The sequence below is a fragment of the Petaurus breviceps genome, unplaced genomic scaffold (genome assembly GCF_028583685.1).
Source record: "Petaurus breviceps papuanus isolate PSGF00001 unplaced genomic scaffold, PetGlider_PUasm1.0 90845, whole genome shotgun sequence".
Lineage (NCBI taxonomy): Eukaryota > Metazoa > Chordata > Mammalia > Diprotodontia > Petauridae > Petaurus > Petaurus breviceps.
Window position 1 is genome coordinate 1,144,044 of NW_027187359.1, and position 72,089 is coordinate 1,216,132.

Below are 72,089 nucleotides of genomic sequence, written 5' to 3' on the forward strand. Positions count from 1 at the left end.
GAAGAGGGCACAGAAGCAAATAAGGTGTTATTTTTATAATTGGGTTTTGTTGTTATTTGCATTTGTTACTTTTGGTCTAGTTGGGGAGCCCTGCCCATAGGTCCTTCCAGCACATAGGGTAACTCATTCATTTCACCAGTATGGATCCTTGACGGTGCATAGGGCATTATATTAGATGGGGGTCACTGCCACACCCATTTCTCTAATATCATAGGGCATTCCAAATGGAGGTCTAAATTCACCCAAAGATAGGATAAGTGGGTTATCACAAAAAGACATAAAACAAACTCAGATAAGACCCAAATACATGTGTAGCTCCCCAAAAGAGATTAAAACTTAGTAGGTTTGATTGGAATTAACTCTTCAAGCATTGGATTGTCACCTCTGACTGACAAGGGTCTCACTTCTACAACAGGCCTCTGTCTCTCATTCTTTTTGTCTCTGTCTCTCTTTCTCTGCCTCTGTCTTTATCTTGGGTTCTCTCCCCTTCCTCACCTGTCCCTGGAGATTCTCTGACTTTTGGCCATCCATGATTCATAGCTGGCAGTGGAGCCTTGGCAGCCTGGCTTGCAGGGACATCAGTTAAACACACTGAAGATCTGTGGGAGCAAATGTAAGACAGCACCAGGTTGCATTCATTTATGCCTACAGCTAACAATAATCATAGCTATCATTTATATAGTGATTTAAGGTTTGCAGAGCACTTTACACATGTTATCTCATTTGATAACCTTGTGAGAATATTATTATCCCCATTTTATAGATGAAGAAGCTAAGACTAAAGGAGGTTAAGTGACTTGTTCAGGGTCATACAACTATTACGTGTCTGAGTCAGGATGTAAACTCAGCTCCTGCTGACTTCAATGCTAACACTCTATCTACTGTACTGCCTCTGGATGCTTTTCAATAAGGAATTAAAAGCAATTATTAGGAATGCTAGAAGCAGACAACTTTCACCTGGTATGCTGGCCAGAAGCAGGATAGTACTGATAAGAGTTTTCTCTTCCCATGGGACTTTTTCATTCAGGCTGGGCATGTGAAAAGCAGACACAGAAGACAGGGTAGAGGGAGCTGGAGGAATGGCAACATCCAGCCACTCAGGAGGCTCACTTTTGATTTCACTGAGTAAATGAGCAAGTAATGCTTTTGGATCACACAAAGCTAGGCAGGAGATTAGATTCCCACTGGGACATTGAGAACAAACATATGCCATATAAATTGTGAATTGTTGGTGGAAATATATTAATAATCTTAGACTAGAACAAATCAGAGGCATAGAGAGGAAAAAGGCTGGTCTCATCCATGCAGGAGCCTAGGGATTGGGAAAGACTCCAGATTTGGATCTATCAGGTCCTGCCGGAACCTTCACGGAAGGAAGCTGGAGCAATTTGAGTTTTGAGCGCCCTCTGGTGGTTTCATGGTCTTGGAGAGGTCTGAAGACAAAGAAAAAGGAGGAAAGAAAAAAATATCTAAGAGGTGAGGAAGAATGAGGAGGAACTTGTTATTTCCCTGTTCGTGGCACATGAGAAGAGTCACATGGGAGGAGTGGGCACCTTATGAATCTCACTCATGTGAACTAAACAAAGGAGCAGAAAAAACACATACAGACAAGCGAGTTTGGTGTCAAAATACATTCAACTAAATAAGAAAACAGAATAATAAAGGGAGTAGGGGTTAAAAGGGAGGGTAAAACCGGGGAAATCATAGTCACAAGTAAAATAAGTGTCTTCTTCAAGTACTAATCATAAAGGGGACATTTAAAAGAGGGAAAGGATAAGATCCAAAGATCAAAGTTTGGGCAGGGTGAAGAGTGAAGTAAGAAGTAACCACTTCAATTACAGATTACAAGTGTTGATCAGATTCCTTCTCTTTCTTCAACTCTTTCTTTTGCAAAGAGAAGAGAAGAAAGCCTATAAGAGATAAGGAAATATACAATTTACAATCACTGATGTGAATGGGAATGGATGAATTAACCTACACAATGGAGGACAACAGATTGTATTAGAAAGTAGAACCCAACAATAGGTTGTTTATAAGAAACACACTTGAAACAAAAAAATTTACAGAGAATTAAGATGAAGGGCTAGTGCAAAATTTATTATGCTTCAAGTGAACTAAAAAAAAAGCAGCTACATTACAATGTTACATTCATGGCTTCAGATAATAGCAAAAATAGATTTGAACAAAAGAGATAAAAAGAGAAGCTATATTTTGTTTAAAGCACCAAAGACAATGGATTTATATCAGTACTTAATATAGGTGGGCCAAACCTAGCATCTAAATATTTAAAGGAAAAGTTAATCAAATCATAACACCAAACCATAATAGTTGGAGATCTTGATGTTTCCCTTTCAGAATTAGACAAATCTAAACAAAAGATAAACAAGAAAGAAATTAATCACCTGAACAGAATTTGTGAAAGCTAAGAAATGGAAGATTGCTGGAAATAACTGAATAGAAATAGACATACTTCTTAGGTATGAATGGTACCTTTGGAAAAATTGACCATGTCTTAGGACATATACAAATGCATAAAAGCAGAAATATTAAATATAGCCTTGCTGACTACAACATTATATATATATATATATATATATATATATATATATATGATCAATGTTGTCTGTCCTTTGTTTTGTAAGAGGTCCAAAGACATCATGGGATGATATATATTGAGTGAATTGGATTTAAGGGAGACAGAGTTGCACAAAGTTATCAGCCTCACTCTATCTTCTAGAGTCATCAAATTTCAGTGGCAAGCCAAATCAAGATGATTGGCAACAGTCTAGGATGCAGTGGATGTCCTTGGCATCTTTGATATCTGACCAAGTTCTAAGCACTACATAATTGCCTGCTTCAGTCGTCTTTATGGCTGTTGGAACAAATTTTTCTCATCTGCCCATTCTACTGGGAGAAGTCTTCATATGCTTGGGTAGACATCCCCCTAATTCACTAAAGGGTTTGAGGTCTATTGGTTACCCCCAATCTGGTTTAACCTGTCTGCCAAGGTTTTACAGGGGTGTGGCTGCTGTGCATACTCCAGCTTCTTGGAGCCTCAGGTGAGAATTGGGTGGCAGGGGAACACCAAAAGTGAATGAGTAACACTGAAAAGTGCTCAGCAAGCCCTCACACCGGAGATGCTAGTCCTCTTGAACATCCCTTACACCTCTACGTGTGTATATATATTGAACATCCCTTACACCTCTACGTGTGTGTATATTGAACATCCCTCACACCTCTACATGTGTGTATGTATCTATATATATTTCAAAAATACCTTAGCCAAGATTTTCTCAACCTTTTTTTCATGAAATATTTTTCTTCATCACCATTCATCTTTAATCTTTAAGTTATTGCTTTGAAAACACACAGGCAGCACTGTATAGTCTTGTTTCACTATACACACAATATAGACTAAGTTATCCATTACTCTCTTGAGCTGACATTAACTCTTTTTCAATTCTGTCATAATGTTACTGCCATTGTTACCACCATACCTCAAAACAAAAGCAGTCTTTGAAAATTTTATGTGTTTCTAGATTTTTGAGACAACATTTTCTCACTGGAGGTGGCCCATAGACGTAAACCAAGGTGCCCCTGGGACTATCTTCTTTATCCCTTTTGTATATTCTTCTCCCAGGGAAGCACAACAGGAGCTCTTTTCACTGATTATTTTGACCTTTTGTGTAACATGTAAACTACACACAATTTCCCCAGGAAATTTATTTGTTAAATTGAGGATGTTTTTCTATAACAATTCTCTGATACTTTGAAATTTTAGTAAAGTTTTCCTCTTCCCATCTCATGGCCACTTCCTTTGCTCTCCTCGTTTCTATGGAGATCTGCTATAGACAGTAATATGGAATTTAGAGGGTTAATCCTATCTCCCTCACCTAACACTAGGTTTACTGAAAATTCTGAAGGTTGAAGGTCAAAGAAGAGATTTCTATTAATTGGCAGGGCCACTTCAGCATCAAGAGTATACTTGATGTGAAGCCAGAGATGGAAAATTGTAATATTTTGCTACCAATTAAAAAAAAAACAACTTTGTTCTAAGTCTAGGACTTGAGCAAATCAAGAATCCACCAACCATAGGAACTCCAGGAATAAAAAAAACAACTCTCTGGCCAGCTTTAAAAACAAAATATCCGTTATAAGCAAATGAAGCCTAACAGTTTTGAACTTAATGATAGCCCCACATACTTTGGCTGATGATATAACCTCCTGTCAAGAGACATTTATTGTTCTCTCCTAGTGATTGATTTTTTTTCCTTTGAGATTTCATGATGGGATGTCTGGTGAAATAACACAAAGTTGTGGGCCTCAACTGTGACAATGCAGCCTGAGAAGGGGGCATTCCAGCAAAGCCTCTCAGTAACTGTGGCATCACAAATGGACAAGGCATGGCACTTCCTGGCAGAGATTATAAAATGTCCATCAGCACATAGCAATTACAGGGTGTTCCAAAAGTCTCATGAAGTTTTCAGCTATTAAAGTTATATGAACTTCCAAAGGATTTGTAGAGCTAGGAAAAATACAAAATTTATCTAGAGGAATGAAAGATGAAGACTCACTAGGGAAATAACAAAAAGAAAGAAGGAAAGAAAAGTTCTAGCAGAATGAGATATTAGACTACACTGTAAAGCAGTAATCATCAAAACTATTTGTCACTGAACCAAAGTATCTTGGGCTTGGGATATCCTGAAGTCATATAATAAAAAAATTAGAGAACAACTAAGGAGATATTTTTCACAACTATGGATAAAGGAAGAATTTTTGACCAAAGCAGGGATAAAGAGAATCATAGGTGATAAAATGGATAACTTTGATAACATAAAATTGAAAAGGTTTTGCACAACCATTATCAGTGCAATTATAAGTAGAAAGGATATGGCTAACTGGTAAAAAAAAATATTCATAGCAAATTTCCCTGATGAAGGTCTGATGTCTAAAATATATAGAGGACTGATATAAATACATAGAACAGAAGCTACTCCCTAACAGGCAAAGGATGTGAATAGGTAGTTCTTAAAAGAAAGGCAAATTATCAGTACTATATGAAAAATGGCTCCTGATCACTAATAAGAAATTAAAATTAAAACAACCTCAAAGATCTATCTTATACCAATCAGATTGGCATAGATAGGGGAAAAAAAAGAAAATGACAATTGGCTGAAGGGGTTGTGGAAAGACAGGCACATTATTGCACTCTTGGTAAAGCTATTAAGTGGTTTCCATTCTGGAAAGTCATTTGGAACGATCCCCCTAAAGTCATTAGTCTGTGAATACTAGTGGTATCAAACTCAAATAGAAACAGGGAATCACTAAACCACACATAAGGATCCCTATGGGCTGCACGTTGGCTTAGTTTTAAAATGTAATGATTTATTGTATTTTCATTTATTTTGTTAAATATTTCCTAAATTCAAGCAAATTTGGTGTGAGCCATATTAAAACAGTGTTGTGTGCTTTATGCAGCTTGTTGGTCACCTGGTATCTCTGGGGTACACCATTTTGATCTAGCAATATCACTTCTAGCTTGTATCCCAAAAAGATTAAAGAGGCAAAGGACTCATGTTAAAAAATATGAAGAACTGGAAACAAAGTGAGCATACATCATTTGGGGAATTGCTGAGCAAACTATGGTATACGAATGTAATAGAATGTTATTTCACTCAAATAAAGTACTAAATGGAAAAATTCAAAAGAATCTGGGAAGACATCTATGAACTAATGCATAATGAAGTGAGCAAAAACAGAAGAATTTATAAGACTATATTGTGAAGAAAAATAACTTAATTAAAAACTCTGATCAATGCAATAACCAACCAAATCTCCACAGGACTGATAATAAAGGGTGTTAACCACTTCCTACCAGAGAGATGATAGACTAGAGTTATAGAATAAGATATAGACTGTCAGATATGGCCAATGTGTGGATTTTTTTTTTTTGTTCAATTATGTTTATTTGTAACAAGGAAAGACTTTTTTTTTAAAAGTTAGGGAGAGGGCCTGGGAGGGAAAGGGGAACTAGTGTTGGTGATAATAAAAAAGAACATCATTGAAGAATTTAATTTTCAAAATGCATAGGAAAGAACATGGGGTATTTCTGAGAGATAAACAAACAGAATAGTTTTGAAATGATAAATTTGTTAAATACTTTTTAAAAAATGCTGTATGTAATAGAGATTCCTGATTCTATATGTGTTTAACTCTACTTCCACCCAAATCTGTCCTGGGAGATCGTTCTGTGATGTTGCAGGTATAAAAAGGGATGCAACTGCTAACTGCTGAGAGACCTCAATGAGCCAAGACTATAAGGTAGGTAACAGAGGAGTTAAAGATAGGTCATGAGAGGCAAGGTTCGACTTTTAATTTATAGAATGGAGATCCTGAAGCCACAGACATTTGGGGACGCAGCTCCCCGCCCCTCCCTTCCAACACACCTCTTGATTTCTAGTGCCTCTACCAGAGACTAAGACTTCCTGATGAGATAGTTCTTTTTAATTGAGCTGAGATTTTTCTGTCTCTCCCAACTGAAGAGTTCATTTACTTATGTGAGCTTTTTTTTTTTTTTGGTGGGGGGTGGGGATTTATTCTAATCTATGTATCTTCTCTGATTACTACTTACTTCGAGAAAGAGGTTTACTGGTCTTTAACTAGTATTTGGCAAGAAGGAACTAAGTTGATGACAGTAAGTTAGATGTTACCCTCCTTTTGAAAGTGATTAGGGAAAGTGCCTTTTATTCTGAACCTAATGTAGGCCTAGTCTACAGATACTTTATGTGTGGTAGATACAGGGTGTTACAAGATTTCTAGTTTTAGGATTTAATAGCTTAAAGTGACTTAAAACTGTACCAAGCCTTTTGGAATATTCTGTAAAATTCTAACCTTATGCTCGTTTTGGAGAGTGGAGGTCCCAGAATCTGCTTTCCCTTCCACAGATAGGCTGCTGGAGGGTTTGTCATCTAACCCAGTCCCACTGCCTGCAAATAGAAATTGGAGTTGTTTTTGGAGATGCAATATACTAGATTCCATATGACATATCTACATATGCCACATCTGGGCCATTAGTATATTATGTGGCCACTATACACATATATTTTACATATATAATTCTCTCTTTAGCATTTCTTTGTATAACCTTGAGATAACTGCTTGGCTGCGCCCACAGGCACTTGACCCTCCTGCTATCAGTCAGTTTGTGGACCAGGTTCATTCCCGGAGGATCCTTCTGCTAAAGAGGGATATTTGGCTCTCCTTTCTTGAATTCATTTTTACTTGTGGCTCACAAGCCTAGGACTCCTTTCAAAAGGGGAAAAATAAAAGATGTGCTCTGTAGAATATGAATCAGGTATGGAAAAGGCATTTTATTTCTACATAGAAAGAGGAAAACTAAGCATAAAGAACTAGTGTGCCTTAAGTGAACTAACAGGATTATAACTAAGGTTACAATGGGATGCGAGATTAACATTTAAGCCTCATCACAACATGAAGTAGCTTTGCAGTTCTGCTCTACACTGTCCATAAATGGGTCACAATTAATGTCAATGATGAATTTCATGAAGCGATCTCATACTATACATAAAACTATATGTAAAATGTGATAACTTGTTCCAGGCCAATGGAAATATGCAATGAAAATATTAAAAAATAACTTATCTATTTAATGTAATATAAAAGCCAAAGAAAACATATTTTTGATTCAAGCTTATTACAAAGAGTTATAGAAAGCAAAAATTTTAAAGATGAAAAAATACAAACATTACTGAATATCATACCTAAAGAGTCCATATTAATAATATGATGAAAACATTTTATTATTTAAAATATTTTAGCAGTGTAGACTGAACTATCTTCTCTATCTTTAAATCTTTATATATGTACAGGTAGATGCAGTGATCTTTATCCACATTTTGGCAAATTTACATGCTACATTCTCACACAACAAACCAGGTATAGTTAGATAGCTATGGCTATTATCTAAAATCAGTAATGCTTTAAGTGGGATATTGTCATCCCTTCATTCATCAATAGCTGGACTAAAATAACCTGAAAACTAAACTTTGAAAACGTTTTCATTACTCATGCTTTTTTTTTTCTTTTTGGAGGGGAGAAGGTGGGGCAATTGGGGTTAAGTGACTTGCCCAAAGTCACATGGCTAGTAAATGTTAAGTGTCTGAGGCTGGATTTGAACTCAGGTCCTCCTGACTCCAGGGCCAGTGCTTTATTCACTGTACCACCTACCTGCCCCAACTCATGCTTTCTTATTTGACTAACAAAGAACTGGAAGAGACCAATGGTTGTAAGTTTCTTGGATCAACAAGTATTGGTTATGATTTAAATTCCCCTTTTGCACTGCATCTCAAAAAAACCATTATGTGATCCACAGGTACTTTGAATCAAGGTTGATTTTTTTCTTTGTTAGAAATGTTAAGTTCTGGGGTGGCTAGGTGTCGTAGTGAGTAAAGTGCCGGCCCTGGAGTCAGGAGGACCCGAGTTCAGTTCCAGCCTCAAACACGTAACACCCACACAAAAAAACTAGCCCTGTAACCTTGGGCAAGTTATTTAACCCCAATTGCCCTCCAAAAAGAAAAAAAAAATTGTTGTTTGGTTTATCTGCCTTCGATTGTTTTATCCAAAATATTTTAAAATTCTTTAAAATATTTAGCTTCCACATCCTAATCTTCACTGGCCACTTCTAGAATAATTTTAGTGGTATGCAAATGAATTTAATTTTAAAAAGTCAAACCAACCCACGGTTGCAGTAAGAGTTTCTTCACTATCCACTTCATTTCCAGTTTCTTTTACTGCCTTAAATAAATTTGAAGCTTTTGTCTGAATGGCTGCTCTGCTAAGAGGAATGTGGTTTTGATGCCATCTTCAATACCTACAGCTAAAAGATGCTCTATCACTAATGCTGTAACACTTCTATTCCTTATAGCTGTTTGCAAAACACAAAAAAGCTGATTCAGATTTGACCTCTTCTTTTATTTTCCTGTGTGATTTATAATATTTTGTATGATAGATTCAGGCATTCTTCTTGTCCTATCTTAAAGTTACTATGACCATGTTCATGTTGTTCAATTATCTCAAAATTTTGTTCTAACGTAATAACAAGCCTCTTCCTTTTTGTTTTGGCATTGTTTCCATCTGAAACATTCTTCCTTTTGTCCTTTTTGTTAAGGTATTTTAAAAAATTAACACAACTGTTAGTAATATGGTATGCATCAGAACACTACATCTATACCCAATGAGAGGAAAGTGTAAACTGACTAGCTCACACTTGTCATATTAACTGAATTTTGGTTGGCATTAAATGAGACCTAATACCATATATGCATTAATCACAACCTAGTTGTATTTTCATTCACCTCAGCTTGGACCTGTGGGTAGCAGCCTTTCCCAATGCATAAGCTTACTCTTGTCACTAGATACCATCACTGGGAAGTGGTATGGGGAAGGGCAGTCCTGCTGCCAACTCCCAGACCAGTAAAACTTTCACATTTTCAAGGTCATCAGGACAAATCCATCTCATTTATCTTGGGGTGTTCAAAGTCAGGAAGAAACAAACATCAGAAAGGCAATGGCAGCCAGGCTCCTGGAGGCAAGCTTCCCCAGCTATGGTACCTGGCATCAGCTGCCATGTAGGTGGGATTACCCTAATATCAAGATAGAGGAGGGTCCCTCACTGAAATCATGTCTTACCACCTGTAGAGCTACAGACCAGAAAACACCGGAAACAGAATTCTTCTAATAGATGGAGAACCATGGCCCACTCTCCCCAAGTTGGTGGGGTAAGGGTAACAACCAAAGACCACTAAGGGCTTATCAGATAATATTAAAACACCAAGTCCCTTCAGCAATTGGTTACTTCACATAACTGCTCCAAAGTTCTCATACAGTGAACGAGAACCATGCATTTCTGTACATGTACCATGTTAAATTCTCACTTAAAAATGTTCATTTGTTAATGTCTGTCAAGTTCAGAAAAATCAAGGTAACAAGCATGCTCTAGCTCCACTCAGGGTCAGGTTGTAATATCTTCCCCTCAGGATTCTAGGGCACCCTGAAGGGTATTTCTTTCTCCCTGCTATTGGTTCAAGCTTCCACCAGCTACTTACCCCATTTATTAGGAGGACATTTAATCAGTTAGCATAGGGTAACTTTTACAAAGGGATACTTACCCCAAAGATATAACAAGAACAAAAGACATTTCCCTCAACATTATGGGTCATAATCCCCATTATCCCATTTCAGTGAAGGGGGTGGTAAAAGAAATGGAAATTAGGCTGAAAACTGAGCTCAGCCCCTACATAGCATCAATCCCACCAAGTTCATAGCCAGAGGTGGCATCACTGCCAGATGAGTACTTCTGCTGGGTTGAATGGAGTGTTGAAGGTAACCCTTTGCTTGTTGGAGCATTGATGCTGTACTGGCTGTAAAGATTGCCTGAATTCCCTGTGGCGTACTCTCCTGGAGTTTGAAACTCCCAAGATTGCAGGCTCCATTCCTTGCACCTAGAAGGGAAAAGAATGAATGCAAAGGCCAAGAAAGGCCCATTTTGGGAAGGCCATATGGCCTGGGAGAGGGGAGGAAGCCCTAAGGCTTCCTTTCTTAGCATGGTCTCACTGGATGCTAAGTAAAGAAGATACCTCCTCTCCCCAGATTCAAATGCAGTCAAAAGATAGTTGGAGCTGGAATTTGAAGATGCTGACAATTCCAGCTACACAGCTGACATAAAAAGGCTACTCCCAACCAAGTGGTAGAACAACTAGAAGCAATTACCAAATGTTCTTGCATCCTCCAGTCTGTCCAAGGCACTTCTTTTATATGCCATCACAGTACTTCCAGAAGCAGCTCTCTACTGTGCTCCTTTCGGGTACAACATCTTAGCAAGCTGATGAGGTCTGCACATGCACCAGAACTGCATTACACAAAAATAAAAATTATTTTTAAAAGAGATAATTATTGACTTTGGAGAGAGCTTTTTTCTTTTCATGGATTTTGCCATCATCTCTGTGCAGCTGAGTCATATATATGAAACACTAGAGGGTGTAGTGCATTGAATCCTGGCCTTGGGAGTCAGGAAGACCTGAGTCTACAGACATACACACACAGACACACACACATTCTCCCTCCCTCTCTCCCCTGAGCTTAAGTCTTGCATCATCAATTAAGTATTGGACATTTCAAACTGGATGTCCTAGACATATCTTAAACTCAGTATTGTTCAAAATTTGGCTCATCTTTACTCCAAGCTTCCCGTCTTCCAGTCTCCCATGTTTTATCCTTGACTCTTTAGTCTTCCTTGCCCCACATGAAAAATCAGTTATCAAATTGTGCTGTTCTTACTTCCATGTCTTCTCACACAATTACTAATACTAGAGGCAGATAAGGGATACTATGGATAGAAAGCAGGACTTGGAGTTAAAGGAAACATGAATTAAAATTCTGCTTCATATACTTGGCTCTGTGACCCTGGCTAAGTCAGCCTCAATTTCCCTATAGAGTTGTTATAATAAACTTTGTAAAGTGCTTTGCAACCTTAAAAAGCACTATATAAATACTACTTGTAATTATTCAGATCCTCAACATCTTTAACCGGGTTATTGTGAGTTTACTAATTGGTCTCAAGCCTATTACCACTCCTTGTGGGATCCTATACTACTGACAAAATGATTTTCCTTAAGAGGATCTGACCTCACCACTTCCCTATTCAATCAACTATTACCTGTAGGTTAAAATATTAAACTCTTCTGTTTAGCTTGTAAAGCCCTATTCAAATCTGTCTCAAGTCACCCTTCCAGCTCTACTGGACATTCATCCTCAAAGGTGATCCACCCAAAATGGCCTTCTCTCTGCTCCTCACACATGAAACTCAATCTCTCACCTCCAGGCCTTTAATACATGCCTTTCTCCGCTCCACTTGAGTCTCTTCCTTTAGAGCTTGACTCTGTGCATTACTTCGATCCCCCAAACAGCCAGTGCCCCATCTTGTATTTAACCACTCTGTCTATATTTCTATTCATTTTATATTTATACTGCACTTGACTACATATACACATGTATATGTATGGGTGTGCGTGTTGTCTCTTCCGTGTATATATATATATATATACATATATACACACACCAAACACACACACATGCACATGGATGTTCTCATCTTTTGTGTTACAAAGTCAGCTCTGTATCTTTTTCTTCATTCTTCGCTTTTATATTACCAGCGCCCGTCACAGCGCCAAGCACATGGTAGGTAATTAACAGACGCCCATTGGTACTGGCAGATGGAATGGGTGGGGGGGTAAGGTCAGAAGGCTAATTGTAGGTTTGTATGGGGGGAGGGGAGGCACCAACGTTGGGAGCTTTTCACAGGTGGTCTCTGAAAAGGGCGGATTCAAGACGACAGGAATAATGTTCTCAGTTGGGAGAGGGGGAAATTTTTTGTTAAAAGGAAGGAGGTCTTCATATTAAAAAAAAAAAAAAAGGCTGGTTTTCATTTTATAGAAAGGCAAACTGAGACCCTGAGGAAACAAAACTCCCAGCACAAGGCTTCGAACAAGACCAGCGCCCAAAAGAGCGGTGACGCCGCTCTCCTGCAGCTTTCACTCTCCCAGCAGCCTCCGCGAAGTCCAGCGCGCCCCACCTCCTGCCAGACGTCACCCTGGTAACCCAATCCGGGTGCCCGACGCCTCTCCCGGAAGTCGCCACCATTCATTCTCGTTATTGGACATGGGCCCTCGGGGGAGGGTTCTGCGGGGCGGCCACGGCGGAGGCGGCCGCGGCCATGGCCATGGCGGCGCCGCTCGTGCTGCACCTGCTGCTGGCGCTGCTCTTGGGCTCGGGCGGCCAGAGCAGGGCAGAGCCAGAGCGGGATAGCCTGCGGGAGGAACTGGTCCTGACTCCGCTCCCCTCCGGAGACGTGTCGGCTACCTTTCAGTTCCGCACGCGTTGGGATTCGGAGCTGCAGCTTGAAGGAGGTGAGGGAGACGGGTCCAGCGACTCCTCTGGACGGCCTTGCTTCTGGAGTATGAAGAGGGGGCGGGACTTCACGGCCGGGGGCGGGGCTTCGTGGGAGGTGGGGCTTTGCAATGTTGGAGTGGGTTGGGAAGGACTGGGGGGCGGGGCCTTCAGGGTGATTCTTGGGGCAATGAGGACTTCTTGCCCCAGGAGGTGTATAAGATTGGGGGCGAGAGCTAGGGGGACGCTTGGTGTAAGAGATATCTCATCTTAGTGGTGGTGGAGGAAGTGTCAGGTCAGAATGGACGGGGGGGAGACCAGGCGAGATAATGGGGGTAGAATTGGAGACAAGAGGAAGGGTTCTTCTACGGGTGGACTTTGAATAAGAACTGGTTTTTGTTTGAAGGTATGAGGGTGGGTGTGGTCCAAGGTCACCAGAGTCACTGATGGGGGCGAGGGTGAGAAGAAAGGGGATATGTACTCGACCTCCCTCTTCTCAATGTCAGCCCTCTTTTGGGGGCCCATGCCTTCTTTTTGAGGGCTGACTTGAGTGCACAGGAGAGAGAACTGAGCCAGCTCATCTTTTTTCCTCTCAGTTTCTCATTACAGGCTTTTCCCTAAGGCTTTGGGGCAGCTGATCTCCAAGTACTCTGTGCAGGAGCTGCATCTGTCACTCACACAGGGCTTCTGGAGGACTCGATATTGGGGCCAGCCCTTCCTGCAGGCCCCGGCTGGGGCTGAGCTTTGGGTCTGGTTCCAAGATTCAGTAGCAGAGTAAGTACCTGCCTCTGTCTGGCCCCACAGCCTGCTTTGAGAGGAATTGTGTCTGGTACCTTTGGGGGCCAGCAGAGATAGATCTAGCTGTCCTGCCCCATTGCCAGGTGTGCAGTGTCTTGAATGACCTCATGTTAAGTTCCTAGTCAATGAAAACTAGTCATTATTCTCTCACAGTGTTCCATGGACACTTGGGACACCTCTGGAAAGGGTCTGCTTGTTATCAGTTATCAAGAACATTACTGCACAGGGGATAGTTAATCTTCATTGTCATACTCTTGAGAATGATTGTACTTATCCTTTGAGACAGAGGTGTCAAACTGGGCCTAAGCCATTCACAAAGCTAGTTAGTGCCCTGAAACCAGATTAAAATGTAATTAGGAAATGTTTAACAAAATAAACAAAAACACAATACAAGATAGATAACATTAATTTGTGATTTTCTAAGTCCTTTGCTTTTTGAGTCAGACATCACTGCTCTTAACAGTTTGGGGTTAGGGACAGATGAAGAGCTGTGAACAGTGAATATTTCCTAGGGTGGTAGCTAAAAGATAGAAAAACCCTGAAGCTCAAAGTTGGTGAATAGAAAGCCTTGACTTCTATTTCTGACCTCAAAACCCATTGAACCTTGCTCTCTGGCTACCTTTTTTTTCCGAACTTCTAGCTTTCATTTTTTTCTCTCTCCCATTTTCTTTCTTTCTACTCTTTTCTGTCTTTTTCTTTAACATCCTTAACTTGATTATCAACTTTCTCTACTATACCTCATTTGTAAAATGCAAGGGATGGACTAGATGCCCTCCAAAATCCCTTCCAGCTCTAGATCCTGGGATCCTAAATCACTTAGGCTCCAGGAGTCTCAGCTTCCTCCTCTATAAAATGAAGATATCACATGCATTTGCAGCCCCTATATCACAGAGTTATTGTGAAGAGAGTCCTTTATAAACTAAAAAAAGCCACTTAAATTTGAGTTATTCTTGGTAATAATAATGTTGATGACCATGAGACCCCTGTATTTAAGAGGACAAAAAGATTGGCCTGGCTAGAGGGGAGGGTACCTTTTGATAAGGAGTGGAAGTTATGGGGGGAGTGACCAGGATAGAGAGATGGGTTGTGGAGCATTTTCTCTTTTTTCCCTTGGTGGCAAGCCTTTTGTTTTGGGGTTGGGTTTTGTCTTTTGTTTTTGCTACACTTTTCCCTAATTTCATTCTAGGAGTCAAATTTGTGTGTAAGACACACGGAAGTAGTCCCAAGACTGAATTAGAATATTTTCCCCTTCTTTTCTCTCTAGTGTTGATAAATCCTGGAAGGAGCTCAGTAACATCCTCTCAGGGATCTTCTGCGCCTCTCTCAACTTCATTGACTCCACCAATACTGTCACTCCTACTGCTTCCTTCAAACCCTTGGGTCTGGCTAATGGTAAGATAGTCCCAGATCCCTTGGATGTGATATTGTAGAGTGGGTACCAGATTTGAAGTCACAGGATGTGGCTTCAAATCTAACCCTATTTACCCTATGCCTTGGGCAAATCACTAATTCTCTCTAGATCAAACTTTGCTCTTCTATCAGAGTGTTACCTTATAAAATACTTTCCTGGGGCAGCTAGGCGGCGCAGTGAATAGATCACTGGACCTGGAGTCAGAAGGACCTGAGTTCAAATATGGCCTCAGACACTTAACACAAAAAACTAGCTGTGTGACCTTGGGCAAGTCACTTAACCCCAATTGCCCTACCTTCCCCCTCCAAAAAAAAAAAGCAAAAAAAATCCTTTCCTACTCCAAATCTGTGATTTTATGACTAGACCAAAAGTTCTTAACCTGGGGCCCAGGATATGCTCTAAAAAAAAAAAACTACCATATTTTGATAATTATGTTTCAGTGTAATTGGTTTTTGTTATAATTCTTTATATTTTGTTTTGTGCATTTTAAAATGTTATTCTAAGGAGTCCATGACACCAAAAAGGTTAAGAATCCCTGCACTAGATCATCATTTTTAAGGTCCTTTCCAGCTCTGTTTCCTTTGGTTCTCTTATTCAGTCCACATCCTTCCACCCTTCCCTGTAGGATCCTAAAATTTTGGAATTGGAAGGAACCATAAAAAGCATCTTGTTCAGCTCCCTTATATTGCAACTGTGACTTAGAGAGAGAAAGTAACTGGCCAGTGATCACTTCAATAGTTAAGTGACAAAGTCAGGACTCCCTTGGGGGTGGAAATAGTGCTAGATTTTGGGCCCTTGGAGACCTGGGTTGAAATTCTGTCTCATACTTACTTTGTAAATGTGGGCGAGTCATTTTACCTTTAGTTTCCTTATCTGTAAAAATGAGAACTAATATCTGTAGTACTAACTCTCAGGATTGTTGTGACAATTAGATAAGATAATGTCTGTAAAGTGCTTTACTGTATATATCAAATATCAGTTGTTATTATCAACCCCATGGAAGGGACAGAGTAGCAGTTGAGAGCCCTGGAAGCCAGACTGTATGAGAAGAGTGAATAACAAAGGTTTCTGGCCCTACTGTTGGAGTTTGAACCCAGAGGATGATGGAAAAAGATTATATTCTGCCCTCTGAAAGCTGGAGCGTCTTTGTTCTTAGTAACAAGACCTGGAAAGGATTCTAGGAGGAAGAGAAGAGTTAATTCACCCTTGCCTTCCTCCTGAGGCTTAGCAAAATGGGGCCTAATGCAAATCTTTCAATGGTAAGGCCTCACATAGCTCTTTATTTTGTACTGCTCAAGGGCATTTATTTTATACTTACACAAATAGTTATTTGTGTAAGTGACTATTCTCCCTACTGAATTGTAAACTTCTTGAAGGAAGGGACTATGTCTTATCTAAAACTTTGTTTCCCCTAGTGCTGAGTATAATGTTCTGAACATAATAGACAGTTAATATTTGAGATGATGAAAAGAAGTAGAAGCAGTGCTTGGGGACCCCAGGGTGGGGTGAGGGGTCACCCAGAGTTTGGCTAAAGTCGTTTGAGCGCAGCCCAGCCCTGAGCTCGGATCTCTTCTCTCGTAGGTACCAACCACCACTTCCTGCGTTACGCTGTCCTTCCCCGAGAGGTGGTGTGCACTGAGAACCTCACTCCATGGAAGAAGCTCTTGCCTTGTAGTTCCAAGGTGAAATGAGCGATTTGGACCTATTCAGTGACCCTCTCCAAATCTCACCATGACCAAGGACCTGGGGAAGCTGGGGAAACACTGCCTCAGTCTGGGGTGGTAGTGAACATGGCTGGAAAGACACCTTCCACACTGCCAGGGAGCTTCTGGAGGAGTTCCCTAGGTGGATGTTAAACCTTCTCTCCTCCTTTGCTCCCCAGGCAGGCCTCTCCGTGCTTCTGAAGGCTGAACGCTTGTTCCATACCAGCTATCACTCCCAGGCAGTGCATATCCGTCCTGTGTGCCGGGTAAGTCACTGGTGATGGCGTGAGCCCTTTCCTGTACCAATTATGTGAGGCATTTTGGGTTCTGACCTGAGCCAGAATGGTAGAGAGGCCAAAATGCTGGACTTGGAGCAAGGAAGACCGAGGTTCAAATCCTGCCTCAGATACTTTGATGCTGTACAAGTGATTTAACATCTCTGGGCCTCAGTTTTTTTATTTGTAAAATAAAGGGTTTGGATTTGAATCTAGAGATTTGGTTACGGATTGGTTAGGGATAGGAAATGCTACTCACTGCTGCCAGTCTTACATCTGCCCTTGCCCCTAGGTGCCTTCCAGCTCTAATATTCTATGATTTTTAGGATTCCCACTGTGTCAGTATCTCCTGGGAGCTGAGGCAGACCCTCACAGTTGTGTTTGATGCCTATACCACAGGCCAGGGGAAGAAAGGTAATAACTCTTGACTTCCACCCTATCCTCCTAAGTAAGGATCCATCCAAATACTTCCCTTAACTCTGCTCTCTACTTGTTTCTGCAGACTGGTCCCTCTTTCGGATGTTTTCTCGAACCATCACTGAGGCCTGTCCTTTGGCCTCACAAAGTTATGTCTATGTTGATATCTCCAGAAACGGTCAGGTAATAACTCAAGCTCACATTTCCATAACACTTTTAAGACTGATAGAATATTTTCCTCATAACAATCCTTTGAAATAGGGAGTGAGTGTTTTTCTCCCTATTTTACAGAGAAAGAAACTGATACACATTGGGTATGCAGCACATCCCATATCTATATTCTTCCTTCCTCTGGGCTGGAGGTATTGTTGGTATACCTACCTTTATTCTTATGTCCCTAGGAGAATGAGACTCTTGAGGTGAGCCCACCCCCAACATCCACATACCAGGCAGTTGTCCTGGGAGACCGGAAGACCTATGCTGTCTATGACCTGCTTAACCCTGCCACGTTCATTGGCTCCCGAAGCCTCAACCTGCAGCTCAGGTGGAAGCAGATCCAAGATATTGGTGAGGGGCTTGGAGACTCCTCTTATGGGGAATCTGGGAAAGACATAGAGACCTTTTCAGTTGAGAGGAAGGGTAATAAGAAGTCACATTTATGTAACACTTTAAGATTCAAAACATAGCAACTTAATAATATAGATGTTGTTGAAGCTTAAGAGGTTAAGTGACTAAGGGTCAGAGCTAATGTTTTAGCCCATCTCTGGACTACACATCCAGTCAGTGCTCTTCTCCTTATACTGCCATGTGTCTCCTTTTTGTTCATGTAATTTTACTTTATTTTTGTCTGTTACCTCAGTAGTCATAAACAAATAGGCGTGTCTGGTTTCTTTTTGTCTGTTACCTGTTTCTCTCCAGGGGACTTCCTTGTGGGGTAGGCAGGGTATGGGTTGTTCTTCCCATTTCTAGGTCCCCAGAGAGGTTTAGTGACCACCTGAGGTCAGATAACTAGTTATCAGGGGATGGAGCCAAGGCTAGAGTCTAAAACCTCATGGCACTGATTCCAAGGCTCTTGTAATTACTCTCTTAGGCATTAGGGCCCTGGGATAGATTGGGATGTTGTCATAAAATTTAATAGCTGGAAGAGGCCTCAGACCACCATTCCAACTCCCTCATTTTACAGGCAAAAAAAACTAAAGCTCAGAGCAGGGAAATGATTTATCCAAGGTCATAGAGCAAGTTAGTGATGGAGTTGGGCCTAGAAACCAGGTCTTGTGATCCTGAGTTCTGAATTCTTTGTTCTGCATCATCCTTTGTGGAGAATGTTGAGTTAGAACATGTGAGAAGCTAGCCTTTTCCCCTTTTTGGCCTAGGCCTCATTTGATGACCTTTTCACTCTGACCTCTTTGCTTCCCCATCCTTCCCACAGGGTCTCAGTTAGTTCCATTTCTACATGCCCAGCGGTATGTGAGTGGCTATGGGCTGCAGAAGGGGGAGCTGAGCACAGTGCTGCACAACACACACCCATACCGAGCCTTTCCTGTTCTGCTGCTGGAGACCGTGCCCTGGTACTTACGGCTCTATGTTCATACACTGGCCATCACCACCAAGGGCAAGGAAAACAAGCCAAGTAAGGACCCTGGCCGCCCTCCTGCCTGACATCATTCTCTTTTCAGCAACCCTTTCATGGAACCTCAGAGCTTTGAGGGGCTTCAGTTACTTTAACCTCCCTCCCATATGACAGCAGTCCATCTGTGGTGTCCTTAAGAAGAATCCAGCTTTTGCTGGAAGCTTCCAGGGGTGGAGAATTCACTATTTCAAGAAGCAGCCCTTTCCATTCTTAGAAAGTTTAATCTCAGACGGTCTGAGACCTTTTTAATCTCTGACAACATTGTTCTTTCTGCCCAGATTGCCTTAGTCCCCAAACTTACCCCCTAAGAACATGACACTGAGACAAGAGTTGAGGATGGCATTGGTACGAGGGTTGGTGTAAGCCCCAGGGCGAGGTGAAGGAAGTTGATGACTCTCTCTTGCTCCAGGTTACATTCATTACCAGCCTGCACAGGACAGGTTGCGCCCCCACCTCTTGGAGATGCTTATTCAGCTGCCGGCCAATTCTGTAACCAAGGTCTCCATCCAGTTTGAACGTGCTTTACTCAAGTGGACTGAGTACACACCTGACCCAAATCATGGTTTCTATGTCAGGTATGTTGGGAAGCCTTCTGTCTTCTGTTCTTGTCCTTTTTCTCTCTCCTTTACCCAGCCCCAGCCTCTTTAAAGCTTGCCAAAGGTAGTAATAAGTCAGAAACACATTTTGTTTGTTTGTGTGCAGCCCATCCGTCCTGAGTGCCCTGGTGCCCAACCTAGTGGGAGCCAAGCCAGCGAGCTGGGAAGAAAGCCCACTCTTCAGCACAATGTGAGTGTCAAAATTTTATCCCCTAGGTTCGGCAACACACTCCTAAGCCCCTCCCAGTATTCTTCTGCTTTCAGAGAATGTGATGTCCAGACAACCTGGGCCTGTATTTGAGATCTCTTTTCTGGAGGCTGAGAGTGGGGTAAAGAATTCTTTTGCCCTTTACCCTTTGGAGCCCTTTTGCCCTTTGCCTTTGGAGACAGTTACTTTGGAGTAACCTCCTGCAATTCAGCTGGGGTCGGATGGAATAAAGAGCAGCATAAGGGTTTGGGGTGCTCTTGGGAAAGGACCTGGGGAGGATGCTGAACCCCAACTACAGCAGAGCTGCCAGAATCTTGTTTGGACCTGAATAGGACCTTGTGGATTTAGGGTCTGAAGCCCTGGTTCAGGTGCTGACCCTGCCAGCTACGGTCTGACTAGGGGCAAGTCACAACCCGAGTGAGTGTGTGACTTTTTCATAGCCTCCCTTAACTCACTTCTAAAATGGGAAAGATTATATTTGAACTGTTTCCCTGATAGGGTTGTTTTAAGGGACATAGGATCAGAAAATCAGAGGTAGAAAGGATCCGTTCTGATCTCATAGGATCAGGTAAGATGTGTACCTACAGCACATTGTCATTCCTTCCTTACTAGAACTGTCTCAGTTATTTTGTTATCATAAGAGACTCAGTATAACAGAACTAGGAGAGAACTTAGAGCTTAGAACATTGAGTGTGAAGACTGGAAGATGCTTTCAGAGCACAGAACGGTCAGCATCCAACGCAGTGCCTTTGGGAGGTCCTCGCTTCTTAAGAAAAGTGTACTGAATTGAGCTGTATTGAATGTCTGAGCTGAAAGGGACTTGAGAGCTTGGAGGAATCTGAAAAGCCATCTAGTCTAGGCTCCTTTTTTTTTTTTAACAGCTGAGGAAACTGAGGCCTAAAAAAGGGAAATGGCCAGTTCAGGGTCATGTAGCTATTAGTAGACAAAGCTGATATTCCACCCTAGGCCTGATGACTTAGGCCAGAGCTCTGCACTGCACCATGGTGCCTTCCCACGTCATGTTTGTAGTATGTCCCTAAGGGCAGTGGGAGCAGAGACTCCAATTAGGGCACTTTCACAAGTGCTTTTCAGTTTACAGGCTTATTGATTGGAGTGGTCAGCACAATAGTAAAAACATTTGGGACTCATCAAGGACACATTTTTCTTTTTCTTTCTTTTTTTTTTTTTTGAGAGGGGGAGGCAAGGCAATTGAGGTTAAGTAACTTGCCCAAGGTCACACAGCTAGTAAGTGTGTCAAGTGTCTGAGACCAGATTTGAACTCAGGTCCTCCTCCAGAGCTGGTGCTCCAATCACTGGGCCACCTAGCTCCCCCAAGGTCATGTTTTTCCCAAATAGTTCCTCATTGACCAAAGTCAATTTAAAAAGCTGATGGCTTTGGGTGGCAGTGGGTGGGTAGGATGGTGTGAAGACCCCTAGCCTGTGAAATCAGGAGACCTGGATTCATGTCTCTGCTGTGGCCTTCCCTAACTGTGAGTCTTTAATCTGAGGACTGTGGTATCTATGTGGTTGGTAAGGTGGGGTTGTGACCAGAGCATTTTATAAATCTGAAAGCTTCACAGAATGTGCTCTTATTGATGCGAAGCTGAAGAAGGGGCTGAGGCCTCGAGTTCTGAGGTCTCATGAGACTCCCACCTCTTTGCTTCCCTCCTGGCAGGTTTCCTGTCTCTGACAGCTCCAGTTACTTTGTGAGACTCTACACTGAGCCACTGCTGGTGAACCTGCCTACACCAGACTTTAGCATGCCCTACAACGTCATCTGCCTCACCTGCACTGTCGTGGCTGTCTGTTATGGTTCCTTCTACAACCTTCTTACCCGGACCTTCCACCTAGAGGAGCCTAAACGGAGTAGGCTTGTCAGGTGGTTGGCCAATATCATCCGCCGAATCAGAGGCGTTCCCCCTGTGTGACCCACCCTGCCCTTCTTGTTCCCTCAAGTGTTGTCCTTTTCCATAGATCAGAGCCTGCTCCTGTCTAAGTCCCTTCCCTGGTGACTCTGACTCTCCATCACCTGCCTGACCCGCTAGGAATCCAGAGTCAGACAAAGGCCTGGGTGTCCCAGGATTGGCCAAAGGAATGGTGGGAGGAGCGGGACTGGGCTTCCCTGATCACTGGTGAGGTGTGGGTGGAGCCCGTTTGCTGCTGAGCAGCTGTCTGGAATAAAGTGTGGTTACCACCCTGGCTCTGCATCCGCTTGTTGCTGGGGTTTAGCCTCTGTGAGACGGACCCTCTTTGTTAGACATGACTGGGTCTTTGGACAAGTCACTTTCGCCCTCTGGGTCTCAGTTCCATGAGGGGAACAGGGTTGGACTAGGGGATCCTTAAGCTACCTTCCAGCTTTAAAGTGGCAGCTTTTTAGAGTGGGGGACTAGGGTTTCACTTACAGTAAGGATTGAGTCCCCTGCTGGGGGCCAACTGAAGAGGCCACAAAGTCATCGTCATTTTCTTCACTTAGATTTGAACAAGGCATTAGCAGTCACATCATGTAATTTTAGGGCATTATTAGAAAGCATCTTGTTCCTTGTTTTACAGAGGAGGAGTCCAGCAGACTTATTAAGGACCTGGGCCTAGGTCCTAGAACATGTTAGTGACAGAACATGGACTAGAATTCGAGCCCCCTGCCTTCGACTAGAGTTCTTTCCCTTACTGCATACTGCCTGACTCTGCACTCCTCCTCCAGAGGGCAGGGGGTGGGGGAAAGCAGCAGTGCCTGCAGCCTGCCTCCCTTGGAGGATCAGGCTCCAAATGAACAGCCCCACCCCTGAAATTTCTAAAAATGCTCTCTTATTGCCAGTACGGAGAGGTAGGACCCCCCCCATGGAGGCTTGGGGGAGTCAGGATTGTGACTTAGATCTCTTCTTCCTATTGTTCCAGCGGCTGTTTGCATTTTTTGCCTTGGTCTCTGCAATAGAGCCATCACTAGGTGTCCCCCTTACACACTGTGACCCAAGGTTGAAGGGATCTGTGGACTCCTTCCTGAGTGTCCTGATACTGCTGGAGCTGAGGAGAGAGGACTGCTCAATTTCCCTAGTTAATGACCCTTTAGCTGGTACATGTCATAACAGGAAAATAAATCCTATTTGCCTCCACATGGCAGTAGCTGTTGCCCAGGGTATCTTAAGGCCTGCTGGCTAGTAATGGAGCAGGGGCTGTAGACAAAGCATTTGCAAGGCTACTCCTACAAGTGTCAGCTTCTATCGAATGCCTCTTCATGAATGGTGCCATCACTATCACCAGCACTCATTATCCCCAGCACTATCTGCACTTACTTTTTTATTTGTAGGCCCTCACGAAGAACATCTTAAAGTTATTTCTGTTGCCACTATGGCCACCATAAGATAAAAGTTTTGCAGTGGCCCAATTTTGAAATATGTGGAAATAGTTGGTCATCTTAGCTTTGCAGGGACTTGTTACAGGGGCTAGTCAGCACCAATCCTAGGCACCTGAGAAGGGGGGAATTGAAGGGGGAGGGAAGATCCTAACCCAGGTGTCCATCAGTGAGCATTTGTTAAACATCTGTGTACCAGGCATGGTGCCCAGGGCTAGGGATACAGAGAAAGGCAAAAGACAGTCCCTTGTCCTCGGGGAGCTCACAGTCTAATGGGGGAAGCGGCAAGCAAGCTCTATGTATATGGAGTTGTGCAGGATAAATAGGAAATAATTAACAGGGATTTGGAAAGACTTCTTGTAGAGGGAAACGAGGCTGGGACAAAAGAGAGGCCAGGAGAGTGGAGGAGGATGAGCATTCCTGGCATGGGAGACAGCCAGGAGCTGAGGAATGAAGTGTCTTGTTGATGAAGGAGGCCAGTGTCACTGGATTGAATAGTATGTGGAAGGTTGTGCTGTGTAACAACACTGGAGAGGTGAGTAGGGTGGGCTGGTGGATTTTGTATTTCATCCTGGAGGTAACAGAGAGTCACCAGTTCCAGTGTATAGTATGGAGGTGACAGGGTCAGACATGTGCTTCAGGAAAATCACTTTGGGGGCCAAATGGAGGCGAGGTTGGAGTTGGGAGACTTGAGAGAGGCTGACCCACCACAAGGGGCTACTGTAATAATCCAGGTGAGAGATGATGAGAACCTGCGCCAGAATAGTGACAAGGTAAAAAGAGAAGTGGGATTTGTTCAGGAGATTATGTAAAGGGGAAAACAACAGGCTTTGGCAACAGCGTGGATACGAGACCCGAGAGAGAGTGAGGACTCTGGGATGACTGGGTGGTGAGCAGGTTTGGAAGGATGGTGGTGTTCTCCACAATAACAGAGACGCGTGTAAAAGGTGCATTGTAGGGATGTGACTTGGAGAGGGTTGTTTATATTGGGGGGCGGGACTTCATTGGCTCTCAGAGCCTGAAAAGCTTTTCCCAAGCTTCCTCCCCACTGCATGAGGATTTCTCCTCTCCTTTGGCCCTTTTGGAGGGATTGAAAGAGGACCGATGGATCCACATGTTGAGCAGACCCTAGAATTGTAGAGCTGGAAGAGGTCTTAGCAATCACCGAGTCTAATTTTACTCAAGGTAGGGACTGAAAATTGGTGGCGAGCAAGGACTCCTAGGGTTTTATTTGGATTCTCAATCCAGTATTAGTTCCTCTATTTTGGAACTGGCCACGCCTTGATCCTGCTTTCCAGCAGCCTTGAGGAACCCTGAGCTGGAGGGGTTTGGAGGGATGATGGAGGAGACTGAGAACAGGGGCTTTTAAGTAAGTGATCAGTCAACTAACTGACATTTTGCACATTGTCTCCCTCATTAGACTATGACTTCCTTGAGAGCTGGAAACATCCCCATTTGTATCCCCAGCCTTAGCACAGTGCTTGCCACATAGTAGTGAGAAAATTGAGGGGATTAGGACAGCAAGTAGTTAATAGCAAGAACTGAGTGAACCCCATTGACTCTTATCTTGTGACTCAGTTCTAGAACTAGCTCAGTTCCCTTTCTATTCAATTATGGATCTAGTCCAAATTATTTCTTGTGAGAAAACCTTATTTAACTGTGGGGATTGTATTGTTTGAACCTAGCCCTGCATGGCTGGGAAACTGGGCAACATCTACCTGCTGCTTTGAGACCCTTAACCAAGGACCTACATTATACTGATCACAAACCCAGTCAGTTTCAAAGATTGATGCAAAGAGTTTTCTCACAATTGCATGTTTCAAGCCATGCATATGTCTTATTTAAAAACTGGCCCTGTATTGATCAATCAGTTATTGTTTCCATGTTCCTTTCATTGTGTACAGACAAATGGAGGGAGTGGGTAATCTCCTTTTCTAATTTTAAGGTATTGAACCTGCTTACTCTTCCCTTCCCAACTTGGAAAGTTCCTAATCTGTCATCCGATTAGAAGTCAAATGATCTAATGTTGTATTATTTCCTTTTAATTAATTGATCTTATTTGATTATTTTTAATGTATAAAAGTCTGTCTCCTCCTGTATTTGGGGTCCAGGCCTGGGGTTAGGAGGTCTGGTCACAGTGTGTGGGACAATTGGCATGCTTTGCTTAATAAAGTGATATGCTTGGAAAATTGAATCTTTGTTTTCTCAGGCATTTCATCCTTTACCCACCGCAGTGGGTACATAGACACCTAGTAAATGCTTATTTACTGACTCCCTGGTCAGGGAACTAATTGAACCTGGGACCATCCTGTGGAGGGAGTGGTAGGATGCAGAACAAATGTTGAGTCTCAATTTATAGATCCTGGGTCTCAATCTCAGGTTTGCTATTTACTAAGCCGTGTAGTGTTGGGCAAGTAATTTAATTTGAGCCTTGGTTTCTTTTTTCTGTAAAATGGGGAGGTGTACCAGATGACCTCTAAAGTCCCCTCCAGCTCTAAATGTATGGATTATAAAGAAGGAAAACACCATTAAATGCCTAATAAATGTTTGTTGGTTGACTTGCCATCCCTTGCCCTCTAGAGGCTCGTAGTCTAGTGGAGAGACATGTATGTGAAAAGAAAATTATAACAATCCCAATCTAAATAATAGTAGATTGCCAGTGCCCATTATTAGGACCCAGCAAGGACAGCTGAATCACTCAGTAGTAGAGGAACTGAGAAGAGGAAGGTTCTGAGTAGATTGTGTGATTAGTCAGTATTCTGGAGCAGGTGGAGTAGGCCTTAAAGCACAGGTGGGATTTGAGCTGAAAAGACACGGGATGATCAGGAGGGCAGCAGGTTAGCCATTCTGGACATGGAAGTCGCAAGGGCTATGTGGCAGGGGAGTTTGTTGTTCTAACTAGTCATGCCTATGCTTCACCTCACACCTAGTCATCTTGTCATTGTCCCTCACGTCTTATATGCCCTCATTCCTCCCTCCTTTTCCAGCTTTGGAACTATAATCAAATCAATGCTTCCATCACTACTGGAGGGGATGTGTCAGTCTATTCTCCTATGGCTAAATTCATCATCTTGTGACTTCCCAAAATAAAGTATTCCTTTCTGGCCATCAGTCCTCCATATATATCATCTCCTCCTTTTAGAATATAAGCTCCTTGAGGGAAGGGCTGTCTCACTTTTGTATCTGTATCCACAGCATATAATAAGTGTTTAATAAATACTTCTTCATTCATTTACTCATTCATTCTTAATTAACATGTCACATTTCTGTAATACTTTAAGATTTACAAAACGTTTTCATGACAATTCTATCTGTAGTATAAAGATTATGGTTTCCTTTTTATAAATGAGGAAACAGTGTAAGAGAAGTGATATAACCCCTTCATCTCCAGTCATTAACACTACCTGGACAACTAAGGCAGCCTGATATAGTAGAGAGGACATTGTACTAGAAAGCAAGAGACTTGGGTTTTGCCACTCTCACTTGCTGTGTGGCTGGACAAGTCATATATCTCTTTTCTGGACCTCCCTTCCCTTCTTTGAAAAACAAGCGAGTTGAGATGGCTCAGGGCTCTTCAAGCCTTGTAAAATGTCCTAGAGAAGGGTTGGAGGTGGGGAGGGAAGAGAGAGACTCCCTGGTTTTGGTATTGTCTGGAGAGTAATGGTGGTGGGAACCAGGGAGAGATGTGAATGTGGGTATGATGAGCTATTAAAAAGAGCAGATTGCTGGAGCCCACACAACCCTCTGAGGCAGCTCCTAGCCCTGAGCAACTTTGAAATCTAGGCCCAGGCCCAAAACGCTGGGTTTGGGTGTGTGAGAAGAAGACTCATTTGACTCCTTGCAGTTATGAAGCTCACACTTCTCCCATGTGACAAAGTTGTTTCTGTTGCTTTGCAGCTGCCATAGGTGAAGGCCTCACAAGAGACAGCAGTTGAATTGTAGAAGAATCGGATTTTTATCTCTTGGGGCTTGTCCTTGCACTGACCCATTTTCTTTTTGCTTTTTGGAGGGGGAAGGCTGGACAGTTGGGGTTAAATGACTTGCCCAAGGTCACACAGCTAGGAAGTGTTAAGTGTCTGAGGCCAGATTTGAACTCAGGTCCTCCTGACTCCAGGGCTGGTGCTCTAGTAACTGCACCACCTAGCCGCCCCACACTGATCCATTTTCAAAGGCCACTTGCAGTAGTCGGGGATACCATGGGGGAGGGGATAGAGTTGGGGGCAAGGCAATACTAATCATTACATCTTACCTTACTATGTATGATAATACAATTTACAAAGCACCTCCCAGCAAAGGGAGACAGTTTGGACATTTTTATGACCTATATGTGGCACAAAAGCAGTTGGGTTTTGTTACATGATGAAGGTAAGAATGTTATCATCTCTGCCTAGGAGGTGGAGAAGTTTTCTTTGTAGTCTAGGAACACTTTACCTGGCTTTTATTAACTCAGGGTGGTGGCTATGATTAAAAAGCTGTGAGGCTATCCTTATATTATTAATTCAGCACTTAGCACAGTGCCAACATAGCAGGCACTTTAAATGTTTATTGATTAATTGATATTAGAGAGAGATTCTAGTCACTCTGTCTTAGCATAGCATCTGGACAGCACATGGCCCTGAAGAGAAGAGGTCCAGAAGCTGGTAGCAGGAATACGAGACCATGTGCCCAGGATCTACCAGCAAACATCATTGTATCAGCTATGAGCAATGGAGCAACACGCTCGATTGAGATGCCACATTCATTAGGGACCACAGTGCCAGCCATATAGCGACATTACCAGAAGATTTTAATGGTTCTGCAGTGTCAGAGGTATGAATTACCCCCTTCAACCCTGGTCATATGCATTTCATAAATGTGTGTCCCTCACCTGTGATCCTTAGACATCCTCATTCTCTTTAGTAAAGGTGTTTCTATTTGTGGGAGAGTCTGACCCATGTTTAATTGGGAGAATGTTGTATTGGGATTTTACTCATGTCATTTCATTAAATCCCTTTACTAGTCATGTCCTTTGGCTGAATAGAGAAAAAGGTAAACACATTGGTGGGGGCTCATGATAGATGAAAACCCATAGAGCACTTTGAAAATTGTTAGCTATACTGGGGGCCCCATTTGTGAGGTGGGGTACTTCAGGTGCTACATTAACAACAACTCTGTTTGGAAGGGTGATATTAATGTTATTATGCCCATTTTACTGAAGAGACAGGTTGTCTCAGTGGAAGAGATGTTATCTTGGGCTACAGCTTAGTAGTGGCCTCATGGTAATGAGATGTTCAGATTTTAGGCTCATGTTGGTCTTCTTTGAGTTGAGAAGTGCTTTTCTATACTTAAGGAGTGAGGAGAGCAGCTCTTCAAATGGAAATTCCTACATAGGGGTTACAGCTTTGTGTGGAGTGAAGAACACTGGGCTGGAATCAGGAGATCCAGGCTTTAGCATAAACTCCACTGATGACTTCCTGAGTGACTTTCACTTTCACCAGATTTTAATAATATAGAAAATGAGAATTTTGATAGATAGATAGATAGATAGATAGATAGATAGATAGATAGATAGATAGATAGGTAGATAGGTAGATAGATAGGTAGATGGCTTCCAGGGTCACTTCCAGTTCTGAAGTTTATATTCTATGGTCCCTTCTAATTCAAACATTCTATACTCTAAAAATGCTAGCACTTTGTTATCTTATTTCATCTTAATTAATTAATTATCTTATTCTTATTTTTCTAGTCCCTTCTTGCCCTCTTTACCCTCCAGGGCTAGATAAGGTATGCCATCAGTTAATGGCATAAGAGGAAGCACAAGAAGGAATCTTGGTTGTCTTGACCTCAACAAGGGGATCAGGAGTGGAGGACATTTCTAGCCTCCCCGACTCATTTCCCTACTCACCTGTTCAAACCAAGCAGATGGGTCACTGAGCACAAAGAATGAGAGGAGGCTGATGAGCTTCATAGTGCTTTGAGCAGAAATTGAATGTAATTGAGCCCAGTGTGTGTACCTTTCCCCCTATAGTTTCTTCTCCACCCTCACCAGACCACTGCTGGGGCACTGATGTGTGAGCAGGAAGAGAATGTGTCTAAGAGGGCAGGACCTAGAGTTCTAGCACAAAGTCCATGCCTCCAGCTTCCTGTCCTATTGGAAAGTGCTGCTGGGAGCGAGTGGGGGTTCCATGTCCAGGAAGCTCTGAAGATTCACACACCAGTTGCCATTGGCTTGGGGACCATCTAAAATCCCTCCCTGAGGCTAAAGCCTTTGTCATGGATGATTCAGCAGTTACTTGTGTCCCTTTTGCACTCTTAGTCATAAATGCTGCCCACATTTTCAAGGCTTGGGGAGGGCGCACTAGAAGAATGAGTGGAATTCAGTAATGGAGTGTTAGAATGGAAGAACTGGAAGGGAGTTTAGGGCATAGACTGTCAGAGTCAAAAGGAACCTTAGAATGTCAAAATATAGACCAATGATGACAGGTTCGTTCAACTCTTTCATTTTACAGTTGGAGAAACAATCTCAGAGAAAAGATATGACTTGCTTCTCTGATAAAGGCCTCATTTCTCAACTATATAGAGAACTGACTTAAATCAGTAAGAAAATGAGTCATTCCCCAATTGATAAAATGGTCAAAGGATATGAACAGGCAGTTTTCAGATGAAGAAATCAAAGTTATCTATAGTCATATGAAGAACTGCTCCTCTAAATCACTATTGACAACTCTGAGCTACCACCCCATACCTATCAAATTGGCTAATATGACAGAAAAGGAAAATGATAAATGTTGGAGGGGATGTGAAAAAAATACACTAATACACTGTTGTGTCAAACCATTCTGGAATGATCCAGCCATTCTGGAGAGCAATCTGGAATTATGCCCAAAGGGCTATAAAACTGTGCCTACCCTTTGATCCAGTAATACCACTAGGGATTTTTTAAAAAGGGAGAAGGACCTATATGTGCAAAAATATTTATAGCAGCTCTTTTTGTGGTGGCAAAGAATTGTAAACTGAGGGGATGCCCATAAGCTGGGGAATGGCTAAACAAGTTTTGGTATGTGACTGTGATAGAATACTATTGTACTATAGAAATGATAAACAGAATGGTTTCAGAAAAACCTGGAAAGACTTACATGAATTGATGCAAAGTGAAATGAACAGAACCAGGAGAACATTGTACACAGTAACACCATCATTGTGCAATGATCAACTGTGAATGACTTAGCTATTCTCAGCAAGACAGTTCCAAAGAACTTATGATGAAAAATGCTATCCACCTACAGAGAAAGAACTGATAGAAGTCTTAATGCAGATCAAAGCATACTTTAAAAAAATTTTCTTTTTCTTTTTTTTGTTTGTGTTTTCTTTCACAACATGGTTAATATGGAAATATGTCTTGCACGACTGCACATGTATAACCTATATCAACTTGCTTGCTTTCTCATTGAGGAGTGAGGAAAGGGCTTGAGGGAGAGAATTTGGAACTAAAAAATTTTTTTAATGATATTTTTACACAATTTTACATATTTCTTTACATATAATTAGAAAAAAATAAAAATTTTTAAAAAGAAAAAAAGTGATAAGTGGATTGCCCAGGGTCCCACATTTAGTAAGTACTTGAGGCTGGATTTAAACTCAGGTCTTGGGGTGGCCAGGTGGCACAGTGAGTAAGAGCACCGGCCCCAGAGTCGAGATGACCTGGGATCAAATCTGGGCTCAGATACTTAGCACCACACCCAGAAATAACTGGCCATGTAACCTTGAGCAAGTTACTTAACCCCAATTGCTTACAAAAAAAAAATAATAAACTCAGGTCTTACTGACTCCAGACCCAGCATTCCATCCCCAGAACCACCTTGCTGCCCAATTTTTCCAGGGACCTTTTAGGGAACAATATATTCTAAACTCTGTGTGTGTGTGTGTGTGTGTGTGTGTGTGTGTGTGTCTACATTTGTGCATGTGGCGCCCTCACCTGCAGGAATGTTTGTTCCTGTTCTTATTATACCTTCTCAGTAAATCTGTTTTCTAAAAGCTAATAGAATTTAACTAGGCAGATAGGTGGTGCAGAGAATCTTAAAGTATCAAGACTAGTGGCAGAAACATGGGGGAAAACAGCCTCTTAATGAGCTGAGGATGATGCTGAGAATAACATATAAAACAATGGGAATCAGTTCAGTGCAAAGCTTTATTGCAAGCAACTGGGAAGAGGGGAAGGAGACCCAATTTACAAGTCAGACACATGGACTAACATAGAGCACAACTCACACTGGGGTGGCCCTGCATTGGGGAGCACAGAGACACAGGTCTGTTCAGCAGGAGGGGGGTGCTCCAGTGGAAGTTATGCTCCTACTGCAGGAGAACTTGGGGGTGTGTTCTAAAGTGCCCTTCTGAGAGTGGGGTTCTTATACTCTGCTTCGGGGTGGCCCCCTGGAGTTGGCCGATTTACACATGAAGGTCAGGGCAAAATATTATTTTGGAGGTTTGTTATCAGGGAGAAAAACAAACTAGTGATAGACAAAAAATTACTTGGGGCACATAGATGTACCAACCTTTGAAAAACATTATTGCCAGTATTTTTCCTATATATTCTATAAGGTTACAGCCTCCCTTAAGGGTAGATCATTATTATTGGCTCAAGACCATCAGGCCTAATCTTACAACATCCTAGGCAAACCACTTTAAAACTTTGCCTTAGTTTCCTCAACTATAAAATGGAGACCATAACAGCATCTACCTTTCAGGGTTGTTGTGAGGATCAAATGTTATGTATTTGTAAAGTGCTTAACAGTGCCTGGCACATAGCAGGAGCTGTATAAATGTATACTCCCTTTCCTAATTCTACTGGATAATGAGAGCACACCAGTAGGGGCTCCTGAGTGACAGTGCTAGAAAAACCAAGGCCCCAAGATTCTGGAAGTAGAATCATGGTGGGGAATGGTAGCCATTGCTCTCTGGGGACCTGCCAGTGTCTGTCTGACTTGGGGGAGTGGCCACAAAGGTGGTGCTATAATGTATTGTCTCCCAGGTACAATGTAAGTTTTTTGGAAGAAGAGGTTGTTTCCTTTTGGTCTTTGTCTCTCCAGTGCCCAGCAATTAGCAGACACTAATAAATATTTGTTGATTTTTCCTAGAACATTCCCAGCATTTTCCTGTTTCTGACTTTCACACATCCACTCACTCTTTTTATCAAATTTTACCCATTCTTCAGGGTCAACCATAATAGATCATAGGATTTAGAAGAGCTTGAAGATAATTTCCAAATTGATTCCTGTTTACAACATACTTTCCTCCTAGCAACCCAGGGAGGTAGGGAGTGCTAGTATTATAACCTCCATTCTGCAGATAAGGGAACTGAGTGAACATCAGGGAGCTGAAGTGAATCCCTAGGCTCATAGATCTTTCGTTGTTGTCCCCTTAATTTTATTTTTGTTGTTGTTCAGTCATTTTCATTCATGGCCATCTCTTCATGATCCCATTTGGAGTTTTCTTTTTTTTTTTCATTTGCTTCTTTTTAAATTAAAACTTAAATACATAATAATGTATTTAATTTAATTTATTTAATCAATAAATTAATAATAAATTGTCTCTTCTCTTCAAAGAAGTAGAACTGAGATAAAAACTATTTTAATTAATTAAAGGTTTGGGTAACTTCAGATTTGACTTTAGACAGAAGCCCATCATGCCTCAGAATAGTAACCCATTATATTCGTAAGATGGGGGCCATCTCCAGTCATTCTTATCTATATCTTGCCACTGAACCCAGGTGTCACGTAGAAGAGAGTGAGGCTGATAACTTTGCACAGTCCTGCCTCACTTAAATTCAATTCACTTACAAGTCAAGACATCACCTTCCTGATGTCACTGGTCCTCTTTGAGAATGAAGGGTAAGCAACAATCCATGAGTAGTAGTAGATGCCCTACTGGAGACCCAACTGGTCTGTTCCAGTTGGGCAATGCTGCTATCTTCTTCCTCCTTCCCTCCCTCCCTCCCTCTTTCCTTCCTTTCTTCCTTCCTGATTCCCTTTCTCCCTCTCTTCCTCCTTTTTTAACTCCCTCCCTCCCTTCCTTTCTCCTCCTTTCCCTCTGTCTACAAGATGGGATCATAACCTTATGTGTGGATGGCTCTCTCCAAAGGAATATAAATTTTGATTGCTTATACTTTGCAAGATATCTTGGGGTTTGGAAGATAGATTTTTTCTTCCCTACTTATTTATTTTATCAGTTGTAAAAAAAAAACTGGAACAATTAACCCTTTTGTTTCATATAGTGTTCATTTATGATTTCTTGTAATATAGCTCTGACTGAAAGCAATTGTTTCTGTTCTGACCAGAAACTCTGAGGGTCTTCCCCTTCCAGATTGATTCTTTTGAGAAGGCAAACGAGGCCATCTTTTATTTCTGTTCCTACTTAATCACTGAATGGGTGTTGCCTCAGACAAGCACACCTGGGAAAAACCTTAGCTTAAAAAGGCCAAGGTCTCCCATTGCATCCAGGGCCATCACCAGTCATCTTGACCTATGTATGTCTTGCCACTGGATTCCAATGACTCTGGAGGAGAGAGGTTGATGACTTTGCACAGCCCTGCCTCACTTAAATCCAATTCACTTACAAGTCATGACATCAACTCCCCTGATGTCATTAATCCTCTTTAAGAGTGAAGAACAAACAACAACAATAACTTTCTCAAGTATAAAAATGATCTCTTCTATCCTCATTTTAAATGGTTGTTTTGAGCCTTCTATTATTATTTATCTTTTCATATTTGTGTGTACCTCACAGTAGAATGTAGACCCTAGAAGGCATTCAGTCAACAGAGTTGGGAGGGTGAGGGTGAGGTCAATTGTCTGGGTAGCCACTTAACCAATTAGTATAAGGGAGAGGGACTTCAGGTCAGGGAACTTTGCGTTAAAGATGAAAGAGAAGAACCTCAGCTACCCAAGTTCATCAAAGTCTTAGTTCATGAAAGCTAAAGGAATTTGTGGAAGCTGGGATGTTGGGCCAAAGTGCTAAGGATTAGAGTAGCCACTTCTCTTTCTTTACCTCTAAAATGAAGAGATTAGACTAAATTATCTCTGAGGGCTCTTACAGTTTCAAATCCTATCTTCTAGGGTCCATCTAGCACTCAATTCTGTGTTCTGAGATTTGTTCCAACTGAATTCTGTGTTCTGAGGGCCCTTAGAATCATATTCTAGAAAGTCATTTTTCTTTTATGAGCTTCTTGTAAAGCAAAATAATTTCTTCCTTGGTTCTCTGTCCGATTAGTCAAGGCTCAAATGAGATAAAAAAAAAAAAGAGTTGCTTTACACTCCCGGACTCTGCTTCTGCTAGAAAGTATTCTGTTCTTAGACCCTCAATCTGGCCACCTTTCCTGGGATACCCTTAACTTCCTAGTAAGAAGAAGACTCCTTTACAGGAGTAACTTAGACCAGGGCATGTGTGATTTTTCTATAGCTCAATCAGTGTCTCCTTAACTGCATAAGCAATAAGGTCTCAATAAAGTGTTTCTGGGATTAGGGATTTCCCTACCATAAAAAAAAGAAAGAATAGGGGAGGCTAGGTAGAGCAGTGAATAGAACACTGTCCCTGAAGTCAGAAGGACCTGAGTTCAAATCCAGCCTCAGACACTTGGAAAAGACACTTACTAGGCAAGTCACTTAACCCCAACTGCCATGCCCTCTCCCCTCCGGAAAAAAAAAAAAGAATGCATTGAGTTATGGATGGTGGGCTCATCAAATCTGCAGATAAAAGAGTTGCAAAATAATGAATATATTGGATCACAGTCATTGGACTGACTCCAATAATATGAACTCCCATAAAGATAAATGGAAAGTCTTATACTTGGCTGCAAAACAATCATCTTCAGAAGCTTGACATGCAGGAGGTATGGGTAGATGACACTTATTTTGGAAAAGATCCAGGCAAACTCAGTGTAAGTCAGCAACAAGATATGGCAACCAAGAAAACTAATGAGACCATGGACTAGCCTGGCTGCCTGCAAGAGGCTTCACTTGGAGTACTATGTTTGGTTCTGAGCACCACAGTTTAAAAAGGGCATTGATAAGCTAAAAAGTATCCAGGAGAAGGTAACTAGGCTGGTGAGGAGTCTTTAGTCTATGATATATGAGGATGTTTAGTCTGGAAAAGACTTTGGGGGGGACAGGATAGTTGTCTTCAGGTATTCGAGATGCTGTCATGTAGAGGAGAGATTAGACATTCTATTTGGACCCAGAGGGCAGAACCAGGAGTAATGGGTAGAAGTTACAAAGAGACAATTTAGCTTGCTGGAAGGAAAAGCTTCCTAATTAGAGTTGCTTAAGAGTAGAATGGGCTGTCTCCTTGGAGGTCTTCAAGCTCTGTCTGGAGAATCACTTCAAGTGGGGATTTCTTTGGTGAACAGGTCTGATTAAATGGCTGCTGAGGTGTCTTCTGACTCTCAATTCTGTGTAATGCCGTTGATTGGATAGAAGTGTTTTTTAAAGTGTTTACTATTAAGATGACTTCCCTGGGTCTCAGTTTCTCAGTCTGTGAAATGGGGAAGCTGGACAAGATAATCTCTAAGGTCACTTTTTACTCTGACATTCTAGAATCTGAAAAAGAAAATTCTATAGGATTCTAATTGCTTTCTTCCCTGGATCCCTCTATGGTGGTCCCTTGGGTAGCCGTGGGGTTCCTGAGCTTCTCTGCCTTCTACCATCATGGCCACCCTGCTGCATTCCTCTGGAGGCACTGGGCAGAATGTCTCTGTCCCTGGAGTTGGGGGACAGAGGAAGAGGTTTGGAACCAATCTGGTGGCTGCACCCAATGCTCCTGTTTTGTGCTTCTCAGGTGGATATCAGCTGGGAAAGGCAGACAGGTTTCTCTTTATTTTCCTTTCACCTTGGAGATGATGTGGGTACTGGGAAGGCCATCCTGGGTTGTGTGAGTCACTTGGGCTAAAGAAGGGACAGATTTTCTAGGGGCATTTCCAGCAATTCATTAACATTCAGGGGCTTTGAGGTTGGAGTGAACAGCAAAGCCCATGATCTCCTCAGGATGTGAAGGATGGAGGCATAGACCCCATTTGGGGTTTTCTTGACAAAGATACTGGAGAGGTTTACCATTTGCTATTAATGCTTTATTGTACCAGAAGAGGGAATCATAGAGGGAAAGAAACAGGACAGCATCACCAGGTCTGGATGGCAGCAGGACTGGTCAAGGAAGTGATGTGGCAGTCTCCATGCTCCCAGAATGTTCAGTATCAGTTTCAGTTATTATTGTTCCTGTTCTCTGTAATGGAAGTCACAGTCAGTTACCTTTGGCCCTTGAGCTAAAGCCAAAGTTCCCTCAGACATCTGCTATCACAGATGCTTCCATGACCAACAATATCACCTCATCTTCATCAACAGGAGACTTCCCACAACCTTGACCATTATGCTTATCACTATGGCCACCATTATCATTACCATTATAAACTCACCATGGCTATCATCATCCTTACCCTCATCCCATCACCCTTAGGAGCAACATTACTTTTTCTATTCTTATTCCAGTGCCAGGTAGGCATTGAGGAAGTAGGTGACAGTCACTTACTGTTGAGTCTGCAGGTCTTCAAGCAGCATTGCACTGAGTCAAAATTGTTCCCATTGCCATTACAGCCGCTGTAGACGAAAGCCTGGCAGGTATGAGAGGTTGCATTGTAGAAGTAGCGATGAATGTGAGAATTGCAGTTGCCCCTCACAGGTGGGAGCAGGCATAAAGAAGGAACCAGTCGGGATAGGTTCTCCAGGGAGTTCACTCGGTCTGTGGATGTGGGGAAGGAAGAAGGTGATAAAATGAGTATATAAACTCAGCTAATTTCCATTGGTGCTCCATAAGCTTCTTTTCACTAGAGGTCACCAAGTGGAGGCTGAAGGACCACTTGTTGGGAACGGGATTAATAATTTTGCTCAGGGTTGGATTGGATGATTTTAGGGGTCCTTTTTAATTTTGTCTACAGATGTGTGAATGGGTGTTATAATGTACGTCAGTAGTTGGTTAACTTCCATTTAAATAATTGGTTAATACCAATAGGATAGGGATAGGATTGAGCTTGAGTTTCATCAGTTTTGGGAAACTCCTTCTACAAATATAGATCAGCACCTTCTCTGAAGGTGCAGCTGGGTGGCACAGTGGTTGGAGCTCTAGGCCCGGAGTTAGAAGACCTGAGTTCAAATCCAGCCTCAGACACTTACTAGCTATGTGACCCTGGGCAAGTAATTTAATCCTATTTGCCTCAGTTTCCTTATCTGTAAAATGAGATGGAGAAGGAAATGGTAAACCTCTCCAGTATCTTTGTCAAGAAAACCCCAAGTGGGGTCAGGTAGAGTCAGACACTACTGAAAAACCTTATCAACAAACTTCTCTGAAATTCATAGTCTCAGAGATTTGCTTAGGAACACTGAGCAGGTAAGAGTCTTACCCAGGGTCACAGAGCCAGTATGTATGAGATGGGGGACTTGAACCCAAATCTTCTTGGCTCTGAGTCCAGATTTTAGTCACTATGTCATGCTAACTTTATAGTGCCCTTAACTATTGCTAATGTCCACCAATAATTAGTTAACAAGAAAATGTTTATATTTCTATCCTCAACTTAGTCATTTACTGAGGTTAAGAGACTGTTGTGGGCTAATGACTATCAGACAGACTCCGAATCAGGAAGGTTGGAGATAGGAGTTCACATCCTACCTCTGACTCAGTGACCTTGGACAAGGTGTTTTGCCCATCAGTTTCCTAGGCAACTCTCTGTAAGTTACAGAACAGGTGTTGAACTGCATTGGTCAAGAGAGTTTCTGAAGTGAGAATTCCCTTCACCAATAAAAACAGAGGTTGAGGAAACAAATAGACAATTGTACTCATTAAAGACTTTTTTATCAATCAAAATAGTTATATCTATCCATCCATTCATCTACAAATACATGTATACATACATACAAACAAATGCACATCTATACATGCATAGTATAGACAGATGGATGGATGGATAAATGTAAGGATGGATGAATTTGTAGCTAGCTAGCTAGATGCATAAATGTCCTAGGCAGCTCTTTAAAACTCAGGTACAGAACATTGGTAGGACTTTCCCCATTAGGGATTACTTCCTTTCCCCATTAGGAATTTCCTCTACCAATGGACTCACACACAGAGATGTGGTACATATAGACTTGGGAGCAAAAGAAGGCAGTTTCTGTTTCTGATAGACCCATTCATTTGAATGTTGCTAATTCACTTCTGTCATCGAAATAAACAAGTAATTAAGAAAGGCCATGGGAAGACCATTGATTTGGAATCAAAGTGTCTGGGTTTGAATCCTAACTCTGCTATTCTTACCACCTGTATAACCTGGGACAAGTGATTCCATTTTTTCTGGGCTACTGTTTTTTTTTTTTCCTCTGTAAAATGAGGGGGTTGGATGAGGTGATCTCAAAGGTTTTTTCCAGCTCTGATTGATCTTTTAAGTTGAGAATAGGTTCTAGTATCGGAAGGACTGCCTGGCTGTCACCTTCTATATCTGTCCCTCCTAGTTCTGACCTAGGCAGTAATGGCTCAAGGGGTTCTTGGTGAGGGGAGAGACTCTGCCTTGGTATCCCTGGACTGTTCTCACACAAAAAAGGCTTCCTCTGCTTAGAATAGGGCTGGGGCTGGGTAAAATTATGGAATCAGTTACTTTGTCTTTGGCTTCCTCCCACTTCTATTCTACACTATTTCTGGTCACTCTCTGCTGTATGGTATCTATCCTATTATAGCCCCTCGTCACTTCTTCACCACCTTTTTTCCTCCCCCTCCCAAAAAAAGGGACTACGCTCTCAGCTGATTCTGCCAAAGACCACAGGACTCAAAAAGTAGAAGCTCAGTTACTATTTGTTGATTTGATTTGTTGTTTACACTTGAATAGTAGATAACATCTATTTATTTGGTGTTAAAAAATAATCCTGGGGGCAGCCAGGTGGCTCAGAGAGTAAGAGCACCAGCCCCAGTGTCAGGATGACCTGGGAGATTGAATCTGGGCTCAGATACTTAGCACCACACCCAGAAATTACTGGCCATGTAACCTTGAGCAAGTTACTTAACCCCAATTGCTTAAAAAAGTAATAATAATCCTGAGTTGAGATTCTGGATCCTTGGATTTGAGTCCTAACCCTGACAATAAACTTCTCCTGTGACTTCCTCCAAGTCATTTCCCTTTCTTCAGCTCAGTGTCTTAATTTCTAGAATAAGGGGCTTGGATCAGATCATGTCCAAGGTCCCTTCCAGATCTGACACTGTTTTAAAATCCCTCCTAGACATTTTTGTTATGTTTTAAGATTCCTTCCAGCTTTGATGTTCTTTCTTGGAAGGATGATAGGTTTTCAGCTGGAAGGAGGCTTAAAGACCATCTAGTTCAACCTCTTTCGTTTTACAGATGAAGGAACTGAAATCTGGAGAGATGTAGTTATGGAGCCTGAAGTCAGAGGTACAGAGCAGTAGAAGAGAGAGAGGTGAAGCTGAATCCTCTGACTCCCAGTGGGTTCTTTTTCTGCTTGCATGATGCTTCTGGCACGTTCTAAAGCTGACATTCTATTGGCTAATTGACTTTCTACAATTTATGCTCTAAGACCTCTTCCTGCCTAGTCAGTGTTCCATATCTTAAGGACCTTGCCAACTCTACGATCACAGGATTTTAGAGTTGGGAGAGACCTTAACAAGGTCTGGGCTGGGTCTAAGTTTCCTCATCTGTAAAATGTCTTTGGACTAGGTGACCTCTAAGTTCCCTTCCTGCTCTTTTCAGAATTCTATGGGAACAGGGAATTGGGGGACATGGTTTTGGAAGGCAAAATACACTCAATGGTCCTCAGTTAACTTCCCAAAAACCAGCATGTAATCATCTGGTCCTGGTTTGATTTCTGTAAATGGTCCCAACAAAATTCCTTTTAGAGTCATATTGTCAGATCTGGGAGAGATCTTAGAATATAGAATACCAGAGCTGGAAAATACGTAACAAGTCATCTGGTCCAATTCCCTCACTTTATAAAGGAGAAAATGGAAATTTAGAAAGAAGATGCCCAAATTTGGTTTAGAGTAATTCTAAGGTCCCTTTCAGCCCTGAATCTATGAACTCATGAGTCTACTAAGTCAGACTAGAACCCAGTTCTCCCAGTGTTCAGTATATGAAACTGTTCTATGCTGACTCCCTCTCAAATAATATCAACTTTATTGGTAAGAGTAGGATTTTAATAGCTCCAGCTGCTGCCATGATTCCTTCTCTTGGGAAGGGGATTGCTACTTACCTAAAAGTTTTTCTGAGCTGGAGATGCCAGCCAAGCTGAGGGCGAAGCAGAGGGCAACAATGGTGAATTTCATGGTGCCGCTGGTAGATAACACTTGATTAGTGGTCTTGAGCCCTTGGGACTGGTTTTATACCCTCAACCAAAGTGGGGGAGAAAAGGGGTAAACTATATCCTGGGGCAAGGTAGGTGGGGGATTGGTCATACCCATCATATGACTTGGAGGAGGAAATGTTCCCCACCTCCCACCCCCAGGCAAAAAGTTTTTGGCAAGAGGAACTCAGCCCCTACCCTTGGGGTATCTGGCGAGCCTCTGGCCCAGGTAGCCTGGAGGGACTGGGTATAGATTGGGTAAACCCCACTAGAATGAAAGTCAGATTATTCTCTGGGCTGCCCAGGCATCAGCCCTACCTGTAAGCTGGCATCATCTCTTGAGCTCCTGAAGTCTGGTGAATGGAAGGAACTACTGAAGGGCATCTGGGTAGCCTTGGCTTGGGAGGTGAGAGTGTCCAACGAGGTAGGGGCATGCAGAGGCAGAGGCAGCTGTATGGGCTGGTTATGGTCAGAAGAATTGAGATCTAGCCCTGATGGCCACTCAGCCAAGCCATGATCCTTCTCTGGACCTTAGTCTTTTTATTTGTTTAAAGGGCATAATAATATCTTCTCTATTTAATGCCTACCCAAATTGTTGAGGTTCAAATGAGATAGCAAATACTTATGTTTTTTAAAATGATCTGTAAATATTAAGGTTCAAATCCCAGGTCTGACACATACTGTGATCCTGGAAAGTCCCTTTAATTCTGTGCTCTAGACAACTCTCAAAGACTTTTAAGGTACAGAGAGGTGCCAACCTGCATTGGTAAAGGATGTTCCCAACACCAATAAAATCACAGATCCTTTACTTTTCCTACAAATATCAGATTATTGTTAATAAACTCTCCATACTCCTTAGTTTCCCCATCTCTAAAGTGAGGCAGTTGGACTATACAATTTGTAAGATTTCTTTCATTCTACCATCCTATTTCATGTACCTTCCAGATGTACAGATACATTTTTAATTCAGTTTAATGAAACATAAAGCATTATGTGGACATCTACTTCAGCACTGCCTTCAGCATTGGGCAGAAACTGTTTAGGTCAATGGTGTCAAACTCAGATAGAAACGGGCCACTAATCTGTACCTAAGGATCTCTGAAGACTATATATTGACTTAGAAAACCATTCATTAACATTAAACATGTTTTGCTGTATTTTTTTCTGTTTTGTTCAATATTTCCCAATTACATTTTAAGCTGGTTCCAGCTATACTAGGGAGTATTGTGGGTTTCATGGGGGCTGATGGCTAGGAAGCATAACTGAGAGACATCCTATGATCATAGATAATTGCTTGGAGACCAGGGCCAGAAAGATTGAGGCCTTTAGGTTTCATGCTGATCCAGGAGAATATAGGTGCTTTTGAAGGACAGGAAACAGCATGATGTGATGGAAAGGACATACATCTGGTGTCAGAGGATCTGGGTTCATATCTTCTATCTGTTATTTTCTGCCTATGTGACCCTCAGCAAGTCACTTAAAAACAAAACAAAATAAAACAGACTTGATTCCCCTGTTCTCTCTGGGTCTGTTTCCTCATTTGCAAAATAGGGTACTAGAGGATCTTAGGTTTAAAGCTAGAAGGAACCTAAGAGGCCATCATTTTACAGTGGAGGAAATTGAAGAGTCATGTGCTGGTAAATGTTTAACCATCAGCTCTCCGTGATATCCAAGTTCCTAATCTTTGCCAATAAATAACTGGACAAGCCATTTCATGTCTCTGAGCCTCAGTTTCCTTATCTGTAAAACAGAGATAACAATCCCTGTCCTTCTCCCTCTCAGGATTGCTACGAAGAACAAATGAGGCAATGGATGGGAAGGCATTTTTGAAAAGTTTCCAACCTCTAGACACACATGGGGCGATGCCCAAGGGGTCTGGTACTGGAAGTACCTCCACGTCCTCTGTCCTGGAGGCTTTTCCTGGAACATGGCCCACTGACAGGGAGGGTGGAGAAGGGGATGGTGGAAGAAGGGATGGGAGGAAGGGACACATAGCTCTAGGCTGGGCTAGGACAGCATCTTTGGAAGTCATCAAGTCTCCATTTAGTGGATGAGGAAGTTGACTTAGGTCTTTTGACTCTAATTCCAATGTTCTTTCCAAGATACCCTGATGTCTTCATGTCCAGTAGTTCCCAGAATCTGCCTCAGGCCCTGGGAAGCTCTGGATGGAGAGAAGCTATTTCATCATAAGGCCCAGGGGGTCCTGGGAGACTGCCTAATAGTCTCACTTGATGGAGAGCCAGATTCCTCCACCCCCTATCTCCATCTTTCTCTGGCCCCAACCCCACTAGTTGCTGACTGGGATCGTTTCCAAGGTTTCTCCTGGTATATGCTGGCACATATTCTGGGAGAACAAAGTGGGGCAATGGCAAACCCTGATTGCTGGGTATAGAAATGTGGCTCCTTGGCCTACAGGGTTCCATTCTCATCTTTGTCTCCCCATCCCCATCCCTCTTCTTGTCTAGGGCTGAATAGGATGTCTTTGCTCTAAGACCTGAGGTGTGCTGGAGGGGACAAATTTGATATTGGAGTTGAGTGGCACATACTCATTGTCCAGTTGTCACCCCAGTAGCTCCCCCAAGAATCCTGAAGTCTTCTTGACCTCCATTCTACGGAAGATGGATCGGGCACTCTGTTAGACCCTTGGTTTGAAGCATTGATGCCTCAAATACCTGTGGTGGTTTTTATGGGATTAGAACCCACTCAAGTGCCTGGATATTAGGACACACTGTACAAGGCTCATTGTAATTGCTGACATTTATACAGTACTTTATGGCTAACAATATCACTTTATACCAGTTATTTAATTTCATCTTCACAAAAATCCTGTGATCTGGGCAGTACAAATAATACCAACACCATCCCTCTTTTCTTTATGTTATTTCCATAAGAGAGGAAACTGTGGCTCGGAGAGCCTGAATGATTGGGTGTCAGTCACATAGCTAGTTAGTGGTGGAACCTGGACTTGACCTCAGGTCCTCTCATCCCTGGGAAGTGGTTTTTTCTATTACATCACCCTTGGTGCATCTCTCTGGGTGCACATTGAGTCCTCCCTGTGTGCCTGGGTCTGTGCTCAGTGATGTGGGGAATGGGAAGAGATGCCCTTCCTCCCCTTAGGGAGCTCCCCTTCTAGTCTAGGAGGGAGAGAATAAAGTTACAGGTAATCAGAGCCTAGGGAGACTTTAGATTACCTAGTCCAACCCTCTTCTCTTAAAATTTTATTTAAAAAATAAGCTTTATTGATTTTTGTTTGTTTTTACATTATAGTCATTGATGCATGCTCCACTCTCCACCCTGAAATTCCTTCAGTTGAATCCTTCCTTGTATCAATAAAAACCCATATAAATAAGATGTCACAGGGACTGTATCTGACAATGCTCTGCCTTCCTAATCCCCAGCTTCTCTGTGAGAGGCCAGGAGTGTGTTTTGTTACCAGATTTTGAGGACCTTTATTAATTTTTAAAAATTATGTACAGTTTGACTTCCCTTTTAGTAATCTTTTAATCTACATTATTGTAATCACTGCATATACTCTTTTCCTGGTTCTGATTATTTCATCCTGCTTCATTGCAGACAAATCTTTCAATATTCTCTGAATTTTTCACATTTGTCTTTTGGTACCATACAGTAATACTTACCCAAGTTCATCTCCAGGCATTGTGGCATGGCAGCCAGCAGCATCCACCTCAGATCCAGGAAGAAATTGTGCTTTTATATACAAGTTTCTCATAGGAGGTTCCCTACTCCCTAGCCTACATATATATATATATATATATATATATCAGACTTTGTTCAGTTGCTCCTCAATGGATGGGCACCTACTAATCTCTTCTTTCATTTTCCAGGTGAGAAAAATGAGGTTCAGGGAGGGGAGGGAAGGGATTTGCTTTGAAGGTCACATATCAGTCTGGACTAGAACTCAGGTCTCCTGACCCATCCTAGTATTCTGGCCAAAGTCTGTTGGTGGTACAGAGTTTGACTCAAGAATCAGGATGCCATGGTCCTGGTTCTAATTCTGTCCCTGACTTTTTCTGTGACTTTGAGCATGTCACTTATCTCTCTAGGCTTTAGTTACCTTATCTGTAAAATAGCTAACATTTATTTAGATATTTAAGGTTTGTGTATATACATATATACACAAATCTTAAATTCCTATCTATATTTATATTGCTATATGTCTACAACTATGGATACATGTATGTATAATAATCTCATTTATATATAATCTCATATATGTGCCTTTATATACAATTATTATAAGCATTATAATATAATTGTCCTAAAATTAATTATATGTCATATATAATTAATTCTTATACATTATAATATGCAATGTGTAATATACCAGGGCAGCTAGGTGGCACAGTGAATAAAATGCCAGGCCTGGAGTCAAGAAGACTATTTTCCTGAGTTCAAATCTGGCCTCAGATACTTACTTGTTGTGTGACTCTGGGCAAGTCACTTAACCTTATTTGCCTCAGTTTCCTCATCTGTAAAATAAACTGGAGAAGAAAATGGTAAACCATTCCAGTACCTCTGCCAAGAAAACCCCAAATTGGGTCCCAGAAAGTCAGACATGACTGAAAAACCACTGAATAACAACAAAATTACATATTATTACACATAATTTATAATTTCATAGGATTCTACTTCATTTGTGTTCTTTTCATCTGCATTATTGTATGTTCTTTTCTTTTTTACTTGTTTTCTATTTACCTTGCTCTATATCATTCATACACCACAGCCATTTTCTAGTTAATGGTCTAATTTTCTAATTAATGGAACTTTGGTAACAGATTGGGTTTTTGGAGGTAGGACAAATAGTACTACTATGAATATTTTAGTATTTTTTTTTGGACCTTTGTTTTTGTCTTCCATCTCCTTGGGCTGTATGTGGGATTACTGGGTCAAAAAGCATAAAGAATTTGGTAACTTCTCCAATTGATAAATGGTCAAAAAAAAAAAAACAACAGGCAGTTTTCAGAGGAAGAAATTAAAGATATCTATAAGCATATTTTAAAAATGCCCTAAATCACTATTGATTAGAGAAATGCACATCAAAAGAACTCTGAGGTACCACATCTCACCAGTCACATTGGCTAAGATGACAAAACAGGAAAATGATAAATGCTGGAGAGGATGTGGAAAGATTATAACACTAATGCATTGTTGGTGGAGTTGTGAACCGATTCAACTATTCTGGAGAGCAATTTGGAACTATGCCCAAAGGGCTATAAAAATGTGCATACCCTTTGACTTAGCAATACCCCCTCTAGGGCTGAGTCCTAAAGAGATCATAGAAGTGGGAAAAAGACTCATATATACAAAAATATTTATAATAGCTCTTTTTGTGGTGGCAAAAAATTGGAAATCAAGGGAATGCCCATCAACTGGGGAATGGCTAAACAAGTTGTGATATATGAATGTAATGGAATACTATTGTGGTATAAGAAATGAGGAACAGACAGACTTCATAATAACCTGGAGAGATTTATATAAATGGATGTTGAGTGAGAAGAGCAGAACCAGGAGAAATCTGTACATAATCACAGACACAATGTATGCATGACGACTAACTTTGATAGACTGGGCTCCTCTCAGCAATGCAAGGTTATAAGACAACTCCAAAAGACTCCTGATGGAAAAGATATCCACATCCAGAGAAAGACTACAGAGTCTGACTGCAGATTGAAGCAAACTACTTGCTCTCTCTCTTTTTCTTGTTTTGTTTTGTTTCCTCTTTCTCATTGTTCACCCCATTGGTTATAATCCTTCTTTACAACCTGACTAATGTTTAACGTGAAGGTATTTGTAGGTCCTATATTTGATTGCATGCCCCATGGGGGGGACAGGGAGGGATGAAGGGAGGAGAGGGAGGGGAAGAAAATTTGAAACTCAAGGGATTGTAGAACTAAATCTTGTAAACTAAAAGCAAATAAATAAATTTTAAAAAAGAATTTGGTGACTTTTCATAGATAGATAGATATATAGACAGATAGACTGAGAGAGGTAAGTGACTTGCTTAGGGTCTTAGAGCTAATGAGTGTCTAAGGTAGGGTTCAAGTTCAGGTTTTCAATGACTCTAAGTCCTGCCCTATATTCATTATGTCATTTAGCTGCCTTAAAAATTGGAGGTGAGAGGGTATATGGGAGGGGTTTGGCCTAGGTGACATTGTAATGTAATGCCAAGCAAAGGCAACTTCCATATATATATGGAATACCAGCATAGGTGCTCTCCATTTTATTCAGTGACAAATTAAGAACAGAGAAGATCAAAATATGACATCATTCAAAATACAGCATTTACTAGGTGTGATTAAATAATCTCCAAGTACTACCCCACCCCAGGACCTTACATTCATTCAATCAATTACAAAGTCCCTGTTCTAAATACTACTCCTCCCCTAGGCTGTACCTTCATTTAGTCCATCACAAAGCCCCTCTTCTCAAATGGAGATTAGTTTACAATCATAAGTAAAGTACATTCATTTGTTCAATCATAGAACACAAAAAGGTCAAAAGTTCCCCACCCCTGGATCATAATTGAATCTACCCCAGAGTTACAACAAGTTTAAGCACAGCACTTAATACCCAAATGGAGGTCTTTTCTTCATCTTGACACAAGGCAAGTTCTCAGCAATCATTGTTCCTGGGGAGACAAAGCTTAGCAAGGCCACAAGATACATTGCCAGTTTCTTCATTAATTCATTCTCTGTCTGCAGAACAGTCCTAGGACCCCTGAAAACATTAGCAAAACCCTCTTCCAGGATTTCTGTAAACATACAACAAGAAAATCCTTTTTCAGGGCTTCGGAACCAACAGCAAGGTTCCAAGAATTCTGCAACAACAGCACTGTCCTTCACCAGTGGACAGTATTCACTCTCTGTCTGCAGAACAGTCTCAGGAGCTCTTAACCAACAGCCAGGTTTCAGGACCTCTGCAACAACAGGACTGTCTTTCACCAGTGGACAAATCTGGCAAAACAACATCAAAACAGACAGACAAAGTACCAGCAAAACAGCCATGTCTCCTCAGTCCTCGGCAGTTCTGGGTGGCAGCTCTCAAAAGTCCTGGGCAATTTGAAGTGGCCCTCAGCAATCCTCTCAGTCTCTCTCTGCCTCCAAAAGGTGCTGCTTCCAAAAAGTTCTTCTGCCTCTCTCTTGTGTCTCTCCAAATCTACATCACCAGCTCCTCCCAGTTCAACACTCTCTTTTCACGTCAACAAGTCCATCCCACAAGTGGGATTAACAAGCTCTGGGTTTTAACACAATCAAACCAAAAACCAAGCCAATACAAGGGGAATCTTTAAATGCCATTACTATTACAGACATCTAACCTCCCTTCCAGTTCTTACATTTAATTTGATTCATCAAGCATTTAATAAATGACTGCTATGTGTAAGACCCTGTTGGAGGAGCCATCAGCCCATGACCTCTGCTCCTTGGATCTCTGGGAAAGCCAATGAACAGTTAGTTCTGCTTGGCTTGGGCAGGGTTGGTGCCCCAGGCTCATCCTCAGAAGGGAGCTGCTGAAGTGAAAGACCAACTGCCTCAAAACTCCAAGGGGCAGAATTTGTGAATGTATCATAAAGAAAATGGAGTTTGAAGGTTTGGGTTTGAATTCTAATTACACTTAGCAGCTGTGTGACTTTGGGCAAGTCCCTTCTTTCTTGGTCTCAGTTTCCTCATGTTTAACACAAAGGAAGGGACTAAGTATTTATATAACATCTACCATCTGCTAGGGATAGAACTAAGCTCTTTTTGCAATTTTTATCTCATTTAATCATCACAATAACCCTGGGAGGTAGGTGCTATTATTATACCCAACTTACAGTTGAGGAAACTGAGGCAGAAGTTACATGACTTGCCCAAGGTCACACAGCTAGTAAATATCTGAGGCAGGATTTAAACCAGGTCTTCCTGATGCCAAGTCCAGTGTTCTAACTACTGGGTAAACCAGATGCCTCCAAGATTGCACTAGATGATCTCCAAGGACCTGGGTAACCCTGACACTCTATAATATTATGATTAGGATTAAAGTCCTCTGTTTAGCTTCTATCTTTTTTGCTTTTGGAGGGGAGAAGGCAGGGCAATTGGATTTAAGTGACTTTCCCAAGGTCAGCTGCTAGGAAGTGTTAAGTGTTTGAGGCTGGATTTGAACTCAGATCTTCCTGACTCCAGGGCCGGTGCTCTATTTATTGCTCCTAACTGCCCCCTCTGTTTAGCTTCTAAAGTCCTTTGAGACCTGGTCCCAATGTATCTTCCCATCGTCATTGGACATTCCTCTCCTTCCTGTATTCTGTAACCTCAGCCAAACTGGCCTTTTTATTTCATTTTGTTTTTTTCTGTTCCTCACACAAGACACTGTCTCCCATCTCTGGGCCTTTGCACTGCCATCCCTCTCACCTAGAATGCACTCCCTCCTCACCTCTACCTACTAGAATCCCACACTCTTCCAGGAAACAGCTTGAGCATCATCTTCTACCCAAGGCCTTTTTTATATCTCCCCTCTTCCTGCTGGCACCAACTGGTAGTGCCCTTCCTTGTATTTAACAATCTTGTATTTATTCTTCTTAATTTATTCTTTATATACTTCCATATATATTTTTTCCTCAGTAGAATGTAAGCTCCCTGTGAGTGGAGATTGTTTCATTCTTTGAACTTCCATCCTCATTATGATGATGTTTAGAGTTGGGAGAGCTGGTTCAGGAGTGAAAGAATTCACTTAGACCTTTTCTTTTAGCCAATGGGAGGTTTTTATTTTATGTGAAAAAGCATCATGGGCCTCCTTAGCAAGAAAGCTAAGTGAGAGGCTGATATTTAGGGGAGTTATGCTTCCATAGAGATTTCAGAATGATGATATAGTTTTAGAGGTTTCTATGGGGGTTGGAGATAGGGACAGGATGAGGAAGATGGATGACAGGATAGGAGACACACAATAAGGGAAATGGGAAATTTTATGACTCAGGATGGGGGAAGACAAGGAATTTTATGGTCTAGGATAATGGGGAAGCTTTATGGCATTTCAAGATAAGGGGAAGAGACTTTAGGATACCTTCAGGTTAGAGAATCTACTGGGGGCTAACCCTTAGAGCACGTTTGTGTCCTCATCAAGTACAGCACCTGGCACATTTGACCCCATGGACCGTACTGTCCATGGAGTTTTCTTGGCAAAGATACTGGAGTGGTTTGCCATTTCCTTCCCTAGTAGATTAAGGCAAACAGATGTTAAGTGACTTGTCCAGGGTCACACAGATAGCAAATGTCTGAGGCTGGATTTGAATTCAGATCTTTCTGACTCCAGGCCCAGAGCTCTATCCACTGAACCACCTAGCACATAAGAAGCACTTAATAAGTCTTTGTGAATTAAGTGATTAATTGATATCATCTGTGATTTTGGGGGGAGGAAGCTATGCTATGAAAGGAAAGCAGCTAAGGTAAATCTCTTCTCTGGGACAATATTGACCATTATAATCTGTTTGTTAGGGAATGGGGATTTAACATCTTCCCTGCCCCTAGGCCCTTTGATAGGCTTAAGTGCATCTGGAGCCTGTGGGGGCAGGCATTTTCGGCAATGCTCTGTTATTGGGCAGTGGGTCAAGAGGGTTGTGACATTCTCTGAGCCAGGAGAAGGTTATATAAACCCTGATATGAGGCTTTGTTTTGGGGCTCACTTTGAGAAGTGTTGTGTGATTTGACCAGATGAGACTCTGGGAAGCCATCGAGTCCCCGGCTTTGAAAACCCAGATGTTGATGCTTCCCTCTCTGGTAACTGTGACTAGGTATGGATGTAATGGTCAGACAGTTGGAGGCCTGTCTTCTTGTAACTTCTGCTTGTAACATCTGTCTGTATACTCTGAAGCTCGGGGTGCTGACTTTTTCCCCTGAACTAGGTAAATGATATGTTTGATTGATTAAAGCAAGATTGTTAACCCATTTTGAGTTGCTTTCCTTTAGAAAAGCAGATCTAAGAACCTGTGTTGGCAGCCACCCTGGGGACGCTGGGATGCTTGCTGCTACAGGGTTCTTTTCATCTACATTATTGTAGTTATTTTATGTATTGTTTTCCTGATTTTATTTACTTTGCTCTGCATCATTCCTGTACCACAGTTTGCTTAGCCATTCTCTAGTAAATGTGGTTCAATCGTGTCCAACTCTCCATGACCCTATTTTTGGGTTTTCTTGGCAAAGATACTAGAGTGCTTTGCTATTTCCTTCTCCGGCTCATTTTATAGATGAGGAAACTGAGGCAGACAAGGTTAAGTGACTTGCCCAGGGTCACACAGCTAGGAAGTGTCTGAGGCCAGATTTGAACTCAAGAAGATGAGTCTTCCTGACTGCAGGCCTGGGGCTCTATCCACTGTGTCACCTAGGTGTTCCTTCTCTAATCAGTAGGTCCCCACTTTGGTTCTAGGTTGGGTTTTTGTTGTTTTTTTATGTTGTTTATGACAGGACAAATAGTGCTATTATGAATATTTTGATTTTTTTGGCTTCTTGTTTCTGTCCTCCATCTCTTTGGTCTATATATGAAATTCCTGGGTTAAAAGGCATGAAGAATTTAGCGACTTTTCCCACGTTACAATTCCCCTCCCCTCAATTCACAGCTTTATCAACAATGCTTGACTTTTCACAGCCCTCCCGATATTGTCAATAGATTTTTCAAGGCCATGTAGGTAGTATCCTTATTGGGAGAAATAAAGGATTCTGGGAATCCTTTGGCCCATTTTTGGCCAGCCACAGGCCAGGCTGTAGTGAAGTGGGGGTGTGTGCCATTCTAACTCAGCACCACAAGAGCTATTCATTGACTTTGAACCAAGTAAACCCAGAAAGAGGCTACCCTGAGGGTGACCTTGGGATAAGGGGAAGAGGGGTTGTTCTACTTAACCTCTACTCCCTACCATCTGGCCCAACTGGATCCTTCAGCCTGAAGCCTTCCTTATGGCCCTTAGTCTGAGGGGAGAAAGAGGCCCTCAGGGTTGTACTGAGGGAAGGGGGTATTGGCTGGAGGTGGGGAGGGAGCCACTGTCAAATCCCAGGCATACCTTCTGCAGAGCTCTTCATGATACTTCAGGCTGCTCCATAAGTAGGACTCTGGCCTGTTAGGCAAGCATTACAGGGTGAGCTCTTGCCATCTCCTGCTTGCTTGTGGTGGGCTATGGGAAGCTCAAACAAGAAGCACAGAGTCCTAAAATGTAGGAGATGGAAAGGTCCACAGAGACCATCTAGTCCAACCCTTTCATTTTATATATGGGGGGAAGGAGAGCCGTAGGAGGGGTGGGGATGACCTGTTAGAGTCACACGGTGAATCAATGGCAAAGCCAGGACTGGAGACCCAATCTAATACTAAGATGAGGGGCCTTTCTTTCACTTGTGCCAGAAGGTCTAAAACAGAGTGGTCACTTTCCCCCAAAGTCACCAATATTTCTACTTCAACAACCAAAGTTTGTTCCTCCTTGTATATGAGGTTCATATTTATAATATCAATGAAAGCACTGGCTTCTCTGAATTGGTCAAAGAATAGCTTCAGTAAATTTCTGGATATCTGGATAACTGAAGTCCTGCTCAGCGCTCCATACCTGCCTTGTGATCTATTTCCTAAACTTTTCTGCGTCTTCCTTCTGTTTAGGTGGTCGATGATTTTCTTAGTAAGCATGAATACAAGGATTTTAATTCATTCATTAGATAGAAAAGATAGAAAGAACTCTGATGGAATAAAGTAGACATCCACTCACTTCAACTCTCAGAGCCCTTCTCTGCTCTCTCATATTTCTCTGCCTCTGTTTCTCTGACCAGCAAATCCTCCCCCAAATCATGGAATGAATGAATGAAACAATGCATGAAGAAAAAACCACTAAAGTGCAAAGTTCTGGGGCTACGAATAGAAAAAAACAGATCAATCAAAAAGCAAGACAGTTCCCACTCTCAAAGAGCTCGTCTCCTTCCTAATAGGGCAAGACAACATATATGGGAGTCTCAGCTTCCAATCAGCTGGAAAGGTCCTTTGGGGATGCAATAGGAGAACAGATGCTAACGAATCTCCTTTAATGTCATTCCCATTGATAAAACCATAGCTGTGTCTGAGGTTGAGCCATTTGATAATACCAAGTAGGCTGGTGTTGAGCACTTTCTTTTCTAGGTCTTCAACAGAAAGAGGAGGCAGCAGTGGCAGTGCCTGAAGACTCAGATGCCAGGTCATAAATTCCCAAGGATCTCTTCCCTGTACAATGGCTGTGAGAGCTGGGCTGGAAGCAAGGTTGCTGGGGATGGGGGTGGCACTGCTATTTCTGGAGTTCTTAGGCTTAGGGCACAGGGTTGCCTATGAGGGAAGGTGGAAGCAGCAGTTTGACCCACCTGGCATATTTCCTGCTTAGTTGGTGACATTTGGTCTACAGGTAGTATTATTGGTCTCAAGTTGTTGATTCCTTTCTCCACGGGAATTGCTCTCCTAGATGAAGAAGGTCTTCAATGTAAAAATACAGAAGAATCTGAAGAGAGAGGAAATTATTTTTCATTTTTTAAAAATTTGTTTTATTTTCCCCCAATTATCTGTAACGAGAACTTTTAACATTCATTAAAAAAAATCTGAGTGCCAAATTTTCTCCTTTTCTCCTTCACCTCCCCCCCCCCCCTGAGATGGTAAGCAATTTGAAATGGCTCAAGCATGTTTGATTCTGAAAAAGATATCACCATATTAGTCATACTGCGAAAGAAGACACAGACCCAAATAAAAAACACACACACACACACAAAAACCAGAAATGAAAAACAGTCTGTTTCAATCTGCATTCAGATTCCATCAGTTCTTTCTCTGGAGATGGGTAGCATTTTTTAATATTGAGTTTTTTGGAATTGTCTTGGATCATTACATTGCTGAGAATAGCTAGGTCATTTATAGTTGATCATCAGAGGAGAATATCCTTTAAAAATATCTATTTATTTTTAGTTTTCAACACTCACTTTTATAAGATTTTGAGTTTTAAATTTTCTCCTTTTTCCCCCCTCCCCAAGATGATGTGCAATCTGATATAGACTATACATGTACAATCATATTAAACATATTTTCACATTAATCATGTTGTAAAGAATTAGAACCAAAAGGAAAAAACTGAAGGAGAATATTAAATTTTTTTTTGCTTGTTCAATCTCATGAGGTTTTGTTTGTTTGTTTTTTTAGAGATGGGGAGGCAATCAGGGTTAGGTGACTTGCCCAGGGACACACAGCTAATAAGTGTCTGAGGCTGGATTTGAACTCCTGACCCCAGGGCTGTTGCTCTCTATTCATCTTGCTGCCCTGTCATGAGTTTTTAAAAATTCAGTTTTATTTAGGTTTTCAGTTCTGAATTCTCTCCCTCTCAATTTCCCCTTCCTGCCATCAAGAAAGCAAGAAAAATCCCAAGCTTGTAATGAATGTGTATAGTCAAACCAAACAAATTCTCTTATTGGCTGTGCCAAAACAAAATATACCTCAATCTGCACTCTGAGTCTATGATTTGTCTGTCTGAAGGGGTGTGGTAGGTTTTATCATCCAAGAGAGGAGAATCTTAACCTATGTCAGGAGACTGGAAATTAGAAGAAGGGCATAGAGAGAAGGATGGAGGAAGGACCAGGGGACACCTAGAGAGTAGTAGTAATAGATAGGAGACTTTTTTTTTAAGCAATTGGGGTTAAGGAACTTGCTCAAGGTTACACAGCCAGTATCTGAGCCTGGATTTGATCCCAGGTCATCCCGACTCTGGGGCTGGTGCTCTTACTCACTCCGCCACCTGGCCGCCCCTGATAGGAGACTTTTTGTGATGAGTATTATTTGGATCCGCTGTGGAGGAAGCAGCTACTTCTTCTCTAAGGGAATGATGATGTGAGTATGTGGACCCACAGGTGCTATCAGGGGAAATGGCATCTAGTGATTTACTGGGGAAGAAGAGAACAGGAGTATGGTTTAGTGATGCCCCTGAGGCATATTAGAGCAGCTATTTGTGTACCCTATAACAATAATATCTATTGTATATATGTACTATATATATATATATATAATATATATTGTGTACCCTATAACAATAATAGGTACAGACTAAGGGCTTACTAGGTAGTCTCCCCAAACTTTTCAGACCTAATGACCACTATTCACCTTGGGTGATTCACTTGGGGACAAATGATATTACTAGAAGAAATCTTTAGAAGGTATCACTGAAGATTGCAAAGTCTTAGACAAACACTTAAGACTTTAGGGGCAGAGTTATTTTATTTCTTTTTAAATCACTACCGAAGATCAAAGATAAGATTTCTAAAGAGAAAGGTAGATTTAGAAGTAAACAACTGGTTAAGAATAGTGTTTGGATTTCTGAACTATATGAAAACCATTTATGTACTGAGTCTTCACGCTTTCCTTGGGTGAAGCATCATTATTGGCTGTGTTCCTAGCTGTTTTCCTCGGATCTGCAGGTCCCCACGGCCCAATTCTCCATTTCCAGGGAGAGCACTCTTTCACGAGCCTATAGTTCGTTTTCTTCTCTGTTGCCAGGTGTTTGTTGGGGCTGCTTCCTCCCTTCCTGTATTTGTCTGTCTGGAACGTATGTCTTTGTATGACTTCTGGTCAGGGATAGAATGTAATAAGGAAAGCAATAAGGAATGGTAAAATGTATTTTCCTAGAGTATTAAAAAGCCAGTAAAAGGATATCAAACTTATATGGAAATGAGAGAGGGGGTCAATTAGCCTACACATCTCTCTCTATCATTTACCATATAGGGTAGCTGCAGTGTTAAAAGGATATCATTAAGGATGCCCAGAAAAATCTCAGGAGACAAAATTTGAGAAAAGAGGAATAAAACCATGGCCCTGGATGTCTGTAAGTAAATGAATAAATATAGGTAACAAAGTAGATAAAGTAGGGATTCTAAGTCAAAGGGTAACATTTAATGTTATTCATATCACTTGGGATGAGTGCTATAACTGAAATACAGTTCTATTTCTGGAGCAATGTACTTTATTCAAAAGTAACAGGATAGATACATAGGATTGGGGTGGAATAGCATTGCAAGTTTAGAAGCTATCTAGATAGGGGAGCTGATTTTTGCATACCATCCCTGCCCCAACATTACATTCAGAATGTCTTTGCAAGGTGTTTAACTGTAAATACACAGTTTAGGATGTGTGAACACCTTTCTTTGATGTAATTTAGGGGAGCTACTTCTTCATACCATCATGGCTTTACTTATCCCTAGGATAGAGTTTAGATGTCAGGAATTGAACTCCTTAAGACTTTGTAGAGGAGATGGGGAGTTTTCTTTCAATCCCATTCAGTAGTTCAAGAGTTTGTGAGTTTGAGAGAGTTCAAGGCACAATTGAGGGAGCAAAGATATACATTCCAGACAGATAAATACAGGAAGGGAGGAAGCAGCCCCAGCAAAGACCTGGCAACAGAGAAGTGAACCAACTATAGACTCATGAAAGAGTGCTCTCCCTGTAAGTGGAGAATTGGGCCATGGGGACTTGCAGATCCGAGGAAAACAGCTAGGAACACAGCCAACGATGATGCTTCACCCAAGGAAAGCTTGAAGACTCAGTACACAAAGAAAGGATGCCCTACAGAATGTTGAGTTGCCTTTGTCACATATGTATCCTACCTGAAGGTATCTTCTTAAGACATTTTACTACCATTGTATTCTAAGATTGAGTCTGCTCTGTCCACGGATGATGTGTCTATTTATAGGAGAATGCACCCCACCCAGGCTTGTGGGAGGAATTTTTTAGGTACCATTTTTACTATGCTATCTTTGTAAATGCCTTTATTGAGAGCTAATTGTGTCTACTGACTGGTTAAGTGGGAAACACACTAGTGGGGGCTATGAGCTCATAGTTCCAGAATAGCAGCTACCCCTGGAATCTTGATGTACCAGCTACTTTCTGGAGAGGGTAACTCAGAGCAGAGTGCTATACTTATATGAAGAAATTAAGGAACCAGAGGTTGGAAGCATGGTAGTGAGCATTTGAAAAGAACAACAGAGACAGAAACAGAAGGAATATTATTATCAGAATATGCCATCAAGCCTCCAGACAGAATGAAGAAATAGTTGGAAAGTTTGGAAAACATAGTAAGCCTGTCCTGGAGAGAGTGGTGGGGAATTTCAGCTTTCCAGACATTTGCTAGAGTTATCTCTTTGTCCATCAGATAAGTCAATATTTTTGTGGTTTTCATTCTTCAAAATGTAGAGGAACCATTAAGGAGACCTGCTATTCTGGATCCAAGTCTCACCAACAATTAGGAATTGATTGTTGAAGTAGAAATGAAGGGTAGCTAGGTGGTGCAGTGGATAGGGCACCAGCCATGAAATCAGGAGGACACACTTGACATTTACTAGTTTTGTGACCCTGGGCAAGTCACTTAACCCCAACTGTCTCACAGAAAACAAATTAAAAAACCCAACCGAAAACAAACAAAAAAAGAAAAAAATAAATGAAGGTTGGTGAGGGGGGAGTGACCACTCTATCTTGTAGTCTGTGATAGAGAAGAATAGAGAAGACAGGAGTGATCTGATGTATACTTAAGGGTTTTGGAGAACAGGTTTCAAAGCTCTCAAGGAAAGGATAGATAGGTAGGATCTCTTAGATCTAAAGATGGTTTGCCTAACCTGTTTTTGTATGGCCCAAAAGCTAAGAATGGTTTTTAGATTTTAATTACAATAAAACTTTATTTAAAAATATAAAAACCATTCTTAGCTCATAGGCAGTACAAAAACAGGTAGAAAGCTAGATTTGGTCTGTGGGAATCATGATTTGTTGACCTCTGTTGTTTTGTTCTTTTTATTGTTAGGTCATGTCCAACTCTTCATGATTGCATTAGGAATTTTTTTGGCAAAGATACTGGAGTGGTTTATTTCCTTCTCCAGCTCATTTTACAAATGAGGAAACTGAGGCAAACAGGGTTAAATGACTTGTCCAAGGACACACAGCTAGTAAGTGTCTGAAGTCAGATTTGAACTCAGAAATATGGGTCTTCCTGACTTGCAGCACTCTATCCAAAATTCTATAGCTTAGGGGGAGTGGGAAGTTCTCAATGATGAAATTCTGAAGACACAAAAAGAAATAATTCCAAGAAGTAGAAAAAGAGAGAATTGTCTAAGGGGGTCAATGTAAATATACAGGGAATGCATAGATTTAAAGAAGACACATATAGAAGGTGGAAGCAAGGGACAGTAATGAAACATGACTGCAATAGCATCAGTAGTGCTAAAGCTCAGGATAAGTTGAGACTGGTGAGGAAAGTGAGCATAATAGAAAGGGCTTTAAAAACTATATTGCAGAAAACACAAGGACCAAAGAAAGGGTAAAACTTGGGATAGATGGGACATAGATAAAGGATGATGGTGAGAGTTTTGGTCCATTTTGATTTGCTTGGGATGACTTCACTCTAGGGCCTGTTCTCCTGATTGGTGAGTCCCTGGCTGGGATTTCTTACAGGGCTCCAGCCATGCCTACTTCATTCTCACTCTATCTAGTTGCCCTTGATAAGTTTAAGAGGTCATAGTGGTTTTCAATGAGTTCAAAGATGAGTTCATAGAATCACAGAATCTTTGAGTTGGAAATGACTTCAGAGGCCATCAAGTCCAACCCATAGATGATAAAGAATCTATCCTATGATATTATTGGCAAGTGATCCTCCAAACCTCTCTTTGAAGGTTTCCCATGTAGAGGAGCTCTCTGCCTCCTAAAGCAGCCTATTCTAATTTTGAAAGGGTCTGATTGTCCCTTGCATCAAATCCAATTGACCTTCCTGCACTGCTACCCTCTTGTTCCTGGTTCCAGTCTCTGAGCAGAACTGATTTCCTCCTAGAGTACAGAACCAGAGCAAGGACCAAGACATCACATTAAATCAGCTAAGCTCTTCTCAGCCTGGAGAGAATGGAATGTTATTGGTTTAACCCCCTAAGGGAACCTACCTAGAGATAGGAAAGAGAAGGTTCATTTTAGATAGCACTCAATAGAATTTCAGACTCAAAGCTGAAATTAGGAATTGAAGCTGCAAATGTGTCCTTAGATTAACCTTATGAAGAAATATTCGGTTAGGGCAGGTTCTTTTGGGAAGAGGCACACCACTTTTCTGTGGCGGTTAGGCAGAGACCACTCTACGTTAGCCTTTATGGCTAGAGATGCTGGAACATTGGCTGCTGCTGGAGAGCTCCAGAGGAGGGTGAAGGACTTCACCTGGGGAAGTGCCATCTAGTGGCCTCCTAGCTTTCCTAATTATTCTTGGGAACCAAATAATGTGATCATTAATTTCTATGTAAATGAAGAGGCTCAGGCTTTGGTTCCCTGGAAGGGAAGCCCACGTCATTCCACTCTATATCAGCTCCTCTTGGACTAATTCCTCAGAACTTTATTTCTAGACTAGAATATTCATGCCTCTGGAAACTGTGCACCAGTAGAACAGCATGCTTTTCTCACCCAGAGAGTAATAAAAATAACACATTTTTTTAAAAAGAGACAAAACCACCATGATTTAAAAAACCACTTCCTAAAGAGTTGCTAGGGTTAGCAAAGATGATTACAGTAATCATTTTCAAACTAGATGATTATGCAAAGTTTCTCCTTTTCATAAACCTAGATATTTGCAAGTCAAATGAAAAACTTCAGTCTTACCCAGGCCTCATAGGATATTGCTACCACCCCTTTATAGTTCTAGGAAAAGGTCCAGGTGGGGATGCTGAGTCATAGGAGGTTTTCTGAGGACCCTTCTAAAGGAGATCTCAAAGAATGGTGCCAGAAAAACCAGGAAAAACTCAGAATCTCAAACATCATATTCTTCCCTGAATAGTCACACTTCCCCTTCCCCATCTCACCCATTTCTTCCTTCATTATAATATTAAGGGGTTTTGGTGTATGAAGAAATGACTTCCTTTTGTTCTTTCTTGACCTTTTCTGTGGTTGGAACTAGTGATTATATCACTGGAGGGAATTTCTAGTGTGGAAACTACCTTCTCCAATATCTTCATCAAAGTTTACTTCTCCCTGAAAATACCACAGGGCCAATGAACTATTTGATTAAATGTACATTTATTAACCACCTACTCTGTGTATAACAACGTAATGTCCTGAAACATTTTTCTCAGAGTTGGCAAAATTCAGTAAAAGTGGACCAGTGAAGTTAGTGTTGACTTGTGATCAATCATGAGATAGATGTAATAAAAGGGCTCTTTGGAATAAAGATATTTGGTCAAACCACAAATAATTAGAGCTCAGAGTAGTAAGACCAATAGTAAATATATTATTATATTACCAAGGACTTCTTTAAATAAAGGAGGTTACTAAACCTGGAGTCAGGAGACCTGGATTCAAATCTTGCTCCAACCAATTACTAGGTCTGTCATCATGGTCAAGTGTCTAGGCCCAATGTTCTCATCTGTAAAATGGAGATAATAATATTCAACACTGTCTATCTCACATGGTTGTTAGGAGGAAAGTACTTTGCAAACCTTAGGGCACCACAGGAATGTGAGTTGGTTTATTATTGTTGTTTAGTTCTTGTCATTGGCTTCAACCCTAGGGGATCCAAGGGATGTATAAGGAAGGATAAAACTTAGTGTCACATGATCATTCAGTCTTTCCTTGAGCACACTTAGTGAGAAGAGACATTCTCCCTCTTCCCCCTCCCAGTCACACTCTTATGGACAGCTCTAATTATGAGGAAGCTTTTCCTTACATTGAAGCCTAAATTTGTCTCTTTGTAAGAGTATCCATGAGTTTCTCCTAATTTGTCCCTCTGTGGCCAAACAGACCAAGTCCATTCCTTTTTCAGTGTGATAGCCCTTCAAATAAATGCTCAGAGAAAACTATCATATCTTTCCCTTCTCCAGAGAAGAGAAATAATGCCTTTTCTTTCAAATGAATCTCATATGGCATGAACTCAAGACTCTTCATACTATGAGAGGATCAAAGGACTTGGGTTCAAATCTAGGCTCTCCTACTTCCTATAGTGTGAACTTGGAAAACCAGGGTTCCAGCTTTGACTTTTTTTTGATGATTTGTTGTGTGACCTTGGGTTAGTCACTTAACTGTTCTAAGCCTCAGTTTCCATATCTGTAAAATGAGGAGGTTGGATTAGATGACCTCTAAGGGCCCTTTCAGCTCTTAAAAACTATGAAGCCATCTGTCTATAAGTTCCTTTTTCTCTCCTATGAAGAGGTATATTCTTCCATGAAGAGGTATGTCTTCTCCTCACCAAGACTAGCCCCTTACCTGTGCTCTTATTTTGTTTTTATTTTTTTGCTTTTTGGAGGGGGGAAAGTAGGGCAATCGGAGTTAAGCGACTTGCTCAACATCACACGGCTACTAAGTGTTAAGTGTCTGAGGCTGGGTTTGAACTCAGGTCCTTCTGACTCCAGGGTCGGTGCTCTATTCACAGCGCCACCTAGCTGCCCCAACTTGTGCTCTTATTACCATTACTTCCTCTCTCCTCTAGCACCTTGTACCCCTTGAGAGTTCCCTTTCTTTTCTCAGCTTTAATCGCTTATTATCCATTGGCTCCTTTCCTGCTGTCTATTTGACCAGGTGTGCCCCATACTTAAAAAGTCTTTACTTGACTCTGTCATCCCTTCAAGATATTATTCCATATCTCCTCTCTTTCATAGCCCACTGTGAAGAGTAGCAGCTTGGGATCCAGAGGACCTAGGTTCAAATCACATCTTTGATCTGATACTACCTGTATGACTTTGAGTAAGTCACTTAACTTCTGTGATCTTCGGTTTCCACATCTATAAAATCATGGGGTTGGAATAGATGGCCTCTGAAGGTACCTTACAGTTTTAAATCTATCATCCTACATTCTTGATACCTTCTACCAGATCCCACAAATTGGAGAATAATTATCCATATTAGTCTCACTTTTGTTGTATTTGAACTAAGCTTTAATTCTTCAGGAAAAGTGAATATACTTTTGTGGGAGTTGTACTAAAATTATCCAGTACTTTTGCCCATTACTTCATGCCATCCTCCCTTCTATTGATCTCCAAGGTCAGAAAAAATATGTAAAGAAAGAAGAGAAGACTTGGGTTAAAGTCTCAGCTCTGATTACTTTTGGGTCACATGAGCAATAAGATGGAGGACTAGACATTTTCTCTGATTCCCATGACCTCTCAGACCTCTCCAAAACAGAAATTATGCACCAAAGATAAAGTAACTTTAGCTATTCCGTAGTTTAGGACACCTAGAATCCAAAAAAAAAATTTTAAAAGAAATCCCCCAAACCCATGAACCCTCACTGACCCTCAGCTCACTTAGCACTCCTTCCCCACCTCCCACACTACTGTCAGCTAGGCTGCATTGGAGACACAAGGATCTGACACATTGACTTAAACAAAACCTGTCCCTACATACTGGTTCCTCTTCCCTTTTTCCAGTGCCATGGAAACTATGGTTCCTAGCTGCAGATGTTTGCCTGGGCAGCAACAGACAACTAATAAGGCCCTAGCCATTCAGATCAAAGACTTGCCAGAGGCCCACAACCCCATAGCCTCAGCACTGCAAAGCTTTGAATTTCAGGAGGCAGGGCAGATAACAAAGTAGCAATAGCACAGCAGCTCTTTGAATCGAATTGAAGAACACAGGGAATGGAACAAGTCACCAGCACAGAACAGCGTGTGTTCTAGCCTGCACCTATGTGGGTACTGTGCATAAGCATAGCATTCATTTGGGACCAGTTCTGAACACCCAAAAGTCACAGACCCAGGCTGATGAATCATGAATTTCTTAGCAGGGGAGGAGGCTGAGACACTTTGAGATCCAGCTTCCATTGGAGGGGAGAGAGGCAGAAAGTAAATAGGGGAAAATCAGGGGGAAAAGAAGCTAAAAAGCTCAGGGAGAAGAAAACTCAAAGATCTTAAACCAAAGCAGATAAATCATCAGGGGAAACATCAACAACAGAAGGAAATACAGTCTCCAGATCTTGTAAAAAAAAGTTCAAGTATCTATGAATAAATACTACAAAACAAAGAAAATGATTCAACATTTGATAAGACAGTAGACCCTGTGGAATATGAAGAGAACACTGAATTACAACACAGTATTCCTGAGTGGTTCGAAAGATATATAAAAATTATGAGAACAGAATTTAAGGCCTATACAGAATAAAAATAATGGACAGAATAGAAAAACTGAAACCTAAAATGACAAGTCTCACCCAAGAAGCAAAAAAAGAGAACAAGTGATTGTAAATAAAAAATGTACAGAAGTGAATGACATTTTAGCAGAGAAGCAAAAAACAGTACAAACAATAGAAATGCAGAAGGAATGAATAAAAGCAATAGCTAAGGACTGCAGCAGAGAGGCCAGTGAGAAACTTCTTTCTGAATGTACACAAGGAGACAGGGGTGAAGGAAGAAGTCTGGTGGAGGTAATGAAGAGGCAGGCATGAGGCATTATGAACAGAACCTTGTGACAGCCTGCTTACAGGCTAATCGGTGTTTTCTATGTTATAACATGAGAGGGTACATGATAGGGCAGAAGAAGGCAAGGGGATAGAAAAGAATGGGTGATGTGCTGGTGTCAAAGGCCTGCTCCCTTGTAGTTTCAGAAAGAGAAGAGTCTGCAGAGGAGAGGATGAGGAGGAAAGTGGAAGTATTTAAAAGAGGAGAAAAGGAAGGAGGCATTACTTTAGGGGTGGGAGGGGGTACCACTGATGATGTTCCTGTGGGGGAGGAGAGATGGTTTGTGGAGAGAGATGGGAACCTCAAACTAGGGAATTTGGAACTTGAAAAGTCTCCTCCTCCTACCTCAGCTGGAAATCATGGAGTCAATTGACTCCTGGAGTAGTGGGAGAGCATGGAACTAAGGAGGAGATTTTGAGGCAAATTGGGAAAAAGGTAACCAGAAAAGGATAAAAATCAGTGGTGGGCTGCCTAACCAGGGAAGTGTTGAGGGAAGGGACTTACCTTGAGGCAGAGTCTTCTCTGATACCTGTAATAATTGTTGCACTGGCAAACAATTGGCATTGTTCTGGGATTGAGAAACAATGGAAAAGTGCCTAGAGCAGAGAGCCTAGAATAAATACCTTAGAAACTTCAACTGAATGAAGAATACAGAGAAAAGAGAGAGACCAGATAATTATAGCAGTCATGAATCAGAAAATGAGTCTCGAGTAGACAAAAAGAGAAGATGGACAGAAGAGAGAAAAATCCTTCTTGGACAGGAGCACAAATAAACGAAATTTAAAGACTATTGAACAGGACTGGTTGAAGAGGAGGAGAGAAAGGAGTGTTCTACTTAACTAAATGAGAGGGAAAAAAGGAGGGAAGAAAAATACAACCAGATAAAAGCAGGAGAGAAAAAGGAACTAATAAACAAAGCAACAAAAGAAAAGAGATAACAAATGAGGGAAGTGCATCATGGGGAAGGAGAAGAGAGCCAGGTGAATATGGTCACCTTAAAAAAATTAAAGTAAAGTAACTTAAAGAATATAGTACTGTATTTACAGTGGAAGAGAGAAAACTCATACCTTAAAAAAATTCCAGTATTAGAGGAAAGCATATACTTAACTTTCATAACTTTAAATGTAACAAAATGAAAAGAAGTGACAGATTAGATTAGATAAGAAAGCAAAACCCTACAATCTATTGCTTTCAAGAAACATTTAAAAAACAAAGATATATGTGGAATAAAACTGGAGGGATGGAAAAAAATTTACTATGCATTAACTGAATAAAAAAAAAAAACAGTCCCAAACATGCTATCTGACAAAGCAAAAACAAACATTCAAATACCCCAAAGGTATAAATGAGGAAACTATATTATGCTGAAAGAAACCACAGACAATAAACCAATATCACTAAAAAGTTCATATGCTCCAAATGCCTTGATACCTAAATTCATAAAGGAAAAATTAACTGAGCTTTAGGAAGACATAGAAACACAATAATAACAGGAGACTTCAATATCCCACTCTCAGTTTTGGATTAAGTCTAACAGGAAGATTAAAAAAAGGAAAAATATGAAATCAAACAAATTGTTGGAGAAACTAGAGTTATAAAGTCATTTAAATGGGACAGCAAAAGAATATACATAAATTTTCAGCACCACATGGGACTTAAAAAAAATTAACCATATACTAGGGCACAGAGATATTGCAAACACATTCAAAAATAGTAATTGGTTCAGGGGCCATAAACAAAATATATAGACCCAAATGAAGACAACAAAATAATGTTAAAAAATGAATGGGTCAAAGAACAAATGATAGAAACAATTAATAACTATGTAAAAGAAAAGTATAGTGATGAAACAACATATCAAAATTTCTGGGATTCAGTTAAAGCAGTTCTCATGGGAAAAAACATATCCTTACAAACATACATTACAAAACTGGAAAAGAGAAGATTGACGTACTGAATATATCCTTAAAAAATTAGAAAGCCAACAAATGAATGAAACACCCTCCCCCCCAAAAGCAGGAAATATTAAAAATGAGAGGGAGAACTGGTAAATTAGAAACAAAAAACCCCATAGAAATGATGAATAAAACTAAAAGTTGGTTCTTCGAAAGACTGATAAAATTGATAAACCCTTAGCTAACCTGATTAAAAATAAAATCAGAAAATCAAATAAATATGAGTAAGGTGAAATCTTGGCAAAACCAGAAGAAATAAAAAAGAATGATCAGAGGCGCTAGGTGGTGCAATGAATAGAGCACCAGCCCTGGGGTCAGGAGGACCTGACTTCAAATCCAGCCTCAGACACTTAACATTTACTAGCTGTGTGACCTTGGGCAAGTCACTTAACCCCAATTGCCCTGCCTCCCCCCTCCAAAAAGCAAAAAAAAAAAAAAAGAATAATCAGAACATATTCTGCACAGCTATATGCAGTCTGACAGAAATTAATCTTATACTCATTCCTATGCCCTATTGCACAATACATACTAAGTGAACACAAAAGTATTAAAGATCATATTATTTAAAAAAAAAAAGAAGAGAAACAGATTATATACCTCTCACAGCTACAGGTAGGAGATATATTCTCCATCATTTCTTTTTTTTTTTAAGTAATTGGGGTTAAGTAACTTGCTCAAGGTGTTTCTGGGTGGGTGCTAAGTGTCTGAGCCCAGGTTCGATCCCCAGGTCACCCTGACATTGGTGCTGGTGCTCTTACTCGCTGAGCCACCTGGCTGCCCCTAGGAGATATATTCTTAACCAAACAAGAAACAGAGGCAATTGATAATGAAAAATAAAAGACAAGGGAGGCTAGGTGGCACAGTGAATAGAGCACCAGCCCTGGAGTCAGGAGGACCTGAGTTCATATCTGGCCTCAGACACTTAAGACAAAAACTAGCTGTGTGACCTTGGGCAAGTCACTTAACCCCAATTGCCCTCCAAAAAGCAATAAAATAAAATAAAAAGATAACTTTTATTACTTGAAACTGAAAAGCTTCTGCACAAAAAAAATCGCACCTAATATAAGATGGGAAGTAGCCAAATGGGAAAAAAATCTTTGTATCTGATTTCTTTGATAAGGATTTGGTATTTTATACACACATGGGTGCGAGTGCTTGAGCATGCACATGCACACACATGCATACACACACACACACACACACACACACACACACACAGCCATTCCCTAGAGATAAATGGCCAAAGGATATGAGCAAACAGTTCTTGGAAAGAATTGCAAAGTATTCACAATCACATGAAAGCATGCTACAAATCACTAATAATAAGAGAAATGAAAATCAAAATAACACTGTTTTACCTCACCCCCATGAAAATTAGCAAAAATAGTTTTAAAATGGCAATAGTTAATGTTGGAGGGATTATGGAATGATAGGCACACTAATACATTTTTGGTGGAGCTGCAAAATGGTATATCCATTTTGTAAAGCAATTTGGAATTATGTAAATAAAGTGACTAAAGCATTTGAATCAGAGATTCTATTTCTGGGCTTATACCACAAGGTAGTTATCAATAATTAGTAAGTCCCTATTTATTCCAAAATATTTATAGCAAATTTTTTTGAGATAGCTAAGAATTGGAAACAAAATGGAGGCCCAATTGGAGAATGGCCAAACAAATGGTGTTATATGAATGCTATGGAATATTATTGTGCTGTAAGAAATTATGTGTGTGATGACTCCAGAGAAGCATGAAGATCTACATGAGCTGATAAAAAGTGAAGTAAGCAGACCCAAGAAAACAATATACAGAGTAACTGTAAAGTTACAGAGTAAATGGAAAGAATAAATAGACACCAAAAAATAAAAAACGAATGTAACAAAATTACAAAGATTGAGCAGGATTTGAATGCAGAATATGCAGAGGCCGCATCCAACCCACCCTTTCTGGCTTACACATTGCATATGTTTTTGAACCTTTTCAATGTACTGATAAGCTGGGCTGATTTTTTTTCCTCTTTAAAAAATACTCTTTATCATATGAAATGACTCTCTGGGAGGGGAAGGGGTAAAGATACTTGGAATAACTATGATGATATAAGAAATAGAAGATATCAATGAAAACTTTTTTTTTTTTAATCTCAGCTCTGGTACAAGTCACTTTACCTTTCTGGGTTATAGTTTCCTCCAACTCTAAGATTCCATGATCTTTATGATTCCCCTTCCCTATTTCCCCTGCCTCAGGCAAAAGTTCTTCCAGAGCAGTTTGGCCCCTGCAGGAGGAAGGAGGAAGGCTTGGGGGCTGGAAGTGGAGGAGATTGTACAATAGGCTCAGCTGTCCTTGAGGCTCTAGATCACGACTCCCAACCACTTACTGTAGGTTATTTCTGTCCCTACCCATAGAAGGTCCTTCCAGACTCCTCCAAAATCCTCCTAAAGATAGCTGTCATCAGTACTATCCAAGCAGCCTTTATTCCACTACCACCCTTCACTCCCTTCCTCTTTGCCCTGGAGATTCCAGCATCCAACACTGAGTAACCAGAGGAAACCTTCTCTCCAAAGACCCAGTCAAGGGTGCAGAGCTCTGAGCACCTCCTCCTATAAATGGAAGTCCCTAGGGTCTAGGTGGTGGTGGGACGATGGGATGATATTTGCGGAGAGAGAAGATGCTTAGGTAGCTCCTTCTTGTCCAGGTTGGGAGAATTCTCCCCTCTTCCAGCCGCCCACCTCCCTTTTTTCCCCAACTGGACCAGCTTAGGAACCTGGCTCTATGCTTCAATAGAGTAGATGGTCATCTACATAGTATGATTTAAGGGATATAGCCTCTGCCCTGAAATGCCTCACCTCTGGCCTACTTCATGGCCTGAAACTCCCACAGAGATAATCCCTTAATAAGCAATACCATTAACAGCTCCCATTTCTATAGTGATTTCCTTACAACAGCTTCTGCCTGGAAAGCTGGCATTTCCTCCTCAAAGCCCATGTTGAAATGAACCGAAGGTGCATGTGGCTACTTGGAAATATTCATGATCTAGGTTCAGATCCTGACTGACACCAGTTTCCTGAAGAAGGTGAGTTTCCACTGAGGTCTTAAAAGATGTGGTGACTAGTAAGGTGTGAAAATGTGGGTAGCTAAGGGGAAAGGAGGTTTGAATTGTTCTTTGAGATACTGCAACACAACATGGAGATGCCTTTTTTGATTCCTAACCTGCTCATCCCACCTCAGAACTCTGCAGGGAGTAATATCTTCCTCTGGTGAATGCAGGTTGGTGCCTGAAGCTGTTCTCAGGACTAGTACTTGATGGTGCCAATGTTTATATGTCCACTTCTACCTTTAGCAATCGACACTTTTTTTTCATACCTATAAAGTTTTTAACAATACTTAAGGCACTTTTATACCCATTATCCCATTTGATCTTCTCTGACCAATTGTGAGGAAGGTCTCTCCACTTGCATTTTTTGGATGAAAGAAGACTTTGGGAGGAATTACTAGCACAGAGTCTCTCATTTGCATACATGGCCCCACTTCCTTCCACAGAAATAACCGACAGGAAGTAAGTTAGCTGGCTTTCTACCTTTTTTTGCTCTTGCCTGGACACACTTCAGGTGAGTGGTGTGAATCTGGGGACCTCTCAAGTGGGGAAGGCTACTCAGACAATGCCTTGAAAAGTCACAATAGGATTGACTGGTAGAGTCCTAGAGATCATCTAGGCAGCCTTCCTTCTTTTACACTTGAAGAAAATGAGAGCCAGAGATATCAAGTACTCATGTATGGCCGTAATTCAAAGAGGTATGACTTGGGCTTGGATCCTCTGACTCCAAATGCAGTGTTCTTACCATTAAGCATAACTGTCCCAGTGTCAGCTTCAGAGATAACTTTTCCACTGTACCTGGGAGAATCCCTCCCCTTTCTCCCCACCTCACCACCATACCATTTCCCAAGCTATTTTCATAATAAACTTTGGGTACTTGCTTTGCTCTTTGATTTTTCTTTCCCCAGCTATTTCTTGACCAGGCACGAATTGCCTATGGGTAAGTGAATGGGTGACAATTTTGTGAGGCCATTGTGCTACTGTACTTACATGGGTTCCTCACCCCTCATCCCCTAAGATTGAGTAATGGGATCAGCCCATTCTGTCAAAGCTGGATGAGCCATAAACAGGAAGGAGACCAAGTCTAGGGAAGGAAGTACAAAAACAGGAGATCTTGAAGACTTGAGCTCCAATCTTGGCTCCGGTATTTGCTAGTTGTGTGATTTTGAGAAAGTCATTTCCTTTGCTCTGAAGTTCAGTTTTCCTTCATTATAAAATCAAAATAATATTTATACAACTCAACTCATGGGATTACTGTAAGGTAAGTCCTTAGTAAACATTAAAGTGCTATAGAAATGTGAGGTCTTATTATATTTCCCCCTGAAACATGAACCCCCTGAAAACTCTCTTAGGGTCCAAGACACACTTTAGGTCAGGATCTATATAAAACTACAGCTCACAAACCCTTATTGATGTTCACTAGATTAACTAATTAGTTGTAAGTAAAATACATTAAATACCAAAGCAAAATAAATAACAAGGAAAATTCTGGGTCTGTCCCTATAAAAGGGATACATTTTTCCACACCACTAGTGGAAAAGAGAACATATAAGGTCAAGGAATATGTGTGGAGCAGGTCAAATATTTCAAAGCAACTAAAAAAGGAAAGGAAGGAGGTTCAGCAGTCCCAGACATCAAATTATTTTATAAAGTAGCAAAAATCACAACTATCTGGTACTGGCTAAGTAAGAAACTGAAAGGTGAATCAGTGAAACTGAGTAGACATACAATACACAGTAGAAAAGGATTATAGTAACTTGGTGTTTGACAAATGTGAAGATTTAAGTTTTTGGGATAAGAATTCATATTTGATAAAAAAAATTGTTGAGAAAGCTAGAAAACAGTTTGGCAGAAATTGGACATAGATCAATATCTTAAGCCATGTGTCAAGATAAGGTCAAAATGGATATGTGACTTAGATGTAAAAGGAGCTATCACAAGAAAATTAGAAGAACATGGAACATGTTACCTGTTAGACTCATGGGCAGGAGAACAATCGATGAATAAATAAGAGATAGCATTGTGAAGTATAAAATGGGTAATTTTTATTACATTAAATAAAAAAAGTTCTTGTATAAATAAAAACCAATATAGACGAGATTAGAAGGTAAGCAGAAAATTGGAGAAAAAATTTCATAGACAGTCTCTTAGATAAAGGTCTCATTTCTCAAATGTATAAAGAACTTTGTGAAATTTATAAGAATATGAGTCATTCCCTAATTGATAAATGGTCAAAGGATATAAACAGGTAATTTTTCAATGAAGAAATAAAAAATATTTATAGTCATATGAAAAAATACTCTAAATCATTATTGACGAGAGATGCAAATTAATGTGAATTTCAGATATCATCATATACCTAACAGACTGGTTAAAATGATGTGTCTTCTAATTAGGGAATGGCTTAACAAGTTGTGGTATATGATTGTGATGGAATATCACTGTATTATAAGAAATGATGAGCTGGTTGGTTTTAGAAAAATATGGAAAGACTTACTTATAAAGGAAGATGCTATCCACCTCCAGAGAAAGAACTCATAATTAGAAATATGTACAGTATGTTTTTACATATATATGTGTGTGTATAAATTATATATATTTATATACACATATATAAATAATGTGCGTATATATATGTTTAATTGTAGCTTTCTCTAGGGTGGAGTGGGGGAGAGAAGGAAGAAAAAAGTGCCCAGCAGAGAATGAAAGAAAACTCAGTAGGACTTACACATAGCCAGGGCAACTCATACTCCTAGGGCTGCCACAGCTAGAACCCTTCTCTGCCTTCTCTGCCTCTGCCAATGGCTGTTTCTCCAAGGGGCCACATTGATAACTTGCTAGTTTCCACGGCTGAGCCGTTATCTAGTAATTCTCCACTGCCATCTACTGGTTTCCTTCTGAATTCCACTTGCTATGTAGGTTTTTGCAGATGGGGGCGGCGGTTCCTCACATTTTTTTAACCCATAGCCCCAGAGACTACTTCAACTTTTTTGGTGGTTCAGAGCCATAGGTCCTTGTGGCCAGTCTTAGGCCAAGCTTAATTTTGTTTTCTGAACTCCTTCACTTTCTGCCTAAGTTGCCACTTTCTGAGCTTATTCTATTGTTTGAGTTAGGGTAAGGGTACTCCTTTCAACTCCCATCATGCCTGGGTTGCTAACCTAGGGCCATTCAAATCACTCAAGAGAATTTCATCTAGCAGACCTAGAGGGATAGGGTAGAGCTAGTGATTTGTGTTTTGCCTTCCTACAGGTACCAAACTCACTGCTCTACTGTATTTATTATTATTACTTATATACTAATGCTATTCTTATAACATCAATTAGTGGTGCAAGGCAGCTAGGTGGAGCAGAGTAGTGGGCCTGCAGTCAAGAAAATTCATTTTTCCTGAGTTTAGATCTGGCCTTGACACTTACCAGATGTGTGGCTCTGGGCAAGTCACTTCACCTTGTTTGCCTCAGTTCCTTATCTATAAAATGAACTGGAGAAGGAAATAGCAAACCACTCCAGATCTTTGTCCAGAAAATCCCAAATGGGGTCATAAAGAGTTGGACATGACAGAAATGACTGAACAAGAACACACTTGTAATCTTAAGTTCCTATGAAAGCAAAGAGTACTTCTTAATATCAACATTCTGCTGGCGTTGCTGTATGATTTTGAGACACGAAATAAAATAGTCTCCAAAGAATTAAAAAGGAATGTCTTACAGAGGCCGAGGGAAAGGTATACAGTGAGTATGAGCAGACTGCATCATATAATCAAGAAATTATCAAAAGAACAGGAATAAAATATGTTATCAAGAACATTGGGACTCCTCATAAAGAGAAGATGGCTGGTCATATGACAAGGGCAAGTGTTGAGCTCTATAGCCTGAGTGCTCCATGACATCCTCATCATATCAGGACAAAGCAAAAAAGGCCTCTGGTAGGT

General features: G+C 41.2%; 2 protein-coding genes and 1 pseudogene across 2 annotated transcripts; 1 reads left to right on the forward strand and 2 right to left on the reverse strand.

Moving 5' to 3' along the window:
* Positions 1–1,540: 1,540 nt before the first annotated feature.
* On the reverse strand, positions 1,541–12,582 carry LOC138149037 (oxidoreductase NAD-binding domain-containing protein 1 pseudogene; annotated as a pseudogene).
* A 140-nt stretch (positions 12,583–12,722) lies between these two features.
* Positions 12,723–22,200, forward strand: PIGT (phosphatidylinositol glycan anchor biosynthesis class T). Its single transcript, XM_069071861.1, has 12 exons — positions 12,723–12,983; positions 13,560–13,737; positions 15,026–15,153; positions 16,754–16,854; positions 17,055–17,141; positions 17,477–17,564; positions 17,653–17,750; positions 17,969–18,134; positions 18,997–19,197; positions 19,607–19,772; positions 19,900–19,983; positions 21,677–22,200. Exons 1-12 carry the CDS (start codon positions 12,791–12,793, stop codon positions 21,927–21,929), a joined length of 1,743 nt encoding a protein of 580 aa, XP_068927962.1. The 5' UTR covers positions 12,723–12,790; the 3' UTR covers positions 21,930–22,200.
* Positions 22,201–36,464: 14,264 nt separating this feature from the next.
* SPINT3 (serine peptidase inhibitor, Kunitz type 3) lies at positions 36,465–40,705 on the reverse strand. The gene is made up of 3 exons (XM_069072275.1): positions 40,612–40,705; positions 36,899–37,108; positions 36,465–36,595 (listed from the first exon to the last, which is right to left on the reverse strand). Exons 1-3 carry the CDS (start codon positions 40,682–40,684, stop codon positions 36,573–36,575), a joined length of 306 nt encoding a protein of 101 aa, XP_068928376.1. The 5' UTR covers positions 40,685–40,705; the 3' UTR covers positions 36,465–36,572.
* Positions 40,706–72,089: the final 31,384 nt, after the last annotated feature.

Excerpts from the sequence above, each read along its gene's own strand:
- PIGT (XM_069071861.1), top strand. The coding sequence starts at position 12,791 with ATGGCCATGGCGGCGCCGCTCGTGCTGCACCTGCTGCTGGCGCTGCTC. Across the intron at positions 19,773-19,899 it reads AATCATGGTTTCTATGTCAG|CCCATCCGTCCTGAGTGCCC; the intron begins GTATGTTGGGAA and ends GTTTGTGTGCAG. Across the intron at positions 19,984-21,676 it reads AGCCCACTCTTCAGCACAAT|GTTTCCTGTCTCTGACAGCT; the intron begins GTGAGTGTCAAA and ends CCCTCCTGGCAG.
- SPINT3 (XM_069072275.1), bottom strand. The coding sequence starts at position 40,684 with ATGAAATTCACCATTGTTGCCCTCTGCTTCGCCCTCAGCTTGGCTGGC. Across the intron at positions 37,109-40,611 it reads CAGCTCAGAAAAACTTTTAG|ACCGAGTGAACTCCCTGGAG; the intron begins GTAAGTAGCAAT and ends CCACATCCACAG. Across the intron at positions 36,596-36,898 it reads GAAGACCTGCAGACTCAACA|AGAACAGGAACAATAATAAC; the intron begins GTAAGTGACTGT and ends CTTCCATTACAG.